General features: G+C 44.5%; 1 protein-coding gene across 1 annotated transcript; it reads left to right on the top strand.

Moving 5' to 3' along the window:
• The first annotated feature begins 19,989 nt into the window (after positions 1 to 19,989).
• LOC309543280 (potassium channel, subfamily K, member 16-like) lies at positions 19,990 to 61,911 on the top strand. The gene is made up of 5 exons (XM_082242738.1): positions 19,990 to 20,442; positions 42,914 to 43,043; positions 47,467 to 47,633; positions 49,844 to 50,018; positions 61,391 to 61,911. Exons 1-5 carry the CDS (start codon positions 20,203 to 20,205, stop codon positions 61,627 to 61,629), a joined length of 951 nt encoding a protein of 316 aa, XP_082098864.1. The 5' UTR covers positions 19,990 to 20,202; the 3' UTR covers positions 61,630 to 61,911.
• Positions 61,912 to 72,089: the final 10,178 nt, after the last annotated feature.

The raw sequence follows: 72,089 nt of genomic DNA, 5'->3' as shown, positions 1-72,089 counted from the left end.
CCTGTCAATCTGTGTGAAAGAGCCCTTTTTGTTGCAAATTGGATTATTGCATGTTTTGGTAATACAGTAAACCCCCCTCCATTGCGGGGGTTACGTTGCGGACCCAGCCGCGAAAAGTGAAAATCCGCGAAATAGAAAAACCCTATTAAAATGCATTGTAGACATGTTTTTTTTTACTGTCACTGTACGTGTAAAAGCATTTTAAGGTCTTTAAACACACTTTTAAAACAATAGAAACTCATTTAAAAACATAAAAGATACTGAGAGACATAGCAAGAGCTATGGAAAACACAAAAATATTTCATTTTTAATGATTTATATAGTAAAATAACATTACAAAAAAAAACGCAATATACCGGGACTGCAAAAACTGAACCGCGATGGAGCGGGGGTTTACTGTACATCTATATAAGGTTGTATGATTGTATTACCTAAGACCACTATTTAAGGTTAACATTATAGTTTGCCATCTGTATGATATCCACTGTCATGCTTGACTGCCTGCAAAAATGGAATTTTAATGGTTTTTGCCAAACTCATTGAAACTAAACCCTCTGATTTATTGGTTTCCCAAAACATTTACATTTAAGGCATTCCATGAATGAGAACGGTCACAGCAGTTTCTGCTCTCAACTGAACTTTCATGCCATCAAATGGCTGGTGTCATAACTGATCACATGTGCAGAACCAAACAGAGACTAAGATGGCAGCTTCCTTTGCAGTAAAGGATAGGAGGGTTAGTTCTGCTTTAAGAAAAATTATGTAATCTTATATTTTGCTCATATCGAGAGGCATTGTTGGTATTTGTTGCCTGTTACTTTCTTGCTTTTTTTTCACGCTATACATGGGAATTTGACTCAGACAGTGGCAATTAACACATAATTAGTAAACAATGTGTCCCTGCTATATTAGGGATCTTGAACTAAAATACTTTGCCAAAAAAGTTAAGCGAAAACAGATTTTTTTTTTTTTTTTCATAAAACTATAGTCTAATTATTAGTGGCTTAGCCCTGGTGTTTGCCTATTTTATCGCAGACATTCTCAAACAGGGTTATATGGAACCTTAGGGTTTTTCCCAGCAGTTGCCTAGTGTTCCTTGAGCAGTGATAGATTAATATCTTGCTTGATGGTGCTCACTTAGTTCTGCCACTCAGTCCAAGCAGCAGCCAGGGACCAATGGAGCTTCTCCTCTCCTAACCCCAAATGCAGGTGGTTAGACACTATAGCTGGCTACTGTGTTCTTCCCCTATAGCAGCCCCCTTTCCCATAAGGCAAGCAGACCTTCCGCTACTCGGTTGCCCCCAGGTCTTATACACAACGCTATAGTGCCTGGCCACCACGCCAGGTCAGGAGCATCCTGGACAAAATAAACAGATACTTTAGGTTGGCAGACAGGCAGAGTGGTTCAATGACAGTCCAGGTAAAAGGCAGGCAGAGTCCATGATCACCAATATTATACCGTTCTTAAATGATCACCAATATTATCCTGATTTTAAATTGGCTTATTAAAAGTATTGTTTTTAATATGGTATAAGTATGATGTAGCCTATCGAAAATGATGATGTGTATAACAACATGCCGCTGAGTATATATCCCGAAATCAGCCAGAGAGCGTTGGGTGGATCAATATGGCCCCCATCCGCTGCGCTGGAGCACCAAGATGGAGGCGAATGCATCATTGGTTGCTCGGATACGCTCGGCTACAAATAGACTGGTAATTTGATTGACGGGCACCGCTCCAGTAGACGTCCAATGACGAAACGCGTAGGGTGGAACTGTGCGTCAACGTCATTTCCGGTCTGCAGTCGTCCGTAGGTGGAACGCGGAAGGTCCCCGGCGCTGCTTACTACACGCTGAATCGATCGGCTACTTTCCATACTGTGAGTTGCTACTACTTTCCTTGTGATTTACTTAGTATATACTGCACCATGGGGCCCCTATGTTTTTATACACAGATGGGACCCGCATGTTTGTGAAGATCTACAGGAGATACATCTGGGAGTCTATTCAAAGACCCCCCTGGCTGTTAGCATATTGCTGGTATTTCCTTGAAGGGTGAGTGCGACCCCTAGCGGAATAATTGGAACGCAGGCACTCGATTCCTCATCACAAGCACTTTGCTCACTTGTAATTTGCACACGTTTGTACTTTTTTACTCATCATTTATTGATTTTAAATCACTCTATTTATCACCTTGTAATAAAATATCCTTCACCAGCACTTTGTGGTTTTTAAACCTACCCGGCCATAATTTGTCCGCACGGCCTTTTTATTGACAATACACTTTGCACTGGCACTTATTCTTTGCACTTATTTATAGTGTGGACACATCACAGTCCCATTTTATAAGGTAGCGCCGATTCCAACCACCTCCCCCATTTCCTCTAGAGTCCAGAGAATAGTCATTATCCAGTCCAAAGTCATACACAGGGAAATCCAATCTTGCAGGCAGACAGGGGCTTGTTCAGATATAACAGATGTTATCACTCTCTATCACAAGCTTGAGACTGAATGTTTGGCTGGCTTAAATCAGGCCTGGTTTCCACCCAGAGACTGGCCATATTAATCACCTTGCAGGTGGAAAGAAAATGAGCAGTGGCGGCCGGTGTATTGAGGGCGCAGGGGCGCCGCCCCCCATCCATGCGTCCGGCCCCCTAATCTGCATGCAGGGCGCCGGACGCATGGAGCTTAATGTTGTTTTTTTTTTTAAATCACCTGATTAGAGCCAGAGGCTCTAATAGGGTGATGCAAAGGGTGGAGCCGGGGCGCAGAGCAGTGCGCCCCATGCCCACCCATTGTGTGACAATAGCGAATGGAAATTCGCTATTGTCACACCGATCCTCCTCCTGGCCAATCAGGAAGCGTGTCCAATACGTACTTCCTGATTGGCCGCAAGGCAAACCCCATGCCATTGGCCGAGGTGGAGGCGGGAGCGGGAGGACTGGAGGAGACGCGCCGCCGGGGGACACAGTGAGGAGAAGCCGTCGCCGGGACTGAAGAGAAGCCGCCACTGGGACTGAAGAGAAGCCCCCCCCCCCTAAAATTTTGAGCACCAGCCGCCACTGAAAATGAGAATGCCATAGCCAAAACCAGGATGCTGGAATGAGGAGCAGGAGCGCTAGATGCTCCTGGCAGAGGTACATTCCTTCTACTGACCACAAATGTAAGGAGCATTCTTCCCTCAATCCCTTATTTATAGGAGCCCTACACTGAGCACTACAGTAATGGACATTTTCACACTGACCGTCAGTGTAACAGGGTATTTTTTTCTACACATGCAAGGTAGCTCTTCAGCAATATGGTGTGGCAAATATACAATGAGCTATAGATATGTTTAGCAGAGGTTCCCCCGAAACCTAAACATTATTTAAAGTGTTCCTCCATTGAAAAACAGTTGAGAGAAGGTGCTCTAGATGTTCTAAATTGCTAGATGGTAACTTCATATGCCTCCAGGTACCCTTTATACTTCCACAAATGTTTTAGGAACTCTGAAACTTAAGTGCACACTAATATGCAAATATTAGGTTTTGCCAAAGTAGTCAAAGACAGAGTAACCAAGTGCACAGGTAATATACGAAGATGTTATGTAATTCCTGACATGGGTTCTAAACAGCCTCCCAGCAGCCAGCATCAGGTGGTGACTAGTCTTTTGGACCTCTGAAGGACTGCGATGGAACGTTGAACTACTCCATTCAAGTACGAAGACTAGAGTGCCACAAGTAGGTGTTCTAGTTCCTGACATCTGGGCTCCCCTTTTCCACCACCTGCAATGGCCTTTTGGAAATTGAGACTGCCCGTCACTTTAAAGAACTTATAGGAAGGGTTGGACTAGCATTCAGCTTTCTCAGCAAAAGTCAGAGGGCCTATAAGATTAGGTTTGTGTAGGAACCTAAGGGTTCCGGCAATGGGTTATGGCTATCTTAGATGCTTTATAGGGTGAAATGTAGATTTTAGAGACAGGGAAGAGTTACTGGTCTGTCTTTCAACAGCTTGCCCGTGAGAAAGCTAGTTCTTCCAGGATCTGCCCTTCCTGTATTTGTATCGTTGCTACTTTAAACATGTTTCAACTTTGAGATAGCCTGTTCAAAAGCTGGTGAGTCAGAAAGAGTTTGGTCTGACCTAGATTTTCTCCAGTTTTCCCAAGCTGACCATATAAGACTAAGTCGGATATCAAGCCAACGAGACCTCACTATTTATTAGAAAGGCTCAATACCATTTATCTACCAAACCGGCAGATATTTCCTTGATGATCAACCCGTTCTAATACTGAAGCTCAGACAGTAGAATGAGGAAGATATATAGATATATATAAATATTTTTTTAAGTCTGGGGGCAGCACCAAAGCACATTGTTTAAATCTATGTTTCTTTCTTTTTAACAGGGGGGACAGAGGATTGAGTTTGGGTTTGGGTGAGAGGAGTGGGTTTGATGCTCCTTTGTAATTATGTTCACTAGAAGAGGAAATATGAAAAAGGGTTTTCTACCAAGGATTGTTTTTACATGATACAGATTTTATTTGATTTTCTGAAAAATGATACAATTGCCATATATTGTGACATGTCAAGAATAATTTGATGCAGACTTGTAAAGTCCACTTTAATTTCTTAGCATAGGCGTGTGCACAGGTTTTGCAAGGTGTGCCTCCTGTACGGTGCCAATTCCCCCTGCTTCCTGATGCCTCCTGTCTCCCCCCTGCAGTGCTGCCCGCTTCCCTCTTCTCCTCTCCCGCCTGCTGCTGCAGGGAATAATTCAGGATAAATGAATGAATGAACATAGTGAGTAATCTGTACCAATCGCTCCGGTGTTTTTTCTTAACTGAAGCATAGTAAACTGTTTACTATGTTTCTGTTTGTAAATGGAAAGGAAGCCGCTCAGCACAGAGAACTTTCATTCACATTCATTCCCTGTCCAGTGCAGCTGAGGCTGCAGAAAAAGGGACTGGGGAAGCTCTGTCCTCACTCCCTTTTTCTCTGTTTAGACACTTTATATTTTATCGAAGCTGTCCAACAGGGCTCCTAAAAAGTTTTTTCTAAAATAATATTGTAAAAAAGAAATTAAAAAATGTAAATCGTTAAAAATAATTAAAAAAAAATAATAAAAGTGTAGCACCCTCCTAGGTAGGTGCTAGTAAAAGCATATGGGTAGCCCTCTCTGCTTATCAGGGGGGCCTTAATTGTTCAGCAGGCTGTCATGTGTTCTCAGGTGTGTCTGTTGAGCTTTGGGAGTCTCCCCACTGTATCCAATGAGGGCTCTCTTTGGACAGTGGAGGAAACCTGACCAATAGCACACCAGGGCTTGAATCCATCCCAGAGGGCAGATTCTGCCACAATGCATCCTGGGAGGGGATATAAGTCTGTGGGGAGCACATGAGAGGATGTCTTTTGCAGGAAGCAAAGTCCCGGGAGGAGGGTGACGGCTGTCTCTCCTGTTGGTGTGAGGAAAGGTGTCCTTGGCAGTCGGCCTAGAGGACAGAAGGTTGAGCTGAGCTGCAGAGAGGGATCCAGTGTGCTGAGGACCGTGCGGAGCTGTTGGGACTGGAGTTTCCAGGAAAGCAGTGTCGTGAGTACTGTAAACTGCCCCGGGGTCTGCCTAGGATAGGAGACCACTCCAGGAGGTCAGAGGGATACAGGAGCCAGCTAGCCTGTGCAGAAGTTATAGAAAAGGGGTGCCAGTGTTTAGACCCTGAAGAGAAAAAGGGTGCCAGTGTTCAGGCTCCGAAGAGTTAAGAATTGCAGCAGTGCTTACAGATAGCTACCTCAGGTACCCAGGTAGGCTAAAGGTAGCAGTACAAAGGACTTTTGAGCCACAAGGAAGTGTCAGAAGTCAGTTCAAGTTCACAGACAGCAAGTCAGTGTTAACAAGCGCCAACGGGTGTTTACCGGCATTCAACGTCAAGGGGCATTTTTCTCTGAGTCCCAATCCATCGTGTATAGTCGAGCCAGAGGAGTATCCCACTCATTTCCTTCTCCCATCCAAGTTCCAAAAATAAATACAAAAACCAAAGATGCCGGACTGTTTCTTGTCTCGGTGCTCACACTTGGAGAACATGCTTAAATTTGCTGTTGTTACTAGCGCTAACCCTGGCAGACCCACATCCAGCACAATGGCTGGGAATTCTGCTTCAAAAGTAAAAACTACCGACACCAATTTCTGCTCTACTGATACCGTCTGCTGCTCTGCTGATATACACGCATGTGTATTTGTGCTCTGCGGTGCACACCCTAATGCAAATATACTGTGTTCACCAGTGTTTCTCAACACAACATATGGCTGAAGTCCAGGGAATTACATCTCTTAAAGCTTCCAAATATTTATAAAAAAGCAAACTTATTATACTTTAAAATGCAACTATTGTACCTGAATGTGTTCTTAAACTAGATAGTATTTTTGAATAGGAGATGGAGAATCAGTACTATGTGCTAAAGGATAAGTCCACCCTAACACTAAAATCCCTGCATCTAGAGACATCCACGATCTAACACTAACCTATCTAACCCAGTAAGGAAGAAATCGGTATACCAGCTGATCCCACGTTGAGCTGTCAGCCACAGCTTCGCTGTGGAGGGGGTTGTAGAGGACACAGTCGACAACGGAAGTCCCATAGTAAGTCTATGAGTGACGTCACTTCCCATTCATTTCACAGCCGGTGTCGGCTGTGTCCTCTGCAGAGCTTCCGCCGCTGGAGGCAGGATTGGTTCAGTTTCAAAAAAGGTATGTATACTGATTTCTTCTTTATAAGGCTAGATAGGTTAGTGTTAGATGGTGGATGTCTGCGAATGTAGAGATTTTAGTGTTAGGGTCGACTTATCCATAAGCAGCCTGTGATGGGCAGTACTATCTGTATAAAACTGGAAACTTGCTTGAGCAGAGTGATGTATCAATAGTGGGCACTTGCTCCCTCACTGTTTAATTAGCTGGTTGGGGTTGTCACTTGGGCTAAGCAGTACTTCCTAAAATGTGCCTCTAGTCTTTTGATTTTCAATAGAATAGTGTAACAACCTCCTCTAGTTAGGTTGTTAGGCAAAATTTAGTTTTTGGCTTCTTTTTTTTTATAATCAAATGTTTTTTGGAAAATAATTTTCATGACAGATTTAAAAAAATAAATAAATAAATAAAAAAAACACCTAAAGAAAATCAGTTAAATAGAAACAGCATAATCAACAGAAAGGTTTTGTTCATTTATCGTCCAGCCCTTCAACAGTATTCAAAAAAGAAGGGGGAAAGGAGAGTTAGGTAGGTGCTAGGTAAAAGCATCTGTTGCTCCTGTTGCTTATTAGGGGAGCCTGATCTGTTAGGTTGCCTGTCACATGTTTCCAGGTGTGATTCACTGGATCTGAGGGAGTGTCCCCACTGTATCCAATGAGGGAGCTTGTTGGACAGTGGAGGAAACCCAGCTAGTGACATATAATGTTTTATGGCATTCCCAGTGGGAGGGCATTCCTGCAATGCATCCTGGGATTGACCATAAATACGGAGGGGACATGTAGCAGGGCGTCTTTGGCGGGAAGCAGAGTCCCAGGAGGAGGCAGACGGCTGGTCTCTCCTCCTGTAGCGTGAGAGGAAAGTGGTTCAGGCAGTCAGCCTAGTGAACGGGGTGTGGAGCTGAGCTGCAGATGATCCAGAGTGCTGACAGTGGAGTTGGTGGCAGAGTCTCTCAGGAAAAACAGTGTCGTGAGTACTCAGGGATTTGCCACAGGGTCTGCCTAGGAAAGTGGACCACTCCAGAGAAGCCAGGGGATCAAGGAGATAGCTCACACAGAAAGTTTAACAGTAAAGGACGTGCCGTGTAGTTGACCCTGAAGAATAGGAACCAAGGGGGTGCCAGGAAGGGCCCTGAAGTTTGTTCTGCATTACAGTACAGTTTACCTCAGAAAGTTTACTCAATTCTACTTCACTGCTTATGACAAGGTGAAGCAGTGACCTAGCCCTGACTAGCGTTATACAGTGCTACTCAGCGGTACTTAGCATTAATTAATTAATCAGCATTAATCAGTCATCCCAGCTAATTGTGCATAGTTATACAAGTTGGAGTATCCCACTCATTCCCTTCTCCCATCCAAGTTCTCAATAAAAACACAAAATCCAAAGATCCTAGACATAGGTGTGCACACAGGTTGTGCCAGGTGTGCCTAGGCACACCCTAATCACCCTGTGCTGCTGAGATTTCCCCTGCTGCTTGGTTGCAGAGAAAGGGACTGGGAAATCTCTGTCCTCAGTCCCTTTCTCTGTCCCAAATGTGAGACATCAGGGGTCTGTGGGGCTCCTAAAAAATAGTAAAAAATAATCATAATGCATAAAAAAATTGTAAAAATTTAAAAAAATAAACTACTAACACCAATCTCTGCCCCACTGACACCATCCACTGCTCTACTGACACCAATCTCTGCCCTGCTGGCATTTTCCATTGCTCTAATGACACTGTCCATTGCCCTACTGATATATATATATATATATATATATATATATATATATGGTGCACACCCTAATGCAATAGGCTGCGCACACCTATGCTCCTAGGCTGTTTCCTGACTGAGTCAAAATCACTTGGGGAATGTTGAACTGCCGTGTTGTTGCTAATGGTAACCAGCAGCTCCCAAGGAAGTAGTGCTATATAAGTACAGTATATTGCGCTTTCCCAGGATATAATTCGCGCCAGACCAAACTGCCCGCATAGCTGGCCCAATGGGGTTAAACATTCTGGATTAGCATTCCTTGGGCAGGGAAACCTGTCCTGTTTAATATTAAAAACATTATTGTAATCAGTAAAACTGAAAGAGGGAGTATATCAGCCAAAAACTTTGTAAGCAACTGAATTATCTCACATGATTATGGAGGTGGAATATATACATTAGCAATCAAAAATGTCTATCAAAAAGTCTACCGCGTAAAAATCTTCCTCCACCCGTTCACAGGAGAAGCCGATGCTACCATACACCAGAATAGATGCATCCCTGGCATAAGAAGCATATGTAGAATGGTAAGCCATATTTTTACCACAGCGTGGAGTGACGTTCGTCTCCTGCAAACAGACAAAGTTTGGTTTTAGATCTGCAAGAGTATCAAAGATTGCCTTACAGTTCAAAGAACTATTGGCTCCTCTCACATTACACGAAACAACCTTCATCATCTGACAAAACCCAAATACATATGGGGAAACACTGGGATATCTGAACCCACATACCATTTAGGAGGACTAGAACTCGAGATTCGGTTTTTAACTGTTGAACACCAAAAATACTGACAAAACTTAGGAAAAATTCTGCAAAAAAGAGAAAAGTTTTAAAGCAAAAAAAAAAAAGAAAAAAAGACAGACAAAAAAAACACATCTGATACTGGCCAGATCAGATACCAAAAGAAAAATGTAAAAAATTATAATAACATTTACATTGGGGAACTGGTATGCAGCAGTGGGCAGGCTGATCAACACAGACATGCCCAGGCTGCATGGTGGTTAGTATCTCCAGAAATGAGAAAGAAAAAGAAAAAAAAGAAAGAAAACCTAAGAACAAAACACCAAAAAAACAGCACACAGGTTCCTAATGGGGACAAGGTGGAGCGAGCCCATTCTTTAACCAGCTTGACTTGCTCCAAATGCTCTGTATAAAAAAAAAAGGAGAAAATCCATCTGTACTGTATATACTAGAACGTAAAGGGAGATAAGACAAAAGGGAAAGGAGCTAAAAAAAGATCCCCCCTCCCCTTACCCCCCCCCCCCCTCCCTGATTCTTACAGAATAACTATCAGTAATCAGTGCCATAGGCGTTTTCATATATACCTCAACTCCGGTAACCTATTAAAGTGAAAAAAAAAACTCTATGGCAGCTTGAGGAATTTTTGTAGTCTCTTCTTGAGGTCTTGAAATCTGCTTCGCTGCTTTTGTACTTCCAAAGAAAAATCAGAACTTAACTTTTACTCTATTAAAGAATACATTTTTCAGAGTTCTAACTCTAAGGATAAGGTCTCTGTCCCGATTATTGAGGAGTCGTATTATGAACATGGAGGGCTCCCAGAAGGCAGGGGTCTAGTAGGTACACAATGAGCTCTTTCCACAGAAAAAGTAATGGAAAGATGATCTTTCCCTATAATTTCCCATAGCCATGTTTTAGCAAATTCTGTGGGACTAGAGCCCTCAGCATGTTCCGGAAGGCCCACCAGCCTGATATTGTTATTTCATAACCGGTTCTCTAGATCTTCCAATCTATGAGTGTTAATGTCAATTTCTTTCCCTGCATTTTTCACATCCATAGATACTGGCTGAAGGGTATCTTCTAGATCACTTACACGGCCCTCCAACGCAGTTGTACGCTCTCGCAATTTCTGTACATCTTGATGGAGAAGAATAAAAAATTTCTCTTCACTGATGACACCTGACTACCCTACACATGGGGTGGTGCCCCTCAGGTCAGGCCCCTTGACACGAGTCCCTGTGCTCATGATACTGTGGTCCCAGGGTCTCCAGTATCTCCCCCTCAGTCAGCTCTCCTGGACCTCCAGGTTCAGCACCTCTCATCTGTTCCTCTGGCCCTTAGGACGAACTCCTGTGACCGCATGCTACTGCTACAGAGGAGGAGGCAGCCACCCCCTCCCTCCGAGACTCTGCTTTCCAGCCAAAGACCTTGCAGCACATGTGCTCCTGGCTTTTATACAGTATCCCATAATTCACCAAGGCGACCTGCCCCCTGCCAATCACCTGGACTGTATCAAAGCCTATGCATCCATTCATCAGGGTTCCTCCCACTGTCCAACATGCCTCCCTATTGGACCAGTGTGAAACTATACTTAATGAAATGCACACTGAGCACATTGAGCAGACCCTGCTAACCAATCATGCTCTCTGGTAGGCAGAGAACAATATAGATTTGCCTGCAGCCCCTCTGGTAAGCAGACAAGGCTCAAAACAATACTTTCTCACTAGCACCTACCTAGGAGGGTGCTACACATATCTATAACACTCCGATGGACAGTAGACAGTGACAACATAACATATAACCACCAATCAATACAGTTCAATTAAGGGGAGTAAAATAGGTACCCTTTGTCCCAAAAATGCCTTACCGATCAAGGAAGTCTGATAACCCAAATGTAAGAAAAAAGGCTTACCTCAGCCGGCTGATTATCAGAAATTCCCAGATCGTCTCAAACTCCTCGATTCAGATTCTCAGGGTCACATGTAAATTCCCTCCTAGGCAAGGCTCACCATCCGTTCTGGACATTTTATAGATAGGCAACTCCTATCCTCATATTGATTAGTGGTTCCAAAATAATAACTTCTGCAGGAGGAAACAGATACAAAAAGATACACTCTGCATCTTTCAAAATAAGGCCCCGTTCACACTGGGGCGAAGCTACTTGCCGGGGCGACCTCATAGGTCGCGGCGCGCTGCTCGCACCGTGACCTCGGAGCGGCCGGCACGGACTTCATAACATTGAAGTCAATGCAGGTCGCTCCGGGTCGCCCCAAAGAAGCTCCGGACCCTTTTTCTAAGTCGGAGCGACTTGTGTCGCTCCTATTAGAACGGGTCCGCAGCTTCTCTATGGAAGGCGACCTACGGCGACCTGTCAGGCGACCAGGTCGCCTGACAGGTCACCCCAGTGTGAACGGGGGCTAACTGTTCTGTTTTATTTGACGCAGTTGAAGGCTTTAATACACATGCTTACGTAGGTATCACATTAATATTACAAATGTACTTTTATTGTAACAAGGGGCGTAACATAGGCAGGCTATATCTAATCAGGACTCGAAGAAATGCAAACATGTAATAACGACATTATTAGTGCCGTGTGCACAATGAGTAATATGCAGTGTGCAATACATACAAAATAGAATACAATAATATACAGGATGTAAAAATTTCCTTTACAGATAGGTAGTGGGACAAGAAATTGCAGTTGGGACATCCGCTGGAGCTGGGCCTGGAGAAGATTGCTAAAGGATTGTTTGCTGGAGGGCATTATCCTGGTGGCTAGAGAAGGATTATTTGTCTCCCTCACTGAGGAACTACTTCTGGATGCTGGGTGGCAGTCAGCTCCTGGGATATTGTGAGTAAAGACTTTGCTGTGGACTCTTGGAAGTGTTAGAAGGCAGTTAAGTGCCAGATTAGGCTATATGGGGTGGGACTGCTCATATGGAGTCCTTGATATACTGGTCATCCCCTTTTACCTGCAGGAAAGGCTGTTTAGAAAAGATGAATAAGCTCTCCTGTTATTGCCATGAATGGTTTGAAGTATCCTGTGATCCTAAACCCCTCTCCCCTGTTCAAGATATTCAGCAATAAAAAAAAGACATCCCCTAGATTAAGCCTAATTTGTCAGTGTGCATAGAACTTTGCTTGTGTCTGGCAGCGGCCCCTCCAGGGGTAAACGCTACAGTAAGATATGGTTTTGTTTTGTTGTGGTCTGTGTCCCACTTGGGACTTTACTGCATCATCCGTTGCAATGGCAGTTCTAAGATTTTGGATTTTCCATCACTTTTTCGTTCCATTGACAATGGTCACCAAGAAATCTTAAAAAAAAAAAAAAAGAAGAAACCATACACTAGGTCCCTTAAGATCTAGACTTTACAGATACCTAATGAGACAACTATTCCAAAATATACTGTTAAAAACTTTTTTTTTTTTGCATAAGCATTACAAATATTCCAATAAAATACAAACCCAAATCCAAAAAAGTTGGGACACTGTACAAATTGTGAGTAAAAAAAGGAATGGACTAATTTACAAATCTCATAAACGTATATTTTATTCACAATATAATATAGATAACATATCAAATGTTGAAAGTGAGACATTTTGAAATGTCATGCCAAATATTGGCTCATTTTGGATTTCATGAGAGCTACACATTCCAAAAAAGTTGGGACAGGTAGCAATAAGAGGCCGGAAAAGTTAAATGTACATATAAGGAACAGCTGGAGGACCAATTTGCAACTTATTAGGTCAATTGGCAACTAGATTGGGGAAAAAAAAGAGCCTCTGAGAGTGGCAGTGTCTATCAGAAGTCAAGATGGGAAGAGGATCACCAATTCCCCCAATGCTGCGGCGAAAAATAGTGGAGCAATTTCAGAAAGGAGTTTCTCAGAGAAAATTTTGAAAGAGTTTGGAGTTATCATCATCTACAGTACATAATATCATTCAAAGATTCAGAGAATCTGGAACAAAATCTGTGCGTAAGGGTCAAGGTCGGAAAACCATACTGGATGCCGCGATCTTAGGGCCCTTAGACGGCACTGCATAACATACAGGAATGCTACTGTAATGGAAATCACAACATGGGCTCAGGAATACTTCCAGAAAACATTGTCGGTGAACACAATCCACCGTGCTATTCGCTGTTGCCATCTAAAACTTGATAGGCCGAAAAGGAAGCCATATCTAAACATGATCCAGAAGCGCAGGCGTTTTCTCTGGGCCAAGGCTCATGTAAAATGGTCTGTGGCAAAGTGGAAAACTGTTCTGTGGTCAGACGAATCAAAATTTGAAGTTCTTTTTGGAAAACTGGGACGCGATGTCATCTGGACTAAAGAGGACAAGGACAACCCAAGTTGTTATCAGCGCTCAGTTCAGAAGCCTGCACCTCTGATGGTATGGGGTTACATGAGTGCTTGTGGCATGGGCAGCTTACACATCTGGAAAGGCACCATCAATGCTGAAAGGTATATCCAAGTTCTAGAACAACATATGCTCCCATCCAGACGTCGTCTCTTTCAGGGAAGACCTTGCGTTTTCCAACATGACAATGCCAGACCACATACTGCATCAATTACAACATCATGGCTGTGTAGAAGAAGGATCCGGGTACTGAAATGGCCAGCCTGCATTCCAGATCTTTCACCCATAGAAAACACATTTGGCACATCATAAAGAGGAAGATATAGAAGAGCTGGAGCTGTCCATAAGATAAGAGAATGCTTAAACTTGGCATCAATCAAACCAGATTGGTTTTCTTAACATTTCAGCTCCTCTACAGTAGTATGCAGTAAAACATTCCTTCTTTGTCAACGCGATTTGCGGCTAAGCCGCTTATTCAGGAAAGGATGGTACAGTATTGTGATATAATGGAGAGAACAATGTGTAGGCATTGTATACAATGCATTGTCACCAAACAAATTATTTATATTATCATTTCATCATAATTATATGCTCTCCCATTGCATGAGATTGTGGTCAGAGCCTAGGCGTCTCCCAGGCGGACACAGGGGCTAAAGGATGCACTGCGCAGACCAGCAGCATTGGAAAACAGGGGTCACCTGTACACACAATCCAAATATTTAGTGTGTACAGCTGCCTGTCAGACAGAAACTGGTCTAGTGCACAGATCAGTGTATATTACAGAGGACAGGCAGAAGGAAATATTTATAGCAGAAGAGACTGATCGGTCTCTTCTGTCGTAGAAACCCTACCTGTCAGCATTTTTTTTTAAATGAGAGTTTAATACCACTTTAGTTTTTCCCCTGTTTTTAGCATTTAATCATGCATGTTAATTATGTCTGCATAGTGTATGTTGTGTATGTAAAAGCAAAAAGGAAGGATTACCCAATATAGGTATGTTTTAATGTACAGTTGCAGAGATTATACTGTATATGCCCTGGGTATGATGTTATTTCTAATATTTGTGAATTTTGCAGCAAAATGTGACCTAAATTAAATGTGCACAAAATATAACCATATCACTTAAATCAAGGGTCTCCAAATTGTGGCCCTCCCATTGACACCAGTGATGGGGCAGAACTCCTCCCATTGACACCAATGATGGGGCAGAATTCCTCCCATTGATACCAATGATGGGACAGAATTCCTCCCATTGAAACCAATGATGGGGCAGAATTCCTCCCATTGACACCAATGATGGGGCAGAATTCCTCCCATTGACACCAATGATGGGGCAGAATTCCCCCCATTGACACCAATGATCTGGCACTATTTCACCTACTAACACCAATAGTGTAGCACTATTCCTCCCAATGACACCAATAGTGTAGCACTATTCCTCCCAATGACACCAATAATGTACATTTTTTACTTCCGCTGACCAACAACTAATGCTGGGGCATTTACTACTCCCACTGGCCACATTCCTACCCCCTTAAAGTTTGAAGGGCATTAAACGTTCTCCATACAACTGTAGCACCCTCCTAGGTAGGTGCTAGAGAGAGAGAGAGAGAGAGAGAGAGAGAGATCTTTTCTGCTTACCAGAAGGATTGCCAGGTAAATCTAAATTGTTCTCTGCCTAAAAGAGAACAGGATCTGCTAGTGAGGTCTGCTCATTGTGCTCAGGTGCAGCTCCATTTGTCTGAAGTGTTTCACACTGGTCCAATAGGGAGGTATATTGGACAGTGGAAGGAAACCTGACAAATGAGTGCACAGGCATTTAGAACAGCCATGGTGATTGGCAGAGGAAAGTGCCTCGGTGCATTCTGGGATAATGTATAAATGCCCAGAGCACATGTGCTCGGGGTCTTTCAGGTGGAGAGCAAGATCCCAGAGAGACGGGGTGCTGCCTCCTCCTCTGTAGAAGTTGCCATGCGGCCTCAGGTGGTGTTCTTGAGGGCCTAAAGAGTTAGAGAGGAACTGAACCCAGAGGTTCTGTAGAGCTGATTGGAAGGGAGACACTGGAAGGATCTGATTTTGCATACAGTGAGTACAGATTTGTGTCAAGGGGCCTGACCTGAGGGGGCCATCCCTGCAGCTAGAAGAGTCAGTGAACGTGTGTCAGTAAAGTGGATGCTAGAGAGTATCCTGAAGATAAAGTAGTTCATCAAGTCTGTTGCTGGAGAAAGTGCAAGGAGACTTAACCCTTTCCATACATGTGGCAGTATGGTCAAAGCAGTGTGACTGCTTCCACAAGTAACCTGGTGAGACCAAGTGAGAGTTGTTCTTACCAACTGTAAATAGTTCCATTTGGAGTATCCCACTATTCCCTTCTCCCATTCAAGTTCCACAAGAAATACAAAATACCAACACCCCTGGACTGTTTATTGAGTAATGAGCCATTAGGAGTAAAGATGAATGTGTGAACTATCTGCAGGTAATCAGAGGAGGCCCAACAAGTCATCACACAGCAAGCCCTATGGGGACAGTGCTGCACAACCAATTTATTTGCCTTAAGACTTTTAAATGAGGCATAGCACATATGACAAATGAATAACTAGTTTCCAACATTTTTGTTTAATAAATTAATAAATATTGCATACAAAAAGGATAAAATGGTAACATTAAACATAAAATGGTAAAGGATAAAATGGTGCATTTATAGTATCTGGAAGATAAAACATCAAGTACCGTATGTAACATACCTAATGGTATCTCGTAATATATATAGAGTAATTCCAAAATCAAAAGCTGCCAAAGGGGCTCTGATACTTACAAATCAGCTAAGAATAAATATGACAACATTTCCGAATGGTGGTTGCCAGGGGGTCTCACCCAGGAGCTGTGAAAGGGTGACTCAGTGAGAACTCAAGGGGACAAACAGGAAGCAGATTCAACGTGGGTGGGCAAACCATGATGGCACCCAAAATAGTTGCTATAAAGAGACGATTGAATATGCATTATAGTGATAAATGATTAATAAAATCAAAATGGGTAATAGGCAACAATATGCTGACTGCAATATAACAGTGAATAGGGTGCAGAAAGCTGCCCCTGGTGGTATAAGGAAGGGAAAGACACCTAGGTCTCAAAGTTCAGTCCACAGAAGGAGTTTGGCAGTAAATAGAAAAAAGACCACCAGGTGCCAGGAGCCAAATATAAAGACAAAATATAGGCAGCAAAAGCATAAATCACCAAGAACTTTCATTTTACTAATAACTACTTAAAACCGGACCCTTTCACCTCCTTCCTGCCCAGGCCATTTTTCAGCTTTCAGTTCTGTCAGAGAGGTTGTGTAAAGAATAAAGAAAGCTTTACACTTTTAAGATTTTACCAACTTCATTACTGGACACTTTTACCCCCTTCTTGCCCAGGCCAATTTTCAGTTTATAGCGCCATCGCAATTCGAATGACAATTGCACGGTCATGCAACACTGTACCCAAATTAAATTTGTATAATTTTTCACACAAATAGAGCTTTGGTTTGTTTTTGTTTTTTATTCACTGCTGGGTTTTTTATTTTTTTGATAAAAAAAAAAAAAATGGGAACAAAAAAACAAAATTCAAAAAAAAGAAAAAAAAAGTTTCTTCGTTTCTGTTAATTTTTCTCCTTCACTGGTGTGTGCTGATGAGGCGGCACTGATGGGCACTGATAGGCTGCACTGCTGGGCACTAATGAGGCTGCACTGATGAGAAGGCACTAATAGGCCGCACTGATGGGCACTGATAGGTAGCACTGATATTTGGCTCTGATGAGCACTGATAGGCGGCACTGATGGGCACTAAAAGGCACGACTGACTGACATCACTAATGGGCACTGATTGGTGTCACTGATGGGCATTGATTGGTGACACTGATGTGCAGGCACTGCTGGGGCTCTACTGTAATCAGGGCACTAATGATAAGTGCCCTAAATACCTGTACAGATCTCCCCTGTGAGGGGATGCCACTGATCAGCTTTCCTCGCTTCACATTGACAGTTTACATACTACTGATGTTGCGCTGACAGGTCTGTAGTTACCAGGAATATACCTCTGCCCTTTTTTGAATATTGGAACCACATGGGCTTTTTGCCAGTCAGCTGGTACCATTCCTGTCAGTATGCTGTCCATAAAGATTAGGAATAGCGGTCTGGCTATAGCCTGACTGAGTTCCTTAAGGGATTCTCGGGTGCAAGCCGTCAGGTCCTGGTGATTTTTTTTGTGTTAAGTTTTTCTAGTCTTTTCTGGACACGACTTCTGTAAGCCACAAGGTTACATCCTGTGACGTGTTACTAACAGTACAGTTTGGTTGTTATACCCCTTCTTTTCCTGTGTAAAAACTGAGGAGATGAAAGCATTATTACAGTTGCCTGGAGAAACCCTTGTTGGCAAGCACAGAGGTAAGATGTTTCATGTAGTTGGTGACCAAGTTTGCACACATCTCAGGATGGATTTTGACCCACTCTTCTCTAAATCCTTAAAATGTTTTGGCTGTTGCTTGGCAATTCAAAGTTTCAGCTACCGCCAGACATTTTCTATAGGATTAAGGTCTGTAGACTGACTAGGCCACTCCATGACCTTAATGAGCTTCTTCCTAAACCACTCCTTTGTTGCCTTGGTGGCATGTTTTGGGTCATTGTCATGCTGGAAGACCCATCCACGACCCATCTTCAGTGTTCTGGCTGAGGGGGGAAGGTTCTCATTCAAGATTTTACAATACATGGCCCCATTCATTTGCCACTCAATGTGGCAAAGTCGGTTTGAACCTTTAGCAGAGAAACAGCCCCCATGCATTATGTTTTCCACCTCTGTGCTTGACTGTAGGGATGGTGTTCTTAGGGTCATAGTCAGCATTTTTCTTCCTCCAAACACAGCGAGTCCAGTTAATGCCAAAGAACTCAATTTTGGCCTCATCTGACCACAGAACTTACTCCAAATCCTTTGCTGAATCATTTAGATGTTCATTGGCATTACTGTACATGTGCCTTCTTGAGGAGGGGGACTCGTCGTGTTTGGAGGAAGGAAAATGCTGACTGTGACCTTTAGAACACCATCCCTACAGTCATGCACAGATGTGAAAACATTATGCTTTGGGACTGTTTCTCTGCTAAAGGTAAAGACCAACTTTGCCGCACTGAAGTACCAATAGAAGGAGCCATGTATTGTAAAATCTTGTATGGTAACCATCTTCCCTCAGCCAGAACGCTGAAGTTGGGTCATGGATGGGTCTTCCAGCATGACAATGGGCCAAAACATACCACTAAGGCAACAAAGGAGTGGCTCAAGAAGAAGCACATTAAGGTCATGGATTGGCTTAGCCAGTCTCCAGACCTTAAAATCCTATAGAAAATGTATGGAGGGAGCTGAAACTTTGAGTTGCCAAGAGACGGCAAAAAAACCTTAAGGATTTAGAGAAGATCTGTAAAGAAGAGTGGGCCAAAATGCCTCCTGAGATTTGTGAAAACCTGGTTACCAACTGCAAGAAACGTCTTACCTCTATGCTTGCTAACAAGGGCTTCTCCACTAAGTACTAAGTCATGTTTTGCTTGGGGATCAAATATTTATTATACTCACTGAACTGCAACATAAAGTGATTGTAAAGTCTTATTTTTTTTTGTTTTGTTTTGTTTTTTTTAAAATAACAAACATGTTTCACTTACCTGCTCTGTGCAGTTGGTTTTGCACAGAATGGCGCAGATCCTCGTCTTCTCGGGTCTCTTGTCTGTGCTCCTGGCCTCTCCCTTCTGTTGAGTGCTAACTAGTTAATTGAAGAATCTCCTCACTCACTCCCCTTATTATTTGCATGTGACTTATATAGTGCTGGCCATCATTTAGTCTGTAAGACAAGCAGCACCGAATGTCTGGAGTGGTCCGCAGGGGACAGTGCAAGAGGGGAGGTAGGTATGGCAGTAAGAGTATTTTTTATTTTTGGAAATGCTGGACAATAGATATTTTTACTTTTATTTAGGAGATGGATTTGAACTTTAAAACACATTATGTTCCTGCAGTATTATAGCCAGGTATCCTTTCATAAGCCATAGTCATTAAATAATCTCTTGATGCTATTGTGTGTGTGTCTGTGCTACTGTGGAAGTAATGCAATACTGAAAGCTTTTTCTGCCATTGCTATATGAATACATAAAATAAATAATCATTGCTGCCAAAAATGCCATATTATTGTCCTGTGCACCTTTCATTTGAAGTTCTGAAATAAGTGACGGGGCTGTTCAGCTCATTTTCTTTTGTCCTTTATATATATCCACAGATAATATGGGTCTTCTCTAGCAGATGGCATCTATTCTATTGCCAGACACAATAAAAGGCAGATACACCCTGTAAACTATGGTAAGAATTTCTTTAATTAGTGCATGTCACTTCAAGTTATTGCGTAATAATTGCTCTGTCCTGCTTATATTTGCAGGAAATGTAAACTGTGTCAGAATTCAAAGTACAAAAGAGTTTACAGCGAGAGCTCATCGCTCCTCCCTAACTCTCCTCGTGAAGTCTTTCGCTTCCATAAACGGACTCCCATTGGGAAAGCCAGGTCCTTGAACCCTCCAAACAAACGCTCAGGTATATTGTATTTAGGGCACTGAGTTTCTTGATTCTCACAGTCCGCTTAAGTGCTGTGGCAATGGAAACAGTTGAAAAAAGAAGCACTGGGAAAAAGCGAGGAAAATTTTTTTCTGGGCTTTTAAAAAGCGCCCTGCTGGCTGCTGGATTTTTCATGTACCTGCTGGCTGGGGCAATGGTTTTTCAGATGTTGGAACAAGAGTCAGAGTCAAATGTAAAGGTGGAAACGGAACGCCATCGATTGGACTTCCTTCAGAACTATACATGTCTCACTCACGATGCTGTGGAACGTCTGATTAAGGTAAGGAAACCAGTTATAAAGTATCAATGGCTCAAAAATAATGAGATAGAGAGACTATCTCCCATTAGTTCCTAATTTGTCATCTTGGTTACATAGTTACATAGTTACATAGTAGGTGAGGTTGAATAAAGACAATAGTCCATCCAGTTCAACCTGTGTAGGTGTGTGTGGCTGTAATCATCTCACATAGCCCTGAATGTTCTGATCCTTGAGATGTACGTCTAAGAGTCTTTTGAAAGCCACCATACTTCCCGCAGAAACCACCTCTTGTGGTAGGGTATTCCACAATCTTGAAGCCCTAACAGTAAAGAACCCCCCCACGTTGCCTGAGGTTAAAATGCTACTCCTCTAATCGCATTGTATGCCCTCAAGTTCTCATGCAATCCCTTCGACTGAATAGCTGTTTTTCTATGCCGAGATCCCCATTGAGATATTTATATCATGTCCCCCCTCAGGCGTCTCTTCTCCAGGGAGAATAAATCAAGCGATTGCAGAGGCTCTTCATAATTAAGGTCCTCCAATCCCCTAATCAGTTTAGTTGCCCTTCTCTGGACTCTCTCCAGCTCCAACACATCCCTCCTGAGGACTGGCGACCAGAACTGGACAGAATACTCCAGATGTGGTCGGACCAGAGTTTTATAAAGTGGCAGGATTATAGTCTTATCTCTGGAATACATCCCTTTCTTTATGCATGCTAATAGTTACAATTCCACACAGATGGGTTAGATGGGCTGTTGATAGAATGGGATATAAAGAGCAACTCCAGGCAAGTAAATTCAATAGGATCACTTGATTCAACCTAAAGTATATCTAAAACCAAAACTTTATTCTCCCTTTGTTTTTTGTTTTTTTTATTGAAACATAAAACAAGCATTGGTTACATAGATTAGGTGTATATTAAAATGCAATATATGTAAATTATGTAATCATACGGATAAGTTGAAAGGCAATATTTAGTACATGTTATCGTGCAGTTCTGTTTAATTTGTAGAGGTAGGGCAGTGCTGGATTTATAAGGGTGCAAAAAGGACAATTGCCCTGGGCTCCCCTGTCAGAGGGGGTCCCAGACAAAAAATTACGTTTATTTTCCCTCAGGCTTTCATTAGTATGTTCGTTGAGGAAAGCTTGCAGTTTGCAGCCTTTGCCATGCTCCAGTCATGTCTCACTCCATCTCAGTAGGCAGTTTTTTTACATGATGAAGCCTTGCTGATACCTTTCCAAGTGTTAATGTAGCTCATAGAATATATTTTGAGCATGATGCTCACTAGTTGTTCGGGATAAAGCCCATCCAGCAAATTGGCACTGATAAAGAATTATCTGAGAACCTTGATGATTCATGAAAGACATAGGGGTCAATTAATTAGGAGTCAAATAACAGGTAATAAAATGAGATAAAATAATGCTTGAGGTAAATCAGTTGTGAAAGTACGATTCATTAAGAATTTTGCATTAAATAACGAATGCAGTATTTGTTTTATTGGTCGGTAATTACCACAGTTTTTTATGCGATAATTTACTGCTAGCTGGTTGCTAAAGAGAGCCACAGAGTCCTCAACAATGGATGACTTATCAGCTGTCAGCGGGACAGATGGACATTAATGCCGACAATTAATGCGGACAATAAAAAGTATGAAAAAAAAAAATATAGGAGTTTTATTTTTTGCTAAACAAACAAAAAAAGACCGAAAATTAAAAAAAAAAGTTCATAGTTTTGTTATAAAATTTTGCAAACACATACATATTCTCCTTCATTGATGTGTGCTGATGAGGCAGCACTGATGGGCAGTGATAGGTGGCACTGATGGGTGCTGATAGGCAGCACTGATGGGCAGTGATAGTTGGCACTGATGGGCACTGAGGCTGCACTGATAGTTGGCACTGAGGGGCAGTGATAGGTGGCACTGATGGGCTCTGGTGACACTGATCGGTGGCACTGGAAAGTGGCACTGGTGGGCACTGCTTTGCAGCAGTGGGTCTGGAGTATGTGGAACCGATGTCCCGTTTACTTCATGCGGTATTCCTTTTTTTTCCCTCCTCACAGAGTGAGCTGCACGCGCCCCGCAGGGGACACACAGGCATCACATGCATGGCAGGAAATACATGGACGCCCTCCCGGCAATTTAGGACCGCACTGTAGCCATCTTTTTGCTATAGCTCCAGCGGCAAGAAGTTAGGAGGGACAGCCCCATCTTATAAACAAACCCCTCTGTCATTTTATTGTCTTCTATCCCTCTACTAAGTGTATATATCATAGCTTTAATCCCTGTTTGGTAAGGATAGTCTGTAGAGACAGTCCTTGTTATATAGAGACGGTCTCTACTATATTGAGATGGTCCAGGTTATGTAGAGAAAGTCCCAGTTATATAGAGATGGTCCCTGCTATATAAAGACGGTCCTTGTTATATAGAAACGGTCCCTGCTATATAGAGATGGTCCATTTTATATAGCGACAGTTGAGGCTATATAGAGACTGTCCAGGATTTATAGAGATAATCCCAGTTATGTAGAGACGGTCCCAGTTATAAAAGAGACAGTCCTTGTTATGTAGATAGGGTCTCTACTATATTGAGATGGTCCAGGTTTTGTAGAGATGGTCGCTGCTATATAGAGACGGTCCTTGTTATTTAGAGACGGTCCTTGTTATTTAGAGATGGTCTCCTATTTCCTGGGGGCCCCATGAGTTGTCAGTCTGCCCCTGCTGAGGTACAATACACACATACTGTAAATTAGTGATCGGCAAAGCCGATATATAGAGGGCCGATATGCACCTTCCCCGATATTTTGGAAAGTGCTTGTACCAGAGTAATGCCTGCAGCTAGAGGCATCACATCCGGTACCGGCGCAAATAGCCGACGCTTGGCTGTCTTGTAATGACAACCGATGTGGCTGAGAAGCCGCTCGGCTGTCATTACAAGGGGCAGGAGGGACGCCCCCCCCTCCCACCGCCTTCCGCGGCTCGCTCGGGTCTCCACCGGGAGACCTGGGCAACCAGCCTGTCCGGCTGCCGAAGACCCGATCAAAGCCGCATTCGGCTCTGGTTGGATCTCCATGTAAAAACCCGGAAGTGATGTCATGACTCGGGGCCAGATTAAAAAAAAGTGACAGCATTCAAAACAGCCAAACTTGGCATTTTGAATGCTTTTAAGTGCAGAGGAAGGGTTTGGGGTCTTTTAGACTCCCAGATCCCTCCACAAGAGTACCTGTCAAGTGATAAAAAAAAAAAAAATTAATGTACGAAAATATCGGCCAATACCGATATGCAATGGCCAAAATATCGGTATCGGCAACGAAAAACCGATATCGGTCATTCACTACTGTAAATATAGCAGAAGGGATATGGGAAGGGGACTGAAGATGAGTTGAGATAGGAGGATCAGAAAGCAGATAAGGAACTGGTAGGAAGATGGAGAAAAAAAGAGGAGGTGGGGGGGGGGGGGGGGGGATAGGGGGGAATTTTGGAGTTTGCACTAACCACGCAAACAAGCAAAAACTTGGCAGAAAGAAGGGTTGTTCTTAGAGGAAAGCTCACAATTAGCATTAGTATGTTTTGGGGAAACTGTATGTAAAAATTCTAGCAAAAGGATGATGGAGGTAAATTGAATATGAAAAACACAATAAAAATTGATTTTGGCTCAACCTTCTCCACGATGGGGGCATTTAATATTCAAAACTCTTTTTCTTATTAAATAGAACAAGAAATTGATAAAAAAATGTGTTATAATTTTTTTTTTTCCATCTGTGTCCCAGTGTGGATATTTCCCATTACTTTCTGTCCTGTAGACACAACAGGCAGTAAAAGGGAATTTGTCCAAAGTAAGGAAAATGCCCCTTTAGTTGTCACCAGAACAAATGTCCCCCATTACTAGATTTCCACACCTATCCATGTGAAAAATGAAAAGTTTGCATTTTCTTTCATATATAGTTCTGACGACAATGATCCACTGGACAAATAAAGAGGGTAAATCTCCCTAACAGAAACAGACAGTAATAAAAGCCTAATAGGGGCTAATTTTAACTCTTAACCACCACACGCTTCTTTAAAAAAAAAAAAAAAGTTTTGGCTTTGAATTCACTTTGTGTTATATACTTTCTCATGATCCTTGAAAGTCCTATTTGGCAGGGCTTCCAGATTGTCTCTAGGGCAGGTCTGTACTTTCTACTTGTCATTCTGCATTGTAAAATATTCCTCCACAATGGAAGACCTTTACAGCATGCCATCCCAAGTTAGTTGCCTAGAGTAGAACAACAATGTAACAGGCATCCTGGCTTTCCCACGTAATTATAAATAGAGAGAAATCCTTCAAATGGGTTTTAATGTGTTTTCTTGGCTGAATATTATGGAACTTCTGTAGTGTGACATAGTTATTGGCCCATTCCATTATGAATTTCCTGGTATGTTGTACATTTTTATTGCACTTTTTCCATTTAATCTTTTTCCTCTGTTTGAACCATACAGTACAGTTGTAAGATCTGACCCTTATTTATTTGTAGCACCCTACAGGTAGGTGCTAGGTAAAGTATAATGGGCCTTGGGTGCTTAACAGCAGGGCCATGATTTTAGCTGGACTGTCATGTCTCCCAGGTGAGGTTACGGAGAGGGGAGTCTCCCCACTGGCTCTGTGAGAGGATTCTCATAGGGCAGTGGAGGAAACCCAATCAGTGGCTCAGTCAGGCATGTATCTACCCCAGAAGGCAGATTCTGCCTCAGAGGATTCTGGGAGTCTGTATAAGTTTGAAGGGAACGCATGACGCAGCGTCTTTAGCGGGAAGCAGAGTCCCAGGAGGGAGAGTACGACTGTCTCTCCTCCTGTCAGAGGAAACGGGTGTCCTGGGTGTCCCGGCCTGGGAATCCAAAGAGTGCAAAGCTGAGCTGCAGAGGGGATCCGGTGTGCCGAGAACCAGTGGAGAGAGAGAGGGGTCCAGTTTCAGGAAAGCCTACAAAGGCCGTGAGTACTGTGGACTGGCCCTGGGGGTCTGCCTAGAGTAAGAGGGGACCACTCTGGAGAAGGTTCTAGGGATCCAGGAGTCAGCTAACTGTTAAAGGGGTGCCTGGTCAGAGGACCCTGAAGTATTAGAGAGGGTACCTAGGTAGAGGACCCTGAAGTGTGAAAGGGGGTGCCTGTAACTTGGCGATTTGAATGCTTTTAAGTGCAGAGAAGGGGTTTAGGGTATTTTAGACCCCCAGATCCCTCCACAACAGTACCTGTCAAGTGTAAAAATAAAAAAAATGTACAAAAATATTGGCCAATATCGGTCGATACCTATATTCAATGGCCAAAATATCCATATCGGTATCGACAACGAAAATCCGATATCGGTCGATCACTAGTTTGTGATCACTAAAAGTTAAGATGTGTTGCATTCACTTATGTGAGCACTTGTGTGATGAATGCAAATGTCATCCAGATCATCCCACATCATTGTTGTGACTTGGAGTTTATTCTGGGAGGGAAATTTTTCTTTTTATATATGGAAAGGGTTGTTTTTCCCCCAATTTTTTTTTCTTTTTTTTTTTTTTTGCACAATTAGAGCCTTAATGCTAAACCATTAGTAGAAAAGGGATTACAATTCTTAAAAAGCAAAAGAGCTTTAAACAAGCTATCCTTGATCTCCCTAGATGCACTAGCAAGAAATTCATCCTCAAAATCACAACAAAGACTGAAGTATGGGTTTTATCAAGTTTATATAAGCTTACAATGAGGGTTGAAGGTGCCTGGGTTCTGTTTGCTGAGCATATAAAAAGTTTGGAAATATTGATTATTACAGCCACATGGCCTCATTTGGTCAATGACATCAGTTATCATCGCTGGCCCCGTTGTTTACATGTATCTGCCAAGGGCCATGGACGCGTCCTTGATTGCTAGGACTCCAGTGGATGCCACCATTCTTGAAACTACAGCCCTGAATTGGAAGCTGAAATTTTTTTAGAGGCGGTAGGAATACCACCACTAACAAATAAATTAATGCACAGCTGGAGGTCCACTGCAGCCAGCAGGTGAACAGGCAATTACCCTAAACCTCATTCCACTTACAAGCACCTGTTGTGTGTTTATATTACAAATCTGGTAGGCTGTCAAGATTTTGCAGCAGTAGAAAATAATAGAAGAGCTATGATTTCAGTGCCTCTGTTGTGATCGTTGAAGATGAGTTTATCCACAATGACTACTGTATAGCTAAAGAGGTGAATGAGTGCTTGTTTCAAAGTGCTTTTACTGCATGTTGGGGATATGTACTGTAAATACTTTAGTGTGCACAGCTGAGCTCGGGTACATATGCACTTGAAGATTGTGTTGACTTGATGAGATACAGTCTCCATGGCTGGGCTGGAGCCACCAGAGAATGCTGCACAATGTAAATATTGCTGTTCTCTGGTCATATCATAGCTCTGCATCTACACCGGTGATCTCTCTCATCCTGTGCCTGGACAGTAAAAGAAGACAGTATTAGACTGATGAACTCATTTCTCTGTCACTATACTCACTCAGCTTATTAGCATGTTCCTTGTAAACTCTTTTTTCTTCTCCCTTCCTGTGACAGCAATTCCAAAAGGTTGAAACAAGGAATAAGAGTGTTTTTTTTTGTTTTATTATACACCAGTTACCCTTTAAGGCACAGGTGTCAAACACAAGGCCTGTGGGCTGAATACAGCCCCCCACCCCAGGCCATTTCATGTGGCCCTCGCACCTCTCCTGCAGCTGCAGCACCCCTCTTATCTCTGCTCCCACATTGTCTCAGTAGTCGGCAGCAGAGGGGACAAAACTCTTTTGCCAGATCCAGCGCTTCTCTGTGCAGCAGCAGAAAGGCTAGTCTTTGCCCCTCCCCTCCCCTTCACAGCAGTTTGCAGCAGAGAGGAGAGCAGAACTCCTCCTACAGATCCTGCACCTCCCTGTGCAGCCGCAACACCACCTTTTCTCTGCCTCCCCTGGTCTCAGCCTTCAGCAGACTCTGGAAGCTGACTCCAGCCCTCCTCTGGTCCTTCTCCAAACCCTCTACTTTCTTCCTCCCAGATCCACCTGCATCTTCTTCCTGGCAGCAGCACAAGGTAAGGGGGTGCATTGTGATGTAAGGAAGGGTGGGTGACTCTTGACTTTTGTTGGTGGGGGGGGAGCTCGTGACATCTCATGTAAGGGAGCGTGGGGTGCTCTGGACATCTAATCTTACAGATATAACTGGCCCTTTGAGGGCAACCATAATGCTGATGTGGCCCGAGATGAAGTTTAGTTTGACACCCCTGCTTTAAGGCATTAGCAGTTCAATGATTTTGCTTGTGACCAGAAAACACAATCTGAAGGGTAAAAGTGATCCAATACTTCATAACAACCGATGAGACTTCAGATTTCAGCACCTGAAAAAAGAGAAAACTCATAGAATTTGTTTTGGGAATAACTAACATGTCTTGCAGGACTCCGGTGCCATTTACGCTCAGTATAGAGGCGTAGCTGAGATGAAGCAAGGTTTTAACAACTTTGTATGCAAATATTCATTGGTACATATATGGGTATAAACAAAACATTTTCTTGGCTACACGTTGCATTAAAATTATTTTCAGCTCAAATGTTTAGATGCAAATGAGTCAAGCACAGAATATTTGAAACATCCCTTAGTTTTAATTTGTTATTTATAGAGTCCTTTTCTTTATTTATAGCATGTGCAGTGGGAATGTAAATGATGAGATGAAAAGATAACCACTAGATGTTGTTCTTGCTAGATAAAAGCCTAATTAACTTTTAGTTTAAAATTAGTTAAACACATTCCAAGTGCATCAAAACAAAATCTTACAGCTTGTTTCCATTAAAAAGCAGCCACAGCCTGAGTAGAAAAGCCCGTCCCCTTCTAGATTGCTGCATAGGAGGACCCTTGGTCTCTGTGTGCAGGCAGTGGTCTCTCTTTGACAAGCCCCCTGTTAGTAAGATATTAAAGTATTTGTTACCTTAAAAAAAAAAAGCCTGTTACTTTAAAGCATGTTACACAGCACAGTGTTTGTACTGTGTAATTTGGCCCCCCGTATCCCCTAAAAAACCTGGCTGATCCTTCCTGGTTCTGCCCTCCTCCTGTAAACTGACCACAGTTTCCCATGGTCTGATACCGTGGTCAGTTTACGCGCCTCCATCATCCGTAGCTCTCCTGTCCTCCTCTGTCTCCCCCCCCCCCCCCCCCTGTCTCCCTGCCTGCCTGCCTGTCTGTCTGTCCGCTCCTGTGTCAGTGCCCCCTCCCCTCCTGCTGCTGAAATTACTTTTACACAATTCTGGACCGGAAGATTTTCCTGCTTAACCACCTCAATACTGGGCACTTAAACCCCCTTCCTTCCCAGACCAATTTTCATCTTTTAGCGCTGTTGCATTTTGAATGACAATTGCGCAGTCATGCAACATTGTACCTAAACCAAATTTGTGTCATTTTTTCCCCACAAATAGAGCTTTCTTTTGGTGGTATTTGATCACTGTCAGGTTTTTTCTTTTTTGGTGCACAAATAAAAAAAGACAGAAAAGTTTGAAAAAAAAAAAGTTTTTTTGTTTAGGTTATAAAATTTTGTGAATAGATACGTTTTTTCCTGCACTGATGATGCCGCACTGACAGGCACTGATGAGGAGACACTGATTGGGTGGCACTGATGGGGTGGCACTGATATGCAGCACTGATGGGCACTGATAGGTAGCAATGATATGCAGCACTGATGGACACTGATATGTGGCACTGATAGATAGCACTGATATGTAGCATTGGTGGGCACTGATAGGCAGCGCTGATGGGCACTGATAGGCAGCACTGATGGGCACTGATCGGCGGCACTGATAGGCACTGGTGGGCACTGATGGGCGGCACTGATTGGCACTGATGGGCGGCACTGATTGGCACTGATGGGGGGCACTGATGGGGGGCACTGATAGGCAGCACTGGTGGGCAATAATGGGCACTGGTGGGCAGCACTGGTGGATGGCAATAACGGGCACTGGTGGGCAGCACTGATATATTGCATTGGTGGGCAGCACTGATAGGAGGGCACTACTGGCAGGCTGTTTGCCATCCCTGGTGGCCATGGTGGGCATCCCTGGTGGTCATGGGTGGGCATCCCTGGTGGCTCTAGTGGCATCCCCTCCCCCCAGGGCTGCACTGGTAATCAATCATCTGATTACCAGCACAGACCCCCCCTGTGATCAGTGAGTACTTAGAAATACTCACTGATCACCCCCAGCTCCAGTATCGATCCTCTTCTTCTCCTCCCTGACAGGATCTGTCAGGGAGGAGAAGAGATCGAAGCCGTTACAACGGCTATTTACATTGCATGACGGCTGTGATTGGACACAGCCGTCATGTGATCAGGAGGGCCAATCACAGGGCCCTCCTGACGCATCTTGTTGCGCTGTGTCCGAGGGACACAGGCACATCGGGATCGCGCCGCTGCGCGTGCCCGCGGCGGCGCGATCTCGCTCCTTCTGAAGGACGTTCCGGAACGTCCATTCAGAAGGACGAGACTCCCACCCGGCCGTATATGTACAATGACCCGGGTGGGAGGTGGTTAATGACCAGATTTTGCGATTCGACACTGCGATATTTTAACGGACAATTGCACGCTTGTACGACACTGTACCCAAACAAAATTGACGTCCTTATTTTCCCACAAATAGAGCTTTCTTTTGGTGGTATTTGATCACTTGTGTGATTTTTATTTTTTGCGCTATAAACAAAAAAAAGGGACAATTTTGAAAATAAAAAAACTATTTGTTTTCACATTCTGCTATATAACATTCCCCAAAAAAATTAAAAAAAATCTATTTTTTTTTTTAACATTTTAGGCCAATTTGTTTTCTGCTATATATTTTTGGTAAAAAAAAAATCGCAATAAGCGTATTTTGATTGGATTGCGCAAAAGTTATTGCATTTACTAATAGTGGGAAAGATTTATGTCATTTTTATTGTTTTTTTTTTGTTTGTTTTTTTACTAGTAATGGCAGCGGGGAAAGATAACCACTGTCAGTCGGTAATCGGAGCCGCCTGACACCCACACTGGCTTCCCCGCTGACGATCAGGGGCGGGAGCGCGCCTCCAGCGGCGCGCCCCCGCCCCCTAGTGGCCTCTCAGGCAGATGGCGTTAATTAACGTGATTTTGCCTGGGAGAGCCACACTGCCGACGTAAATATGCAGTGCGCCAATGGGAAGTGGTTAATGTCCTATAAAAACGTTGTGTTTCCTAATGACAGGTGCTCCTGTCCCTGTGTTTTATTTTAAAAATTGGATTTTTGACTTACCGTAAAATCCTTTTCTCTTAAGCTCATTGACGGACGCAGTCCTCTTTGATTAATATCAGTAGGGTTATACTGCCCCCTACAGGAGTAGGACACTAGGCAGGAAAAACGTTCTGGCCACACCTTAGGGGCAGTCCCAGAGGGTATATCCTCTCTCTCCCTGCTACAGGATGTCAGTTATGTCACAAAGCAGTGTCAGAGAATTTAACCCAACCCAACTCAAAATAGAGGGGCGGGTACTGCGTCTGTCAATGAGCTTAAGAGAAAAGGATTTTACGGTAAGTCAAAAATCCAATTTTCTCTGTCGCTCATTGACAGACGCAGTCCTCTTTGATTAATATCAGTAGGGACGTCCCAAAGCAGTGCCACAAATGAGGGGTGGGGTAACGGAAATCAAAATCCAATCCAGAAGGCCCAACCGGTGCCAACCAGAAGTCTTAAAGGCTCATCAGACAAAAGGATGAGACTCAACTGAAAACCCAACAGAAAAAAACCCTCGAGGTAGACCACCGGTCTCCTCAAACAGCGGCCTGCAGAACCTTGCGGCCAAAAGAGGCATCCGCCAATGCCAGCACATCAACTTTGTAAAATTTTGTAAAGGTATGAACCGACGACCAGGTAGCCGCCTTGCAAACCTGAACCACTGACGCCTGATGGCGGAAGGCCCAGGAAGCACTAAGTGCCCGAGTGGAGTGCGCCTTAACAGGGAACGGAGGAACCCGACCCTTAATAGAATAAGCCTGTACCACCGTCTGTCTGATCCATCTGGAGATAGTCGCGGCAGACGCAGGCAACCCCTTTCTAGGGCCATCCGTGATCACAAACAGTGAATCCGTCTTACGGAAAGATTCCGTAGTAGTCAAGTACACCCTAATCGCCCGAACCACATCCAAGGAGTGTAACGCAAACTCCCGAGGATGACTGGGCTTAGGACACAGGGAAGATAGCACAATATCCTCATTTAGATGAAAATCTGAAACCACCTTAGGGAGGAAGGATGGATTCGGACAAAGAACCACCTTATCCCTATGAACCACCAGATATGGGGAACGACAGGACAATGCGGCCAGTTCTGACACCCTGCGTGCAGAAGTGATAGCCACCAGAAAGGCCACCTTCTGGGATAGAGTAAGCAAGGGAATCTCCCTAATATTTTCAAAGGGAGGTTTCTGAAGAACCCGACAACACCAAATTAAGATCCCAGGGCGGCAAGGGCGCGCGGCACCGGCGGAGCCAGGTGTCGCACCCCCTGGATGAAATTCCGCACCAAGGAATGAGTAGCCAGAGGCTTCTGAAAGAAGATTGCTAATGCTGAAACCTGACCCTTGATAGTGCTCAAGGCCAGTTTCTGCTCAACCCCCTGTTGCAGAAAAGCCAATATTCGGGTCACCGAGTAAGAACGTGGAGGAAACCCAAGGGATTCACACCACGCGATATAAGACTTCCATGTGCGATGATAGACTTTTCTGGAAGTCGCTTTCCTCGCTTTAATTAGAGTAGGAATAACTGAAGCTGACAACCCCTTGTCCTTCAGCACCTGGGTCTCAACAGCCAGGCCATTAAAGCCAGCGATCGTAAAGCAGGATGGAAGATCGGTCCCTGAGACAGCAGATCCTCCCTGAGGGGAAGTCGCCAAGGAGCATCTGCGACAAGCCTGACCAGGTCGGCGTACCAAGCCCGACGAGGCCAGTCCGGAGCCACCAGGATCACTGGAATTCCCTCCACCTCTATCCTGCGAAGAAGTTTCGGCAGCAATTTGAGAGGAGGAAAAGCATACAGTAGCTGATACTGCCCCCACGGGGCGACCAGCGCGTCTGCGGCATCCGCTAGAGGATTGCGGGAGCGGGCTACAAACCTCCGCACCTTCCTGTTGAGTCGAGATGCCAACAGATCCACATCTGGGGTGCCCCAACGAAGGCACAGTTGGTGAAATACCTCTGGATGAAGAGACCATTCCCCTTGATCCAGAATCTGACGGCTGAGAAAATCTGCCTGCCAATTCTCCACCCCCGGAATGAATACCGCGGAGAGGGCTGGAACAAATCGTTCCGCCCAACGAAGGATGCTGGCCACTTCCATGGCCGCCAGGACACTCTTGGTGCCCCCCTGGTGATTGACGTAAGTCACGGCCGTGGCATTGTCCGACTGGATCCGCACCGGGCTGCCCCGGAGCTGCTCGGTCCAGTGAATCAGACAAAGTCTGATCGCTCTCAGTTCCAATACATTTATTGGTAACCTGGATTCTTCCAGGGACCAGAGCCCCTGAGCAGATCGTCTGCCGAGAACCCCACCCCACCCGGATAGACTGGCATCCGTGGTGACAATCGTCCAATAGATTGGAAGAAATGACTTCCCTTGACTGAGCATTGGTGACCGAAGCCACCAAACCAGAGATTCCCTGGTCCGTTCGCTCAGCCGGATCCGATTGTCCAGGGAATCGGGATTCCGGTTCCATTTGAGAAGAATCTCTTTTTGAAGAATCCGGGTATGAGACTGGGCAAACGGTACTGCCTCGAAGGAGGCCACCATCAGTCCCAGAACCCTCATGCAAGTTCGCAGGGAAGGCCAGTTGACGGTCAATAATAACTTCACGTCGACTGAATCTTCCGGAGTTTCTCCGGCGGGAGAAACACTTTTGCCAAGGATGTATCCAGAGTTAGGCCCAGATAGTTCAGTCTCCTGGTGGGGACCAGGGATGATTTCTGCCGGTTCACCAGCCACCCAAACTCTTCCAAAGAGATCATAGTGATTTCCAAGTTTAGCAACAGAGCCTGTGGAGACTCCGCACGGAGTAGAAGGTCGTCTAGGTAGCCTAGAACCGAAATGCCCCGCTGTCGCAACAGTGCCAAAACTGGGGCCAAGACCTTTGTGAAGACCCGGGGAGCAGAGGCGAGACCAAAGGGTAACGCCGCAAACTGATAATGGTTCTCTCCCGCGGAAAAGCGAAGAAAACGCTGATGTCCTGCGTAAATGGGAATGTGAAGATAGGCATCCTTGATGTCTATGGACGCCAGAAAATCCCCCTGATGCAGGGAGGCCATTTCTGTGCGAATGGACTCCATCTTGAATTTTTGCACCTGGACAAAATGATTGAGTGCTCTCAAGTCCAGAATTGGACGCACCTTGCCCTCTTTTCTGGGTATTGTGAATAGGTTCGAATAGAACCCCTGAAAACGTTCTGTCCAAGGAACGTGGACCACCACTCCTTGTTGCATTAAATCCATCACTGCCCCCCGAAAAGCTTCTAAGCGGTCCGGGGATAGTCGGATATTGGAAGGGAAGAACCGCACCGGTGGAAGTGATCGAAATTCGATCTTGTATCCCGACCGTATGACCTCTTGAACCCATTTGTCTGGAATCCTGGAGAGCCATGGGTCCGGAAACCGGTGAAGACGTCCCCCCACCCCAGATCTGGGTGGGGGCGCACCTTCAGGCTGTATTGGTCTTATCTTCAGGTCTGGCAGGGCCAGACCTTTGTTTACTCGACCAGCGCCCTTTGAAACCCCCTGGGGGGGCTTTTGAGGACTTCGCCTTATCGCCCGCCCCAGAGGAGCGAAAAAACTTCTTATGAGCGGAAAAGGAAGGTCCCCGTCTGTGACGAGGTCCTTTCCCCTTAGTAGTCTGTGGTAAAAAGGTGTTCTTGCCACCAGTGATACCCTTGATGATCTCATCCAAGGTGGCACCAAACAGGCGATCCCCTTGAAAGGGGAGATTAGTCAAAGCTTTTTTGGAAGCTTGATCCGCCGACCAGCATTTTAACCACAGCATGCGCCGAAGGACCACCGCCGAGATTGATACGCGCCCCATTAATGGAGCTGCGTCCAGGGCGGCGTCACAGACAAACTGTAGCGCTTGTACCATCTGCTCCAGCAAGTTCGATACTGCCGGGGGGAGACTTCTCCCCTCCAGATCTCGGCGTAACAACTTGGTCCACTCTGTCGATGTTTGTGCAACCAGAGCAATGGTGAACACTGGCCTTAAGGCTGATCCTATCAGGGAAAATATAGAACGGGATATAGATTCCGCTTTACGGTCCACTGGATCCCAAAAAGACGGAGCGTCCTCCACCGGGATAACAGTAGCTTTATTTAATCTGGAAATCGGTGAATCCACCGACGGTGGTACCGTCCATTTATTAAGGAGGGATTCTTCAAACGGATAGCGTCTAGCAATCCATTTGGAAATACCAGGGGTTCGTTTTGGACGGACCCATTCTTCCTTAATTATATCTTGAAAACATTTGGGCAAAGGAAACACCTTTGCCATCTTGGTAGGCTTGCGAGTACCAAAAGCAATTTCAGTATCAACTGCTTCCGTAGGTATAAGCTTGAGTCTTAAAGTTTCCCGCACAGACACAATCAGTGCATCTACCAGCGCTTCATCTTGCGCTATAGCGGAGGGAGAAATGTCTTCCTCGCTATCCGAGTATATGGGATACGAGGCACTAGCCCCAGAAGAGGGACCTGCAGCCGCCGCGACAGGCTCAGAATCTGTATCTGAAGTGTCAGACGAAATAGGGGTAGGCGGGGGTCGCTTTTTAGCCCCCCGTCGCTGACAGGCCACCTCCTCCCGGGATACAAAAGACTCCAAAACCGCTGACAATGCATCAATAGTAAGTGGAGAACTGGAGGGTCCTGCGGCCACCTCGAGGGGATCAGGTGGGGATACATGTGTAGCAGGGTCCATGACAAATCCAGGAACACTTGCCAGCAAACAAGGATTGCAAAAAGATAAAACTTTTTTTTTTTTTTTGTATGTAATCCCCCAGCGCAACAGCGCCCCTCAGTGCCACCTGCTTCGGACCCCCACAGAGAGAGAGAGACCCCAAGGGCTCACCACCTGATGCACAGAAGCTTCTACCGAACTGCTCTCAGCGCTGTCCTTACAGAACAGGAAGTCTTGTGGATCGATTTACCCGGGTAAAGGAGGCGGCTCCGCCCCTTTACACGCCTTCCAGCACTCCCACCGCTACTCCTCGAGGTAGCTGGGTGTCCAAGATGGCCGCCGCCATGCAGGAGACATTAGGCTACGCCAAAATGGCGGCCCCGCGCGGTCCGCGGAAGTATGGTGGCCTGCGGCAGTATGGTGGCTCCGTGATACAGCTACATCGCTATTAGAGGACTCCCGTGCAATAGGTAGGTGCCTGATAGTATCACCCCTCTGCACGACTGTTTTAACAGTAACGCCAGCGGCGCCCTGTCTCCATCCCTGACCGCATCAGTCATGGATCCTTAGTCCCCTGGGAGCTCCAGTTTGTCTGCCAATGACTCTACTTGCTGAGCCACCTGGAATGCTGTTTTTACAATGCAGACTTTCCTTGCAGTGACAGACTCATATAGATTGTCAGCTCCCAAACAAAGCCTCCTGGAATGGTATACCTTACTCGCCACTCACGCTAGCAAGGGGGAGATCTGTGAAGTATGTCACTGGATGGAGGGGAACCCCGGATCATGAGGGTCCGGACATCCACAGAGGGGCCCGTATCTATTCCCAAAACCGACAGGGGGAGAGGGGGAACATTCTACTCACCATACCGGAACAGGCAGGCACCCACTCCTAACAGAACCCCTCTCCACCGAGGTGGGGGGGCTGTCGACCAATACGGACGCCGCGACTCAGTTTCCTGACTGGTCGTAGGCGACCTGGCGAGACGTTTAACTTGCGGGGCCAGTTCCCGTCCAGTGGGACTATGTCGCAGCCGACCCAGCGCGGAGCTAGGGCCTGCACACGCTCGTAGGCTGGCTGGGGTGACCACTGGATCTCAACATCCAGTCCGTCGCCCAGCTCCAGCATAATTGCTTGAAGATCTCACAGGAACAAAAACTGGGGAGAAAAAGCTACCTAAAAAAGATTTATCTAAAAAAGCTTGCCAGGACCAGAGATCCCAGCAAGGAACTTAGGTCCTTACTCCTGACTAGGCAGAAAAAAACTGACATCCTGTAGCAGGGAGAGAGAGGATATACCCTCTGGGACGGCCCCTAAGGTGTGACCAGAACGTTTTTCCTGCCTAGTGTCCTACTCCTGTAGGGGGCAGTATAACCCTACTGATATTAATCAAAGAGGACTGCGTCTGTCAATGAGCGACAGAGAAAATGCCATCTATACCTGATTTCAGAGCGCAGCTTGATGCTCACATGACCAGCCGGTTCTCTCCTCTCCTCCTCTCGTCCCGACTGATGTCAGCGGGGGGGAATCTCGGCCCCACCCGCTGCAGCTGTCAGACGAGGAGAGGAGAGAGTCGGCCGGTCACGTGAGCAAACGGACTTGTGTCTATTTAGAGTCGGTTCACACTAAGGCAACACGACTCCTTACTACTTCGGGGGCGACTTGTGCATTACCATGCACCACGACTTTGGAGCGACTTGCAGGGACTTCACATAAAGGAAGGCTATGCAAGTCGCTCCGAGGTCACCCCGAAGTAGTACAGGACCCTTTTTCTAAGTCGGAGCGACTTGTGTCGCTCTTATTAGAATGGGTCCTGTAGTGGTCAATGGACCGCGAGGGAGCGCGACTTGTCAGGCTGACAAGTCGTCTGACAAGTTGCGCTACTGTGGACTGGCTCTTACACTCACCTACATCGATCCAGCAAAAACAAAAGGAAGGGAATCCGTTTCCTTGATCAGAGGCCAGTTGGGTGTAAAGGCCCGTACACACGTGCAGATTGTCGGCCGAATCGACCGATCGGCCGATTTTCGGCCTGTTAGTATGATGCTTCCGACAGCGCACTTTCGGCCGAACAGAATCTGTCGTGCAAGCATTAAAATTTTTGTATGCCGACACCAGAACGGCCGATTGTTCGCCAGTCAGTACAGATTTCGGCCGACAGACAGCAGATTTGCTAGACTGGGCATGCTCAGAAAAGAAAAAACACAGGGAAAGTTAACCATCACATGACATCACTTCTGCAGTCGGCTGTTGTTGGCGGACAAAATTCGTGTGCAGTCTTTTGCACTTTTCAGCGGACACAACAGCCCGGGGACAAAAGACGGCCGATCGTTCGGCCGACGATCGGTACGTGTGTACGGGGCTTAACCACTTAAGCCCCGGAAGATTTTACCCCCTTCCTGACCAGGGGGTATTTTGCGATTCGGCACTGCGTGACTTTAACAGACAATTGCGCGGTCGTGCGACGCTGTATCTAAATGAATTTGGCGTCCTTTTTTTCCCACAAACAGAGCTTTCTTTTGGTGGTATTTGATCACCTGTGCGATTTTTTGATCACGCGCTATAAACAAAAAAAGAGCGCAAATTTTGCAAAAATAGCAATATTTTTCACATTTTTTTATATGAAATTCCCCCCCAAAAAAATGTAAAAATCAAAATTTTTTAACATTTTCAGCCAATTTGTTTTATGCTACATATGTTTGGTAAAAAAAAAAAAAATCGCAAAAAGCGTATTTTGATTGGTTTGCGCAAAAGTTATTGCGTTTACTAACAAAGGGAAAGATTTTTGTCATTTTTGTTGTTTTTTTTTTAACGAGTAATGGCGGCGATCTGCGATTTTTTTTGCGGTACTCCGACATTGCGGCGGACAGATTGGACCCTTGACTGACATTTTTGCCACTTTTGGGGTTACCAGTGACATTTCTACAGTAATCAGTGCTATACATATGCACTGTTACTGTAAAAATACACTGGCAGTGAAGGGGTTAACTTTTTTTTGAAAGGGAGGGGCTATGTGTGTCCCTAGGGGGCGTGCTTTCTACTGTGATTGGCTGTGGCTTCAGATGTATGAAGAGTGATCAACGGTTCTAAGTAGTAGAACCGTATGATCATCCTTCATACCCAGGGGAGAATGACAGGCAGCTTGTTTACACAAGCCGCCTGACTTTCTCCCTCTCCCCCGCCGATCGCAGAGTGACCGGCGGACATCGGGTCCGCCGGTCACACACGCGGGGGGGGTCCGTGACCACGCGGGAGCGCGCCTCCGGCGGCGCGCGCTCGCTCCCTAGACCCTCACAAGCTAGTGACGTAGCCCTACGTCACTTTGCCTGTGAGGGGCTGACCGCCGACGTAGATAGTCGTGCGGCGGTCGGCAAGTGGTTAAATGGACAGCCAGTCAATTTACATCTGACTGCCCATAGAGCAGAATGGGCTGTGTCCACTCGCATAGGCGGATAGCAGATAGATCCCCTGCTGAGAAAAATGGGCCCTATACAATTTGAATCTTGTGTGAAACAGGCCTTAACCCTTTCGCTGCCAGGTCTGTATGTCATACGGTCCTGACAGCAGGGGGATTTCACACACAATCCAGTGCCTGCAGCCACCGGGATGGTGTGTAAAACGGACAGGCAGACTCCTGCCTGTCAGGTGAAAGCATTCGGGCGGCTGCGCAAATATTAACACATGCTTCGGGGCACTACGCATGAAAAATGCCGTGCATGCCGGAGTGAGAGCAATAATTCTAGCACCAGACCTCCTCTGTAGCATTAAGCTGATAACCTATAGGGAGCTTTTGAAGCATCGCCTAAAGAAAATATAGGTTACTGAGGTTTGTTGCCATTTCACAGGTGCACACAAATTTAAGATTTGACATCTATTTATTTGGTAACCTTGTCTTTTATATTTTCCAAAAATGTAGATAGTTTATCATTATTTAATGGCCTCTCAAATGTGCATTCTGTCATTCACACCGGGGCATTTTGAAATCGTGGGCAGAATCGCAGCAAATCTGCCCGCGATTCAAAACGCAGAGTTGTGAATGCAGTGTATTAGGGCACAATTGACATACTGCAGTGACCTCTGTTGTCACTGCATTGGAAGTATGCAGGTCACCACAAGGACACAAAGAAAACAATTGATTAATATATCCTGTTCACATTACAATAACAGTGTTGTGTGCAGTGCATTAAAATTCTACATGTATGCATTTCAATGTGTAGCATCCTCCCAGATAGATGCTAGTGTAGGTGTACAGTCAGGTCCATAAATATTGGGACATTGACACAATTTTAATCTTTTTGGCTCTATACACCGCTATAATGGATTTGAAATGAAACAAACAAGATGTGCTTTAACTGCAGAGTTTCAGCTTTAATGTGAGGGTATTTACATCCAAATCAGGTGAAAGGTGTAGGAATTACAACAGTTTGTATATGTGCCTCCCACTTTTTAAGGGACCAAAAGTAATGGGACAATTGGCTGCTCAGCTGTTCCATGGCCAGGTGTGTGTTATTCCCTCATTATCCCATTTACAGGGTACAGATAAAAGGTCCAGAGTTCATTTCAAGTGTGCTATTTGGATTTGGAATCTGTTGCTGTCAACTCTCAATATGAGATCCAAAGAGCTGTCACTATCGGTGAAGCAAGCCATCATTAGGCTGAAAAAACAAAACAAACCCATCAGAGAGATAGCAAAAACATTAGGTGTGGCCAAATCAACTGTTTGGAACATCCTTAAAAAGAAAGAATGCACCGGTGAGCTCAGCAACACCAAAAGACCCGGAAGACCGCGGAAAACAACTGTGGTGGATGACCGAAGAATTATTTCCCTGGTGAAGAAAACACCCTTCACAACAGTTGGCCAGATCAAGAACACTCTCCAGGAGGTAGGTGTATGTGTGTCAAAGTCAACAATCAAGAGAAGACTTCACCAGAGTGAATACAGAGGGTTCACCACAAGATGTAAACCATTGGTAAGCCTCAAAAACAGGAAGGCCAGATTAGAGTTTACCAAACAACATCTAAAAAAGCCTTCACAGTTCTGGAACAACATCCTATGGACAGAAGAAACCAAGATCAACTTGTACCAGAATGATGGGAAGAGAAGAGTATGGAGAAGGAAAGGAACTGCTCATGATCAAAAGCATACCACCTCATCAGTAAAGCATGGTGGTGGTAGTGTCATGGCGTGGGCATGTATGGCTGCCTATGGAACTGGTTCTCTTGTATTTATTGATGATGTGACTGCTGACAAAAGCAGCAGGATGAATTCTGAAGTGTTTCGGGCTCATATTCAGCCAAATGCTTCAGAACTCATTGGACAGCGCTTCACAGTGCATACTGCGAAAGCAACCAAAGAGCTTTTTAAGGGAAAGAAGTGGAATGTTATGCAATGGCCAAGTCAATCACCTGACCTGAATCCGATTGAGCATGCATTTCACTTGCTGAAGACAAAACTGAAGGGAAAATGCCCCAAGAACAAGCAGGAACTGAAGACCGTTGCAGTAGAGGCCTGGCAGAGCATCGCCAGGGATGAAACCCAGCGTCTGGTGATGTCTATGCGTTCAAGACTTCAGGCTGTAATTGACTGCAAAGGATTTGCAGCCAAGTATTAAAAAGTGAAAGTTTGATTTATGATTGTTAATCTGTCCCATTAATTTGGGTCCCTTAAAAAGTGGGAGGCACATATACAAACTGTTGTAATTCCTACACCGTTCACCTGATTTGGATGTAAATACCCTCAAATTAAAGCTGGAAGTCTGCAGTTAAATCACATCTTGCTTGTTTCATTTCATGTCCATTGTGGTGGTGCATAGAGCCAAAAAGATTAGAATTGTGTTGATGTTCCAATATTTATGGACCTGACTGTATGTAGTTTTTGGTTTTTCTGCTTAACCAGGAGACAGCCAGGTAAATCTAGGAGCTGTCTGCTTAACAGGTGGCTGTGATTGGTAGATAGAACCTGCCCAGTGTGCTCTAAAGCTGCTCAACCTGGCTTGATGTTTAACACTAATCCAATAGTGTTACAGTGTATCGGAAAATGGGAGGAAACCATGCAGATGAGAGCAGGGGATATCTGTATAACCCTGGCCAATAGGTATTTGAGGTGCCCCGATGCATGTTTGGGGACTGTACTTAAATCTGGGCTGCACATATGGCTCCTGGTCTTCGGCTGCAGAGCGGAGTCCAGGTGGGGAGGGGGCTGTTGCCTCTTCCCAGCATAGGCTGCAATGTGGCCTCAGGTGGTCGACCTAGAGACCAGAAACAGAGATGCTGAAACCCAGGGACTCTTTTGAGGGCTGACTGAGGGAGTATGTCTATGGATCTCATCTGGTATCATGGAGGAAGGTGACCTGCAGCCAGGGTCTTGTGAGTACAGACTTCCCATGGGGATCCTAGAGACTGTTGATGTTAAAAACTCCCTCTTGGTTGCTAGAAAGTCAGTGGACTATGTGTAAGCTACTAGAGGATACTGGCTAATGTCCTGAAGATACAGAGTTCACAGAGTTTGCTGCTAACACAAGCAAAGGACTTATTCTTCCCATGCAAGTGCTGTATGCTTTAGTAGAAGATCTGCTATTCGCTTCCACTAAGTGAGGCCAAGTGAGAGTTGTCCTCACCTGTACATAGTTGAATTTGGAGTATCCCACTAATCCCTTCTCCTATCCAAGTTCTCCAAATAAAACACAAAAAAAAAAAACCCTAGACTGGACATTGAAGACAATGAGCGAAAGAGTGTGTGTGCACCTGGCAGTGTGTGAAAATACCGGTATCTGGCAACAGGATAATCTGAGGGAGACCCAAGATAGTTCTATACTCAGCAGCTCCTACCAGGGTATGCTACAAATGCAACACACATTAATGCATGTAAATGCACATCAATGCAAGTGTATTTTGCCCCTTACAAGGACCCATACGGCAGTCATGTTAGAGAGGAAGTAGAACATGTGCAGTGGAAAGCTAACTAGTGAGGTGTCTCAATGGTAGTGTTTAAAGAAATAGACGAGTGACATCGTAAATCCTGGTATATGGTACAAAACTGCCTTTTAGCCCTTTACTTTCACTTTGTGTTAGCAGTGGATGCACTCTATGATGCTTTTTGGCTTCCCTCAATATCCGCATCCACATCCGCCTCCTCCTACTCAATGTAGCTATTGCAATAGAAATAATTAGGGCTGTTACTCGAGACATTTCCAAAACAAAAACCTGTTAGTCTACGTCTCTGTTTTCTCCCTCACTCCTTTTTTTAAAAAAGTGTGTCAATGCGCATCAATGGAAGGCAACGCACATTCATTTTTTTTTTATTTTATTTTTTTTAGCATATTTGTGTGAACAGGCCCTTAACACAAGGATAAAGTACTTCTAGTCTAACTGGAAGCAGACTTTTTATTTTAGCTGAGTGACTGTAATTTTCAAATTTCATTACATTCAACTAAAAATAACTCACTTTTTTGAACAAAAAAGTATCCTTATGCTGTTGTAGTAGCTTTGCAAATTGAGCCTATAGTATATTATTATAACAATTAATTTGCAGCGAATGCCACTAAAATGTGTTTTTAAATCAGGTTGTTACAGAAGCAGTCAAACAGGGGTTAAACCCCCTAGAGCCTCTAGAGAACAGAACATCAAGTCCTCACACTAACTGGGATTTTAGCAGCGCCTTCTTTTTTGCTGGAACAGTGGTTACCACCATAGGTAAGATCTACAATTTTTTCAGTGATACTGTCGGTAATTGTTATTTTTCAGCTAATTTAGCCAGTTAATAAATGGACCATTTAACCACTTAAGCCCCGAAAGATTTTACCCCCTTCCTGACCAGGGGGTTTTTTGCGATTTTTTTACTGCGTGATTTTAACGGACAATTGCGCGGTCGTGCGACGCTGTACCTAAACAAATTTCACTTCCTTTTTTCCCCACAAATAGAGCTTTCTTTTGGTGGTATTTGATCACCTGTGCGATTTTTTGATCATGCGCTATAAACAAAAAAATAGCATAAATTTTGCAAAAATAACAATATTTTTCACTTTTTTTTATATGAAATTCCCCCCCAAAAAAATGTAAAAATCAAAATTTTTTAACAATTTCGGCCAATTTGTTTTATGCTACATATGTTTGGTAAAAAAAATCGCAAAAAGCGTATTTTGATTGGTTTGCGCAAAAGTTATCGCGTTTACTAACAAAGGGAAAGATTTTTGTCATTTTTGGTGTTTTTTTTTTTTTAACGAGTAATGGTGGCGATCTGCGATTTTTTTTTTTGCGGTACTGCGACATTGCGGCGGACAGATCGGACCCTTGACTGACATTTTTGACACTTTTGGGGGTACCAGTGACATTACTGCAGTAATCAGTGCTATACATATGCACTGTTACTGTAAAAATGACACTGGCAGGGAAGGGGTTAACTGTATTGGACAGGGAGGGGTTAAGTGTGTCCTAGGGGCGTGATTCTAACTGTAGTGGGACAGGTCTCCTATTGTAAAAACAGAGATCAACGGTTCTACATAGTAGAACCGTCTGATCTCCATTTTTACACAGGGGAGAATGACAGGCGGCTTGTTTACATAAGCCGTCCGCCTTTCTCCCGCTCTACCGACGATCGTAGTGTGACCGGCGGACATCGGGTCCGCCGGTCACACGCCCGCACTCCTCTGTGAACGAGCCGAGGCGGGCGCGCGCCTCAGCGGACGCGCGCTCTCCGGCTATTGGCTCAAAACCCGGTGACAGGCTAGTGACGTAGATCTACGTCACTCTGCCTGGCCGGGGCTGACTGCCGCAGTAAATATACTGTGTGCAGTCGGCAACCGGTTAGGTGATAATTTGTGCAGATTTAGTTTGGGTCACATTTTGCGCAGCTAAGCGTGCATTTATGGCACCGCTCTGTGCCAAGATGAAGTGACTCCCATGAGGATACAAGGGAGTGATGTCATCACAGCCAAGAAATCAAACCTGGAACGTAGACCGGGCGAAGATGAACGCGCCTCGGATCAGCAAGAACGGTGACAGCTCAACGCTGGATGGCTTAATTTGACAGGAAATCTGTCAGAGTATGCTAATATCCAGTGCAAACTAACATATTAAGGTATAAACCAACAAGAGGGCCTGCTTTTATTTAAAAAAATAATAAATTGAAGCTGCTGGGTTGCTTATTTGAGAATTCTCTGCTGTAGTTCCTACCCACCTGTTAGTTTTAGGAATTTCTGACGATATTTGTTTTCCTGTAACTTTGGTTGCATTCTTCATAAGTGTAGCTAAGTTTTAGGCTGCAAAGGCTAAGCCATGACATTATCAGTAGTTACCTTTGCACTGGGAGCAAACAGACAAGCTGGACTTCAATGTGCTACTGATTCCCATCCGCAGGGGGAGCGGGAGTGCTGACAGTCTGTGCTGACAGTCAATGGACTGTGAAGCTGGCCACAGTGGATGATGGGAGTTAAAATCCGGACAGGGAGAATTATTTGGGCCTTCATTCCCCAATGGACTACATCTCCCACAAGAGGTTGAGACCGAGGAGGAGAGGAACACAGTATCTTCCTGGGCTGTTCCTTGAAACACACAGTCTGTTGCTGTGGGAAGTGGAAGTGAACACATCCCCAGACCTGCTTGCAGCTAGAGCGGAGGCCTCAGGCATACCACTGTGAGACCAGAGAGAGAGCATTGGAGAATTGGAGACTGGGACTGTTACTGCCCCTTAGAGCTTAGCGCTGCACTTACACTAAAGCATAAGGGCGCGTCTCAATATACTCACCTCTATAAGTAAGCCTTAATGGGCGGGACGAAAACATGTCAGGGGTCATGGCCCGAGGAGTGGCATTGACTGAGGCTTTCACATGTATACATCCATACCAGGATCAACTATGGTGAGCGGTGGTCTTATGCTTAAATGTTCATCTCTCACTGGATGACTTCCTCTTACCCTGACATCCCTACTATCCTGAGTGCAAATTGGACCCTACACCTTAGCCTGGAGCAGCACCACCAAGCACTCATGACCTACACTAAAGCTGTACCGCCAGGTGAGACAAGGTCCAGAGCCATGCTGAACTGGGGCAGAGAATTCCTTTCAACACAGTGGGATTTTCATACTGGGTTGCTAAATCTGTTGAGAGGGCCATAACGTATAGTCACTAGAGGGCTGAGCCCTTAGGAATTGACCACACAGCTGTCATATAGTCCCTTACTGCTTGCAGGCCTTACTGTGACTGTTTTCACCAGCACCAGCAGTATGTTAGGGCACCAAGGCTAGCTGACTGAAGATCAAGGACTAAAGAAGGTCCATTTAAAGTTGCTACATAGAGACCTTTTGCAAGTTGCTTAGTGCAGAGATACTCCCCAAGGGTATCACACAGGGCTTAGTAATTTTCTTTGGGTGCACCCTAAGTAGTTGCAATATCCCTATTCCCAAAACAGTCAATATTTATAATCTCTGTCTACTACTGATCTTGCTGGTTTGTGTGTTAATTCCAGGTAAGTATAAAACTCTAATTTAAGTTGCTTTGGCATAGTGAATACACTGTCTAGCAGGTTGTGTCTAAGCCTATTATTTATTATTTATTTGTGCTCAAACCAGTGGCTGAACTACCAGGGTCAAGAAGGTCACAATTGTGACCGGCCCTGGTGTCCTACCACTGTGGGGGGGGGGGGCTCCAGGCAGTATTTGAAACCGCTATTACTGTAGGGACAGTTTGAAAAAACAGTCTGCTTTCTCCAGTCCGCAGGACAGGAGAAGCAGTCTATAAATGTAGGGACCAGTGGCTGCAGCCGAGCCGAGTGTCTATGACACTCTAGCACAGCACTCTGTTGACATGGCGATCAGGATGAGATCCGGGTCATGCTCCTGATCAGATCGAATCTTAAATATGATAGTGGTTTTGTTCATCAAAGCCACCTTACACATGGCTGCTGAACATATTGTTGATTTATATGTGATTTTACTTTTGATTCTAATAAATACTGTGTTTATGTCCACATATTAGATCCAATTGGGAGCATTGCCCAGATCGCATCCAGATCGGCATGTCAACAGAGAAGGCTATGCAGCGTCACTCGAGAGCTCACGTGTCTACAACCAATAGTGCCGGCCTTCCGCACATGCACCCATCAGCCCCATAATGTAACCGGCACTGGATCCTAATGCACTGTCCCTGCTATGGAGACAGAGATGCTGGACCTGCACTGTCAATAGCAGGAGAGGACAGCAAGAGGGAGGGAGGATTAGTTTTACTGTTAATGCTGGTTAGTGTTAGAATTACAGCAAGGGTAAAGCCCCGTACACACGTACCGATCGTCGGCCGAACGATCGGCCGTCTTTTGTCCAGGGCTGTTCTGTCCGCTGAACAGTGCAAAAGACTGCACACGAATTTTGTCGGCCAACAACAGCCGACTGCAGAAGTGATGTCATGTGATGATTAACTTTCCGTGTCTTTTTTCTTCTCTGAGCATGCCCAGTCTTGCAAATCTGCTGATTGTCGGCCGAAATCTGTACTGACTGACGCACAATCGGCCGTTCTGTTGTCGGCGTACAAAAATTTTAATGCCTGCAGGACAGATTCTGTTCAGCCGAAAATGCGCTGTCGGAAGCATCATACTAACAAGCCGACAATCGGCCGATCGTTCGACGGCCGAATATTTGCGGCCGACAATCGGTACGTGTGTACGGGGCTTTAGTGTTAGAATTACAATTGCAGAAAGGTTTAGTTCTGGGGTTATAAAGAGAATAAAGCCTCGTACACACAATCAGATTATCAGATCAGATTATCAGACAAATTTCGCCCGTTTTTTGTTGCATGCTAGTCTCATATTGAAAGTGAAGAGATTACTTTCATACAAAAATTCTTGTATTTTTTGCACATTCACCTTTTGTCATATGAAAATTCGTAATCGGTTGTCGAACGCACTATAGTAACGATCTGAAAGTCGGATGAAATTTTACTTCCAATTTTCTTATCGTGTGTATGGGCCTTTAGTGCTAGGATTACAGGAAGAACAGCATAAGGAACATTTAAGGATAAATTATCAGTTTTAGCAAATAAAAGAATCCTATATAGTTGCTATGGGCCACAAGCTCAAAATTTTAAGATTTATTTTGAAATACCTTTTTATTTTTCTTATTTCCTTTCAGGCTATGGTACAATTGCCCCCAGAACACAAGGTGGACAGATGTTCTGTGTAGCCTATGCACTTTTTGGAATCCCCTTCAATGTCATTGTTCTCAGTCAAGTTGGTAAAAGTCTCTCCCATTGGTGTAAACAATTTGGAAAATGTTTGGTGAAAAAAGGAATGAAAAAGGTGGGTTATCTTTTCTACCTGTATTTCATTTTCCAGTGCTCTTACAATTAAAAAAACAACAACACTTTCCAAGGGATTTAGTAATTTTTTTTTTTGTCACAGGATTTTCAGGCCAAGATCAATTTTTACATTTCAGCTATTGACCTGTTTTTTCCGCAATAACATGTCATTATTTAGGTTAAAAAAGTGATACGTTTATTTTTGGGGACAAATGGGACTTTCTTTGGCAATCGTGTCTTTCAAATATTTTAATTTTTAAGCAACCCTTAACAAAACAAAAAACATTTAATCATTGTTAAGTAAAAAAGGTTGCACTTTTTTAACGCGAGACAAAAAAAAAAAAAAAAAGAATGAACAAAATAAAAAAAGTTTAAATATTAGTGGTTAGAAAAATAAAAATAAACAAAAAATCCAGAAAACAATAGTTAAAGACAAGGTAATAGTTAGGGTTGGCTAGCGTAAACTATAAGGCCCCTTTCACACTTGCTGCTCCACCGGCGGACTCCATTTTTCTCAGCGGGGGATCGATCGGCCATTCCCCCGCTGAGCAGGCGGATGGCAGCTCTGTCTCCACACTGTGTGCGGAGAGAGAGCTGTCAGGTCCCCTCTCTTCTCTATGGGGGAATCCCATCCACCAGACGGATGGAAAATAGGGTTTCCATCCGTCCAGATTTGACGGACAGGATCTGATCGGATGTCAGCGGACATGTCTCCGCTGACATCCGCTGCCCCATAGAGATGCATGGGGCATCCGTTTAGATCGGCCTGAAAAACTGACAGGCGGATCTGAACGGTCCGCAAGTGTGAAGGGGGCCCTAGGGGTTGAATAGGAACAAATGTTATTTAAACTACCTAATTGCTCCATTCACTCAAGAGCAGAAGTGCTGCTAGGGTTCTTAAACACACAGGACATCCTAAAGGCCCGTACACACGTACCGATCGTCAGCGAACGATCGGCCGTCTTTTGTCCCTGGGCTGTCGGTGTCTGTTGAAAAGTGCAAAGACAGCACAAGAATTTTGTCTGCCGACTACAGCCGACTGCAGAAGTGATGTCATGTAATGGTTAACTTTCCCTGTGTTTTTCCTTTTCTGAGCATGCCCAGTCTTGCAAATCTGCGGTCTGTCGTCCGAATTCTGTACTGACTGGCGAACAATCGGCCGCTCTGGTGTCGGCATACAAAAATTTTAATGCTTGCAAGACATACTCTTGTCGGCAGAATGTGCGCTGACGGCTGTCGGAGGCACCATACTAACAAGCGTACAATCGCCAGATCTTTCGTCCGCCGACGTTTGTATGCCGACGATCGGTACGTGTGTACGGGCCTTTAGGCATCTAGGTTGAAATTTTGGGTGTTAAACACAGAAAAAAGCAATCTGGTAAAAATCCAACTAAAAACACACATTATGAAGCAACTACAAATCTAAAGAAATGTGTGGGAAATTAGTGCTACTGCTGGAGATAAGATTGGATGTGCAAAATAACAAAAATACAACCAAAGTTAAGTAGCAATCAAAGTATATTGGTCTACAGGATTCTTCTTAGGATGATGGTAAAAGTTACTGCACAGGAGATCTAGGGCACAGTTTGGAAGACCTGGGGCACTTGCCCTGGGTGCCAGGTGTCTAGTAATGACCCTGCTGAAGAAGGAAGTGAACAAGCCTTGTGTAAGTGTTGGGCTGTTATGACTGGATGAAATAACTCTCTCTCGGTCGCCTACATGACAGCGGTGGCCCTTGGCTATTGGCTGCTCAAGCACCTATTGCTGCATTATGGCAGGAAAGAGTAACATTTTCTTTCATACCCAGATGTACTGGGCATTTCACAAATTTCTGTTGGGCAAATAGAGCATTGAAGTGAAGGGAAATGAGTATAAGCAGTTTGTATTACTATTGAGTTAACGTGTTTGTGTTTTTTTTTGTGCTGTATGTTTTCATTTTAGATTGTGAATTTCTTTTTAAATTATCATTTATGTGTATAGGCATTTAAATAAATATCCATACACATCCTTGACAATTATAAAATATAAGATTTCCTGCATAATCTTGGGCCATTGTTTTGGCAGAACAATTACAGGCAGGCCAATGCAGAATATCAGTGCATCTAAAGTAAACCTGAAGCATGAAAATAAAGATGCTATTGCTGGCCTCCTGATTTTCTGTAATAAAAGCTCTTTTACAGTAATGATTAACAGCACTTTTTTTCCTCTTAGAAAACAGCAAAAGTCCTGACAATCATATTTTTCCTTGTGATGGGAATTATTGTATTTCTTGGAATCCCACCCCTAGTATTTGTAACCACTGAGAGTTGGACATATGAGGAAGGATTATATTATGCCTTTATTACAATAAGCACCATCGGCTTTGGGGATTTCGTAGTAGGATCTGGTATGTAACCTTTTCACAACCAATCAGTGACACTGTCACCTTGAGCATTTAGCACTAAGTAACAAGGTCTTTAGAGGACATTCCCATACACTTCATACTCACATGTGCTCCCTCGCAGCTCCTTGGTCTTATGAAGCCAGTACTGTAATGAAATTGGCTATTTCTCTAGACAGAGACACTGTCATAGGAGAGCAGGTCACATGCCCCCCCCCCCACCCCCCATTTCTGCATGTGGTGTGTATTTTTGCCCCAGTGCAGCATAGCAAGGTGCTTAGAGGGAGAACTGGTAAGATGAATAGAAGAGGGTTGTGGAATGGCTTTTGCAGAGTTATGTCTTCAACTGCATGGTCAAGGTGAGATGGTCTCCCTAAGGTTTAATAAGGAGGAAGACAGAAGAGCGCCTCTAAGTGTAATCTTTTAATGTACATAAATGGAGCAATCAGCCAAACAAAAACTCACATGGGGTACAGACAATTCAGCAGCGGGGAGATCCATGCGTCCACTCCAGAAGGTTTAAAGCCGCGGTGTAGCGTGTACTCGCCAGCGAGGATGGAATAATTCCTGGTGAGTGCTGAGTGGACAGCAGAATGGAATGCAGCACCAGAGAAAGGAGTTTTGGGGAAAGTAGAGATATCTATAATTATAACAGATTATGTATATACTTCTGACTGGTACCCTGATCTTTTATGAAGCTGCTGCTTTTTTTTATCTCTTTTCCACTCTCATTGGGAGGTTTAATGAACAAAATTGTGAAAAAATCAAAGACATGCAAAGTAGAGAAACTAAAATCACTTTCTCAGCCCATGGGCCGCCCTCAGCTGGTATATAACCTCCCTCTCTGCTCTACGTAATCAATTTTAATCTGTCTAGTCAGGAGTAAGGACCTAGGCTCCCAGCTGGAATCTCTGGTTCTAGCAATTTTCTCCTTCCCTACATATTTTTTGTTTTCTCTCGGGAGATCTACAAACAACTGCAGGGCTGGGCGACGGGCTGGAAAATCTAGATCCAGTGGTCCCCCCAGCCCAGCCAGCGAGCGCGTGCAGATAACCAGCTACGCGCTAGGTCAGCCGCGACATAGCCTCATGGACAGAGGCTGGCCCACGAGTTAAACATCTCACAGGGTCGCATACAACCAGGCTTTGGTCTGAGTCGCAGCGGTCCCTTGGTCGACAGCTCCTCTACTTTGGTGGCGAGGAGTTCTGTCTGGAGGGTTACCCGAACCATGGAAAGGTAAGTACAGTCTTTCCTCTCCCCTTTTGGTGGCTTTCTTTGGGGTGGATGCGGGTAACCTCCAGGGATGGTCGGACCTGCCTGCAGGTGTCCTCCTCCCATCCTTAAATCCCTCACTAAGCTGGGCTTCCCCCACTCCCATTCCCCCCAGTCTGGACCTAGAGTCTGATGGGGGTCCCAGGGCAGAGAAGGCAGCAAAGACTCCTAGGGTCTCCCCCGCTATCCCCACTCTGAAGGGGTCCTGGGATAGTGTGTGTCCCGCCCTGGTAGTCTGGAGTGTAGGAGACCCCTAGGTGCATGCCCTGCTGTTTGCAGTGTGGTTATAGTGCTGGGGGGGGGGGGGGTCCCGGTGCTGAGTGCACAGCAGAGACTTCCCTAAATGTGTGTCCTACCTTTAGGGGGGGTCCCCTTGCAGAGGGTGCAGGAAAGATCCTGGCAGCATGCTTTCAGTGTTTTTTTTTTTTTTTAATAACCCTTTATTTGCAAATCAAGTGTACAATACACAACACAAAAACAAACAGAAGTCTCAGCAAGACACCGTTGCCCACGGGGTCCAAATACATCATGATACATTTCAGCATTTCTGCGACCATGTTGAGACTAGACATGGCCCGTGTCCTAGATGCCACCCCCAGTATGACAGTGATACTACTTAAAGGAGAGTGTCCCCGGCGTCACTGCACATCCTCATTGGACACAACAGGGTTTAAACAATTGTAAGACAATTTTAAGATCATTATTAGATGAGCAATGGTGAGAGCATTATTTGTCTTGCATAACAGCAGTAGATGGATCATCTAACCATTTAGACCACACTTTATCATATTTCCTTAGACAGCCTTTATTAACCACTTGCCGACCATCCCACGCAGATTTACTGTGGCAGGGCGGCTCAGCTGCGCATAATCACATAGATCTACGTGTTTATGTGCACACGGTCTTATCGGCGCATGCTAAGCTGAAACACTGATCTCTCTGTGCCTGTCACAGAGCCCCCCAGTCACTAAGCACAAATAGGCATACATTTAACCCTTTGATCACCCCAAGTAATTAACCCCTTCCCTGCCAGTGTCATTTATACAGTAACAGTGCATATTTTTAGCACTGATTACTGTATTAATGTCACTGGTCCCCAAAAAGTGTCAAAAATGTCAGGTAGGGGTTCGATCTGTTTGCCGCAATGTCGCAGTACCGCTAAAAACTGCTGCTCGAAATGTTAGCAATAGAGTTGATAACCACAACCACCTCCTCCCAATAAGTGACTAAGGCCAGACAGCCCCAGCAGACATGAGAGAAATCTGCTGGAGAGTAGTCACATCTCCAGCACTCCTGAGAAATCGAGAGGTTAATAATATGTAGCCTATGCGGAGTGAAATAAGCCCTATGCATAATTTCAAATTGGATGAGCCTATCTCTTTGGGAAACCAGATGGCGAAATGGAAGATCCCAAACATCCACCCAGTCCTCATCATCAAGCTCGGGTATATCCCTCAGCCACCTCTATCAAAGATTGGAAAGGTCCAGAAGAGGGGTCAACAATAGGTTCAGTCTTAGGTTCAGACTCAGTCCTAATGACATACTCTAACTCTGATTGTTTCAACTGAAGGGAGTCACTGGGGAATTGGCCTCTAAAAGCATGGGACAACTGGAGGTATCTAAACAAATGGGAGGCTGGGACATTATAATCAGCAGAAAGTGATGTGAGGGATCGCAGGGAACCATTAGTTACAAAGTGGGATATGGTTTTAGTTTTGTACTTAGCCCACGCCTGAGGATCCGGAAGATTATAGAAGTGTGTTAACGTTGGATTACGACACAGGGGGGTATTTGGGGAGATGATTTCCTGTGAGTTTTTTTCAAAAGAAAACCCCGCTTTCCAAGCTTTAATGGTGGTGACCATGGAAGGAGTCAAGGGGTAAGGGGCCTTAAGACCTCTAAAGAAAAGTTTTTGTAGGACTTCCAGAGAGTTCAGCACTGCTGCTTCTAGAAACGTAGAGGTATTAATTCTTTTGGGACATAGCCACCATCTAGCAGTGACCAGCTGGGATGCTAGAAAATATTTGTAGCAATCCAGTAAAGATAGACCTCCCCCGGAGGCGGGTCTCATCAGAGTTGTCATTTTGTATCTAGGTGGTCGGGAACCCCATATGAAGGAAAAAAAGAGTTGGTTTAACTGGGTAAAAAAGAATCTAGGGATCCAATGGGGCGAGTGCCTAAAAAGATATGTAAATTTCGGTAGTAATTTCATTTTGATTAGGTTTATACGCCCTAAAATGGACAAGGGTAAGTTCTCCCATGCCCTCAGCTGAGCTTTTGTAGTCTGATACACTGGGAGGAGATAAGGCCTAAGGTAATCTTCAGCCTCTCAGGACACTATTACTCCCAGATATTTAAATTGCTGTACCCATTGCAATTTCAACGCTTTTGATGCAGACTGTTGGGCATCTGGGTCGATCAGGAACAGCAGAGACTTGGACCAATTGACCCTTAGACACGTAATGGCAGAGAACGCCTCCAATGTCTGAAGGGCTCCTTCCAGGGAAGGACCAGCATCATTTAGGAATAACAGCAGTTCCGCATATAGGGCTACCCTCTCCTCCAGCCAGGCAACCTTCAACCCACGTATAAGTGGGGAGACCCATAGGGCCTTGACCACCGCCTCCATCACGATTGCAAAAAGAGCTGGGGAGAGAGGAAAGCCCTGCCTCGTGCCCCCTTGTGTAAAGCAAATTTTTCTGACAGGTCTCCGCCCAATCTAATCACTGCTGTAGGGTGTTGATATATCGTATTTAACCACCGTATGAAAAGAAGGGGAAATCCGATTCTCCTCAACACCACCCATAAATAGGACCACTTAACAGGATCAAAAGCAACCACCCTGGAGCCTATGTTATTAAGTGGAGCAGGGATATTTGTGAATAATCTCCGCAAATAACGTCTGTGGCTCTATGGGCCATGAACCCGGTTTGATCAGCGTCAATTACCAAGTGTAGAAGATAGTTCAATCGGCCAGTAAGGAGTTTGGTGAGTATTTTAAGATCATTGATCAACAGAGCAATGGGCCTGTAGAAGGCACATGCTGTAGGGTTTTTGGGGGGTTTATATATGAGAATTACATGAGCCTCGCTCATGAAAGAAGGAAGCGTGTCTTTCTACAAACAGTTTGTGAAAAGAGATGCCAGGAGTGGGGCCAGAAGGTCACCATTGGTTTTGTAAAATCTCCCATTATCAATAATTTGGCTGGGCAATGAGGGACAATCTTCTCCAGAACAGAGTACAGGACAACCGACAAAAAAGGAGGAGGAATAGACAAACCAACTATCACATATTTTTGTTGCCACAACGTCATCACCACAACCACATACCTCCCGTGGGGGCCTGTGTGAGCCTGGTCAATGACACATGGCAATTTTTTGCTGACAAGTAAAGATACTCCTCTCGCATAATTCGAGAACATGGCATGAAAGGCCTTTTGAATCCAGGGTTATTTCAGTTTCATTATCTTGCTGCCTGTAAGATTTGTTTCCTCCACTAGGACCAGGTGAGGGGCCTGATGCTTGAGGTATTGAAACATCAGAGCCCTCCTAAATTTACAGTTTAGACCTCTGACATTCCATGATATGACTTTCAGTTCTTCAAAAGCGTGTGGAGCCATATTGGAGTGAAGAAAGAGAGAATGTGAGGCGTGAGCGAGACGGGGACAAAAGCATCTGAGCGGCAGCAAAACAGTCACGAGCCATTGCCATGCCAGCACTTAGAGCTGTACCAAAATAACCAAAAATAAATAAATAAAACATCAACAACAGGTAACCCAACCATTTGGCATCTAATGTCAGCTCTATTCATACCCGAGCCTCCAAAAATGAGGAGCAGGTAGGGATTTAATCCCCCCAAAAAAACTTAAAATTTGTAACTGGTCATATCCTATGCACCATGTCCAATATAAGTGGGAGAGGAGGATTAACGCCCAAGTGGGCAATTCTGTCAGTCTAGAGGACAAGGGAGACATCTGTAACGTCCTAGACATTCAACTTGTAGTAGCCAACAGAAAATAATAAGGAAAAATTGAGAGAAGTATTAACGATCAATAAAGGGAGGCATAGTACAAGCTCCTGTATTGTGGGCTCCCCCATATCCAGATATCAAGAAGGATGAAAGATGAGCCCCTATGCGTGAGCACAGGCAGAAAATGATAAGAGTCATGGGCTCAGAACTCAGATCCTTCCACAGATCAAAACGTAACAGCATACCTCAGTTAAAACATATAGGCACCAGTATCTTACATATGAAATTGAAGGCAGTAGAAAATGACAACCGGTCATCTCCAAAGATATAAGCAGGAAAAGGCTCAGAGGCTATTCAGCCAGGTGGAAGCATCCTCTGGGATTTCAAAGAATCGGGTACAATCTCCATCCATGACTCTAAGTCTGCTAGGATATAGCAGGCTGAACTTAATACCTTTTTCCCGGGGACGCCTGTGGACTTCGTTAAACGATCTGCTGCGTTGCTGGATCTTCGGGGAATAATCCGGCAAAAAGGAGAATTTTCATATTGAAGATCCTGTTTATTGCTGGTAGCTGCCAGGAACCAGTCTCGATCTCTGTAATTTACCAGGCGGAGCAGGAAGGGTCTCGCTGAAGCCCCGGGGATCAGTGGAGTGGGGGGGACCCTGTGGGCCCTCTCCACCGCAAATTGCAGGCCTAACAGTGATGTCAGAAAAGTTTCAGCAAACTCTGCTGGCCTGGGGCCCTCTGCACATTCTTGGAGACCCAGAATCCGCACATTATTGCTGCACAGGTGGTTTTCAGTATCCACTGCTTTTTCTTGGAGCACCTTTGCCTGCAATTGTAGAGCATGAAGTTCAGTAGAGTCAGATCTGACCACATCTTCTACCTGTGAGATACGGTCCTCTGCTTCTGACATTCTGGAGCGGAATTTGTCAAGGTCATGCCTGATCAAGTTGACATCTGTGGTCAGCACATCAATTTTTGCTGTGAGAACCTCTTTGGAGGCATTTATAGTGGCCAGTATCTCTGCCCCAGTAGGATTAGCAGGTGCCAAATCTTTGGAGGATGTCTGACTGGCTGCTGACATGGTCTGGAGCCATGTGTTCAAGATGGCAATGGTAGAAGAGGGGCGGGAGGTACCGACCTGCGAGCGTGTGGCGAGCGGCTTGTCTTGAGGCATCCGAGCCACCGGAGTTGAAGCAGCATGTCGTGGAGGACCCAGTGTGGAGGTGGAAGCGGCCAGCAAGGGAGAGAAGAGCCCAAAAGGTGATACAGAATGCCGGCAGGATCGGAGATGAAGCACCACACGGCTGCCCTAGTTCACATCCCGGCCACGCTCCTTCAGTGTTTGTAGCTGATGGTGGTCATTCTCCCTTAGTCTGGCTGGTCTCCGGTTGGCGGCCATGTTTGTGTAGTCAGATGATGCTACGGGGCCATTCTCCCTTAGTCTGGCTGATCTCTGGTTGGCGGCCATGTTTGTATATCATACAAAAATGTGATGCGCCAGAAATATAAAATCAAAAAGTGATGACAATAAATCATATCCAGTTCATAAGGCACATAGCAATGTGTGTGCTTCCAATAAAATGATGTAAAGAGTGTCCCGTGTTCAGATGAAGAAAATCCAGTGATGAAAACAACTTGTAATCACCAATATAGTGAATCCCTCCACCAGGTGAATCAGCCTCTCACCTTTCTGAAGGACCCAAACGGGCCAGCAATCACATGTATCATGGATCAGACTTCCAGGAAAGAGCCACACTATATTGCACCTCGAGGGATCCCGGGACATATAGAAAACAGATGAAGAAATCTAGTGCTCTCCGCTTACTAATGAGGGTATGCTTTATTAGAGAAAGGCAGATCAACTCACATTTGTCGGGCACTCAGCTGTGCCTGCTGTATAATCGATGTCAGCGATCTGTTACCAGAGAGAGACTCTGCGTCGGCCACGCACGCTCCGCCCCCCTATACGCGTTACGTCGAGCGTAATGCTCCTTTGACTTCCTCGGTAGGGGTGCCGAGGAACCCGAGGAAGTCAAAGGAGCATTACGCTCGACGTAACGCGTATAGGGGGGCGGAGCGTGCGTGGCCGACGCAGAGTCTCTCTCTGGTAACAGATCGCTGACATCGATTATACAGCAGGCACAGCTGAGTGCCCGACAAATGTGAGTTGATCTGCCTTTCTCTAATAAAGCATACCCTCATTAGTAAGCGGAGAGCACTAGATTTCTTCATCTGTTTTCTATATGTCCCGGGATCCCTCGAGGTGCAATATAGTGTGGCTCTTTCCTGGAAGTCTGATCCATGATACATGTGATTGCTGGCCCGTTTGGGTCCTTCAGAAAGGTGAGAGGCTGATTCACCTGGTGGAGGGATTCACTATATTGGTGATTACAAGTTGTTTTCATCACTGGATTTTCTTCATCTGAACACGGGACACTCTTTATATCATTTTATTGGAAGCACACACATTGCTATGTGCCTTATGAACTGGATATGATTTATTGTCATCACTTTTTGATTTTATATTTCTGGCGCATCACATTTTTGTATGATTTATAGTTTATTGTGATTTGTGAAACACGATTGGTGCATGCTGCCGGACACCACTATTGATTTATAAGTTCACACACCTGATTTATGCACAGTGAATTGGTGTTGAGTTATTTTATCACATATAATAGGTTTGCGCTGATAGTTTTTTTGTATTTCATTTGATTGTAGGCCATGTTTGTATAGCCGGATAATGTCACAGGGGCCATTTTCCCTTAGTCTGGGAGATGCTGGAGACAACTGAAGCCTCATGGGGATGCTGAAGCTCCTCCTCTTCCTCCTTAGTTTCCCCTTCCTGTGCCCGGGACATATTAACAGGGATAGCGTCCATGATGATGCTGGGTTCGAATTTTCGGCGCTCCTCCGGTCGGTAAGGTGAGTCTTTGGGGGTCCCTGTTATCTCTTTCTCTCTGCTGATTGGTACCCTGAGCCTTGAAGTGATCCTTTAGTGGTGCCAAAAGATCGCTTTTGTACTTCAAGTCACATCTCCCCCACTGACCCCCTTATGGAGGTGGCAGGTCTCTCAGAACTCCAGCTTCCCATGGTTGCACTGACGGCGGTCCTGAAGTCCTTAGTGTCCCGGTTGGAAAAAGGCCCAGGAGGAAGCACCCCCTGCATTCCCCTGCTCAGGCTGTCTCATCTGATTCTGAGCCTGATGCTACCGTGGATGCGGCCCGTCCAGGGGGATTTAATATCACACTCCCTGATCCATCTGATAGTGAGGATGATTCCTCCATGATCGCAGCAGCAAATGAAAAAGCGCTGGTAGATGCACATATCACAGCAGTGCATAAGACTTTAAAAATGGAGGATGCGGCTGATGTAGCCACCGATGTTGCTGTGTTGTTTGGTACACACAAGTTGCATCGTATTCCAAGGTGTTTCCTTATGTGCCTTATTTTGACAGATTTTCCTGCTGCATTTGATGGGAACTGATAAGGCTGCATATGATAAGTTACATTTGATGGGCACAGTGAGGCTGCATTTGATGGGCACTGATAAGGCTGCATTTGATGGGCACTGATAAGCTGCGTTTGATGGCCACTAATAAGCTGCATTTGAAGGGGGCACTGGTTTGGCTACATTGATGGGCATTGATAAGCTGCATGCGATGGACACTTATAAGGCTGCATTTTATGGACACTTATAAGGCTGCATTTAATAGGCACAGTGAGGCTGCATTTGATGGTCACTGATAGGCTGAATTTGATGGTCACTGATAAACTGCATTTGATGGGCACTAATAAGCTGCATTTGATGGGCACTAGTAAGGCTGCATTTTATGGGCACTGATAAGCTGCATTTGATGGGTACTGATAAGGCTGTATTTGATGGGCATTGATAAGCTGCATTTGATGGAAAAAACCGCATGTCCATCGATGAACAAAAGAGAAAATGGGATTTTTGTACTTACCGTAAAATCAATTTCTCTGAGTTCATCCACGGACACAGCACCTACCCCTCTATGGAGTTCTGATACTTCTAATACTGCTTGCTACTAAACTGATTACCTAGAGCAGAGAGGGGGGTTATATACAAGCTGAGGACAGTCCATGGGCGTAGCCAGGTGTTTTTTGTTCAGTCTAGTCCTACTCCTGGAGGAGGCATTACAACCCACTAGCTATGATTTATGGAGCGCTGTGTCCGTGGATGCACACAGAGAAATAGATTTTAACGGTAAGTACAAAAATCCCATTTTTTTTACTTGTTTAGTAAGACCATGTGGGTTATTTATATTGGAGAGCAAATACCACGTTCTGAACTCCACTATACACCAGGAAAAAATTACTCCACATCATGGCCTGCATTTACAGCTCCTTCATAAAATGCAGGCCAAGGTGTGGCACCTGTGGTGTGTTACAAAGTTCTCTCTGCCTAACATTGCCGAGAGAACCCCTGTGATTGCAAGAAAGGCAGGTCACATGTGACCAAGCTCTCTTGTTAGCCTTTTTTTTCTTTTTTTTTTTGTTCTTATCTTGTTAAAATAACAAAAAGAAGATGGCAAGCACAAAGATTTTAACAAAGGATGTAAACATTGCAGTGGCCTTTTTCTTCGGGATACAGGTAAGTATACATCTGGGTAAAGTAAAGAAAGTGCGCTGATTTTAAGTGGATAAGCTGCTACCTTAGAGTGATAAATGTGAGATGAGTGAATAAAAATCAGGTGCGCTAACCAAATGTACATCCAATCATATGCATCTAAACATGAATGGGTGCTAAAACAATATTATGGGTGCTGGTGCTACAGAATAAAAACTGTTAAAAAGGGAGAGGTGCAAATCAATACACCCGAGTCAAAAACACCCTTGTGTAACAAACAAAAGTGTCCATCCAAATAAATGTCCAAAAACAATCCAGATGTGATGTGAACAGGTGAATAACAGGTCACTATCCAAAATTTTCCAGTGAAGAAACAATGAAACTGAAGAGTTTAGACCACGTGAAGGAGAGTTCAGTGTCCCACCACCAGCTTAACTGCTTACCAGAAGATGGAATTAATAAGGGCATATAGAAATAGCTCTGCTCCAAAACCATGCAGCGGAGGAAAGAGTTCCAGATAGCTAAGGCCAACACCAATCCCCAAGGGAGAGAGTGGACTCTTACCAGAAGGGATGTAAAATCAAGCCAGCCTGGAACAATACAGTACTCCTGTCCTGCACGGGAATCTGAGGTGGTCCTCTGGTGCAATCTCATAAATCTTGTCCTCTCACTCTCTTCATAGCTGGTACAGCTATGAAGAGAGTGAGAGGACAAGATTTATGAGATTGCACCAGAGGACCACCTCAGATTCCCGTGCAGGACAGGAGTACTGTATTGTTCCAGGCTTGATTTTACATCCCTTCTGGTAAGAGTTTTTTTTACGGTTTTTATACATGTGGGGCATGGAGGGGTGGATTACTTTAGGTTGGGAGAAGAAGGGAGAAGAAAAGATAAGTACATTTCCTGTAAAAATTTCCCTTCTCAAAATTGCCCTTATCATTTAAGACTTAACTAGTCAATGTAGGGTTGCCACCCTGTAGCCTGGAGGGTGAAGTTTCACTAGTTCAAAAAATTTGCAAGCAGTTGTCAGTTAATAAAATGTAATTATTGTATTCAGCTTATGAATCTTTTTTTATTTATTTCCTAGGCCTTTATATGTTTCTCCACACTGCCTTACATCCGAAGCTCCAGCAGAAGCGATAATGACTAGGGTTTGGACATATTTGTAATACTGACAGGAATACATAGTAATCTTATACTCACGAGGCTCAAAAGAACCTTCTAGCTAGTGTCTTGATGGTTACTGACAGTTATTGTGCCAAAGAAAAGTTGGCCCTCTCACCCCTACATGCTGGTAACCATTTGTAATCTCAAGTGGTTGGCTTCAAATTCCCTTTACACAGTCTTCCTTACTAACTACTGACATTCCAATTTTAATTTATGGGAAGGCTTAGTCCTTAATGCCCACCTCTGGCGAATTTTGCTTTTTTTTAAAAAAAAAAAAAGGAGGGGAGGGGATAGCACTTAAAGGACTGGCCTGGGCTGAGCCTGGAATTGGGCTTTAATTCTCCAACTAAGATAATTTTTTCTCATTTGTAGGACAGCGGTGCAAAAAGCCATTTGAAGGGTTCCGCGCCTTGGTGTTTATCTGGATCATATTTGGTCTTGCGTGGCTTTCTCTTCTGATTAATCTGCAGATTTCACTTCTAGAGGATACCGAAAAGAAAATAGCTAAAGATCTACGCAAGAAAGTACAACACCGGAAAGAAAGAAGCCAGGAGAGTGCTTTACAGTTGGTCCAAAAGCCTGTACCCGAACATAAAACCAGTGTGATTTGATTAGGGTGATTTTAGTATGTTCTGTAATGTGTCCAACAAATTTCAAGAGTATAACCTTTTGATGTTTCCCTCTGAACTACAATGAAGGAGAAGAGTCAAGAAAAGTTGCTTCTTCCATCAGGACAATGCTTCAGCATACAGGACTTTTGTTTCTTTGGCTGTCATCATTGAAAATGGGTTGGAACTAGTGAAATCTGTCCCCTACTCACCAGAACTTGCCCTCAGATACTTTTAACTTTTCCCAAGACTGAAAGATCACTTGTGAGAATGGAGTTTTGGAAGTAATGATGAAGTCATGAATACTATTAAGGAGTGATTTGAGGAGAGTTAGGTTAAAATGTATCTAAACCCAAGAGCACAAATTAAATTTTTTGAAGCTTCCCAGTCCTCAAATATGGAGACTGCCATGAGCGTCCGCAGAACTTTCTTCAGGGGTGGGCATCATTTTAAGGACACCCATGCTACGCCCCTTTTCAACAATTTCATGAAGGGGTGGGGCTTAGTAATTATACTTATTTTGAGTATTTATTTTTAAAGAGCAAACAGCAGCATTTATTTTTAAAGCATTTGTTAACCTAAAAAAAAAAATTGATCCTGTTCCCTTAAAGCATGTTATACAGCACAGTGCTTTGCTGTGTAATTTGGCCCCTTCTTTCACCTAAAATACCTGCCTGATCCTGCCTGGCTATGTCCTCCCCTCTGTAAAATGACCACGGTATACCATGGCTGCTGAGTCCTGACTCTGTGGTCAGTTTACGTGTCTCTGTCATCTGCAGCCCTCCTGTCCTCCTCTCTCCTCATCTCTCCCTGCCTGTCTGCTCCTGTGTCAGAGCCTGCCCCCCCCCTCCCCTACTGCTGCTGTGGTTTTATTTAAAGTTTCATATCTGTCTACAGTCTGCTTAATAATCCTGTGTTCCCCTGTGTCTGTATTATATAAAAATAAGCCATTCTTTACAAGTTTTCAGAGTGCCACTCGCCACTCACGTGATCCACCGCCTCTCTCCTTCTCTCCCCCTTCCCTCCTCCTACCCTCCCGACTGATGTCATTGAGGAATCCTCTGCCCCACCCGCTGCAGGCAGCTGTCAGACGGGGAGAGGAGAGAGTCGACAGGTCACGTGAGCGGAGCTCGGCCCTCTGAAAACTATTAAAGAACAGCTTATTTTTTTAAAACGCATACACAGGCACACAGGATTATTAAATAGATCAGACAGAATGGTATGAAGTGGCCTAACAACCACTTGAAAGGGGAAGTTGCCCCCCCTTGCCCCTACCTGCGGTTGCCCATGGTGACTGCATTACTTTTTATTATTTTCCTCCTAAGGCCCCTTTCACACGGAACTGACTCCGTCCAGTGGAACCGCCTCCCCAGCAGGGGGATCTACTGCTGAGCAGGTGGATGAGGTTCGTGTCTGCTCCACTATGCAATAGACCACCTGTCCGTTTCCATCTGACTGTCATCTGGTCCGATCTTCCGGAAGAATGGGGTTTGGATCTCTATCTGTTTTTGGTGCCCCAGATCAGGTGGGATGCTAGCGGGTGTTAGGAGCTATGGATGGTCCAATCGGGTCCACCTGAAAAACGGACAGGCGGACCTGATCGAAACGGTCGTATGAAAAGGGCCTACATTTTAACTTGTTGATACTGTTGAATTCACAGTTCCAGTCCTAGTCCCCATCTCCATAACATAGGAGGAGGTATTCTGTAGTCCACAGAGATAGCAATGCAACTGATAAAGAACGCAGCACAGACAAAAACGCACAGCACGTTACCAGCTCACCAGATTTCTGGTGAGAAGTATTTTTTACATGTATCAAACAGTTCTAACAAAACACTTTTTTAATGGCATATTTTGAAAAAAAAGTTATTTGTTAGGCCCGGAATGCAGAAGAACTGCATTCCAGACATTGGACTCTGAACGCCTAGTGCCCTAAACACGAGTACCACCCCTGTCCAGCTGCAGCCTGCCATAGACTTTGACAAGCTGCAGGGTTCGTTGCACCTGTCGCTCCTGGGTGCAATAAAAGGCAGCAAGGGTTGCACAGCAGACAAACATGGTCCTTTGTGCAAGAATTCTTCGTGTTTACACAAACCTTTAAAGGAGATGTGTTGAAAAATAAAATGTGTGAGGCTATAGATTTTTGGATCACCCCTCATATTATCTTTAAACCCTTTGAATTAAAAAAAAAAAAACACAATGAAAATGAACCCAAAGAATATGACTCTATTACACTCCATACTGAACTGAAAAAGGACCTGGAAAATAATTGAAGAAAACATGATCTCAACGTCCTACCAACAAAGGAAGAAAAAAAAAAGACTATTATTACTCTTGCAGGCAACTTCTACCAAACAACAGTATTAGGTTGGAAATGTATTACATTCTGACTGTACAACCTGTGTACTGTATATTTTATTCTTGAATTACCATTGCTACGTAATAACAAGGTAGTACCTAAAGAACGCATTGGCAGGTTAAAGGAGGTTTACGTTCACATTGTAACATGTGTGGCTAGATTTATGGTGCTTCAACTATTGCAGCAGTCAGGGATTCAGGTGTTGAGGGTTTTAGAAAGAACTCCAACCAAAAACAATGTATTTCTTTGTTTTAGTTTTGGACAGTATAGATTAGGGGTCGGAAACCTTTTTGGCTGAGAGAGCCATGAACACCACATATTTTCAAATGTAATTCCGTGAGAGCCATACACTATATTTCAGGGGTCGGGAACCTTTATTTAATATTCATATTCATGGGCCGCAGCAATACAGTGAGTAGATGGAGCCATGTGAAAGTGCCTGGAGTCCGGTCGGGAAGAGAGCAGAGCAGGTAGGTATGCAATGAGGCCAGAGTGGTGAAGCGCCTCCAGGCCTTCGAGTGATGGAGGTGAGTATAGGCCCTGAGAAAATGGCGGCCGGCCGCTGAAGGCCTCAGAAGTGGATGTGAGAGGCAGCTCCCATGGGTCCCCGGGTGTCAGAGGGGAAGGAGATCGTGTCTGTCGGGGCACAGGGAGCGGATGGCAGGTCTCCTTACCGGGCGGTGATTGCCAAGGCCCTCAGATGCAAAGCACACGAGCCGGAGGCGGTACCGCGAGTAGGCAACGGGTCCGTAGCGCGGCACTAAAGTCACCCAGAGACGAACTGAGGGTAGCGGTGGGTAGCCCACAAAGTGTACCGTCGATGGGTGCAGAAATCTCCTTGGCATCAGGCATAGCTACGCGGATGGCACTGGATTGCGTGGTAGACGCGGCGGAGCTCTGGGACTACATGTCCAGCGCGGCTCACGTCTGGACACGCCCCCCTTATTTAAAGATTTTTCTGTGAGCCAGATGTGCACCATCTAAAGAGTCACGTCTGGCTCGCGTGCCATAGGTTCCCTACCCCTGGTATAGATAGTAGTGATCAACCGATATTGTTTTTTCGTTGCCGATACCGATATTTTGGCCAATGCATTTTGGTATCGGCCGATATTGGCCGATATTTTCGTATTTTTTTTTTATGTGACAGGTGTTCTTGTGGAGGGATCTGGGGGTCTGAAAGACCCCAAACCCCTCCTCTGCATTTAAAAGCATTCAAAACGCTAAGTTTCGCTGTTTTGAATGCTGTCATTTTTTTAAATCTGGCACCAAACAGTACCCAGAAGTGATGTCACTCATGACATCACTTCTGCGTTTTTACATGGAGACCCGATCAGAGCAGAATGCGGCTTTGCCCAGGTCTTCAGCGGCCGTGCAGGCTGGTTGCCCGGGTCTCCCGGTGGGCGAGCCGCAGAAGGCGGCGGGAGGGGGGGGAACGTCCCCTCCAATTCCTTGTAATGACAGCCGAGCGGCTTCTCAGCCGCATCGGTTGTCATTACAAGACAGCCGACCGTAGGCTAAGGAAGCCAGTACCTGGGTGATGCCGCTAGCTGCAGGCATCACTCCGGTACACTTTCCCGAAATATCGGCAATATCGGTCACCTTGGTGGCAGATTCTGATATATCGGGGAAAGTGCATATCAGCCCTCGATATATTGGCTTTGCCGATAATCGGTCGATCTCTAATAGATAGGGATTGGAACCACTATTCAGTTTTATTGTTGTCTATAGCTTTGTTGCCAGACTCTCACTTTCTATCTGGCGTGCACAGCATACTTGTATATTTTGGCATACTTACATACTAAAGTACCTCTCCCCTAGCAACATTGGTAAGTTCAAGCTTACAGTTGCTGCTCCATCATCCACTACAACCATTTCCACCGATGCTTCCTCAGGTTCCCGGTTCATTGGGCAACCACTGATCAAGTATCTCCTGCTCATGTGGATTAGCATTACATTGTCCCTAACACCTGACTCCATTCTTGGTATTTTAGAAATGGCAGGAATGTACAAAGCACAAAATAAAAAAAGTTGCTAGAAGAAAGAATTTTTTTTTGACAGAAATGACGACCAAAAAATGTACCGGTTAGCAATTTTCTATTTCATGAGGTTAGTTTTACATTAAGACCACACCACCTCTAATGAGTTTTAAGAATTTATCTTGATTATAAAACTAGATAAAAGCTGCAAATTGAATTAATGGAGGGATACATTGAAATATATCTCTTCATTAAGAGAAGGCAACCACTTTTTTTAAATGGGCCAGTGTAACTTTATACATTTGAATTCTTATGTGTGTACCTGTTATTTCACTTTGTTGAGTATTTTTATACATCATTAAAAATATTTTTTGGAACTGTGAGGTGTCTTTGCTTATAGCAGAATTCTGGCCAGAAATAACATGATAAAAATGATAGCCTATTAGATGTCCTCAGTCCGATGGCCAGCATCATTCAGCTCGCTTCCTCTGAAGCCCTGGTTGTCTTGGACTTGCCTCAGACGTGAGTGGACAGTGAAAGGAGAAGCAGCTCAGTGATTGGCTCATATTTTTGTGACTCGGGTTGAACATGAACTGATTGGCTTCTTGTGCAGTTTGTTCCTCCAACACTTTAGCCATGCTGTACAGAGACTGCAAAAGAATGATACCAGATCAAATTCAGGACATTTTAATGTATTATGAATAATGTATTGTTACATCTTAGAATCACAGAGAAATACTTTCGGAAATGTATTTTTCCTTTTAAACACTAAATACAGAAGTTGTTTCAAAAAAGCATGCCATTCTATTGTTGAGGAAGGCTAACAAGGAGACAGCTCAGAGTATTTCTAAAAATATCAGAGACTACGTAAACCAGCAGCTCTATCTAGTTTAGAATGATACTCTGCTGCATTCCAGGTGCAATGAATCATAGGTCTTTCAGGTGTTGTTGATTAACCTGGGTCTCCTGCTTGGCGTCCTGGGTCAGTGATGCCCAGGTAAAGTTCATTCTTCTACCAGATGCTTGCACAGTTGCAGTACCTACATTACACACCTCTTGCACTTTTATAAACTTGAAAAAAGTAGAGGGTCAAATTCTTTAAAATAAAAGTTTGGATTATATATATATAAAAAAAAAAAATACAAACATACATACTCCCCTCTATGCTCTAGCATTAGTCTAACGCCAACTCTAAGTTAGAAAACTGAGTGATCACATGACCACTGATCGATTAGTTCTCAGTCCGTTCTATGCAGAAAGTGGTGACTGTCAGTCACCGCTCTTCACTCTGCCCCTTAAGCGCTCAGTGGAGCGCCAGGCAGGAGAGGGGGTGAGAGTCGCTGGCTCAGGCTCTCAGAAGTGTGCTGAGAGGCTGAGCCAGCTGCCAATCAGGCATCTGGGTAGGTCCTAACAATATGATCAAGATCATTCCAGAGCCTGAAGCAACTGTGTGACATCAGCTGGAATCAGACTTTAGCCCGAGGTAGCCTGATTCTGCACCTCCATTTAAATGTTGCAGGGGTCCCTCAGGATGAATCATTGTTGTTGTCTTGGTGTCAGAGACCTGAAGACAAGCTTACGGAGATGGGGAGACCTTTCAGCAGTTGTCTAACCACCCTGGAACATAGCTTCTCACATTCAAAAACCATGCTGTGGCACTGGAACTCAAAGTCAGCCTATCTACTCTGCGCTTTAGTCTTTAGTAGATTCTAATCTGACATGCAACCAAACCTCTAACTACCAGAAGTGGACATCTGATGCCTAACCTAGCTGTAGCCTATGCTGGTTATTGAGACCTAAACTAAAACTAGCTATGGAATCCCAGACCAGAAAGGGACAGGATTAATTATATAATAAACAGGTTCACCTACTAATATACAGCAAGGTGACCACTATATACTGTACATACAGTATCAGAGACCTAGCTATCTGGCATTGTGCACGTGAGATCATTTCAATAGGACAGAGACACTCTTGTCTGTCCAAAATATTCAGATACACATCATGAAGCCTTGGGCAGTTAAACAATTAGAACATAGGAATACTTGCATAATAGTCCCTTCTGGCCTTGAGTTAAGACCATGGTCAAACACATTTTTGGATAAATCCTGTTAAATAACACTCCAGCAGAGATCTCAGAAGAGGCATTGATGTCCCCTCATTGTGAATTCCAACAGTGATAGCAGAAGTGGCGGTGGTAATCTTCAACACCATCCACAGCCATTGCATGAAAAAATAATTACGCTCACATGGATCTGGCATGTATTGAACATAAAAAACAATATCCCCGGCTAGATAAAATGGCGTCTGCCTCCTCTTCCGGCTAACGCAATGACGTGAACATGTAACTCTGCCCTACGTGTTTAATCACTAAAGGACTTCTTTCGGGGCACAGGCATCAGGAACCGAAAGGCTTCAGCTCGTGGGGTCCCGGTTTGTCACTTCCTATATTACAGTGGGTGGAGGCCGATCATTTCTTCAACTACGTTTGTTTCTGTGCTGGAAATGAGGCGTGATTATTCATTTAACTTGGGGAATGAGAAGGAGGCTTGGTTATTGATTGTGAATGGCTTGGTTGCTTCTAAGGAATATAAATAGCGATGACTGGACATGGTACCTGTGCCCCAGAAGAAGTCCTTTAGTGATGAAATGTGTAGGACCGAGTTACATGTTCACGTCATTGCATTACCCAGAAGTGGAGATGGATGCCATTTTCCCTACCTGGAGATATTGTTTTTATGCGCAATACATGCCAGTTCCATGTAAGTGTCATTTCTTTTTCAATGAACATAGTTTTTAAGGTTTTACACCATCAGCGTTCATGTTGTTTATGAAATATCCGTGCTTTTGCTGTGGATGCTATTGAATATTGTTACTCCCGCCTCTTCCGTGATTCCTGCTGGAATTTACAATGAGGTGATGTCACTGCCTCTTCTGAGATCTCTGCTGGAGTGATATTTAACAGGATTTCTCCCAAAATGTGTTTGACCCTAACAGGAGGTCCTGGATTTCTTGTAAGAATACATTTTATCCTTGGTGGTGGTGGACCTGTATGGTGAAGGGAGTTTGATTCGCCTCATCTCTGATTCCTGGATACAAGATAGTTCCTTTCCTTTTACCACTCCTATGGGACTTTTCATGTTTTGTTACAGTTTGGTATTTGGACTTAATATAGTTTGAACACTTTCATCATTTTTTTATATTTAGCGCAACCCAGTTATTTTTTTTTTCTTTTAATACACTTTAAAGTGCATGTCAAGTCAAATTCCCCATGATCTATGACCCCTATGATCTAGTGGCCATAATGTGAAATTTGCCAGATTGAGGATTTTTAAGAAAATAAGCACATAATTGCCACTGGTTGGAGCTGCCGATCAAAGGAAATAAATATATTAGACACAATACAGGGATTATTCGCAATGGTTGTGTGAAAGCTGTGACAATCATACAGAAAATGAACATTTTACCTTAAAAGAAATAAAAAAAAAAATAAAAAAATCACAAAATAACATGGTCAGGTGGTTCAAAATACACTGCTCAAAAAAATTAAAGGAACACTTTGAACACATCAGAACTCAATGGGGAAAAATATCACGCTGGATATCTACAGTGAGGGAAAAAAGCATTTGATCCCCTTCTGATTTTGTACATTTGCCCACTGACAAAGAAATGATCAGTCTATAATTTTAATGGCAGGTATATTTTGACAGTGAGAGACAGAATAACAACAAAGAAATCCAAAAAAACACATTTCAAAAAAGTTAAAAAACGTATTTGCATTTTAATGAGTGAAATAAGTATTTGATCACCTATCAATCAGCAAGATGTCTGGCTCCCGGGTGTCTTCTATACAGGAAACAAGCTGAGATTAGGAGCACTCTCTTAAAGGGAGTGCTCCTAATCTCAACTTGTTACCTGTATTAAAGACACCTGTCCACAGAATCAATCTGATTCCAGGGCATCACTAAGCTCCTGTATAGGCTGAGGTGCAACCTGGCGGCGTCGGATGGACTGAAAAATAATGTCCCAGAGGTGTTCTATTGGATTTAGGTCAGGCGAGCATGGAGGCCATTCAATGGTTTCAATTCTTTCATCCTCCAGGAACCGGCTGCATACTCTTGCCACATGAGGCCAGGCATCGTTGTGCACCAGGAGGAACCCAGGTCCCACTGCACCAGTGTAGGGTCTGACAATGGGTGCAAGGATTTCATCCCGATACCTAATGGCAGTCAGGGTGCCGTTGTCTAGCCTGTAGAGGTCTGTGTGTCCCTCCATGGACATGCCTCCCCAGACCATCACTGACCCACCACCAAACTGGTCATGCTAACCGATGTTACAAGCAACAAAATGTTCTCCATGGCTTCTCCAGACCCTTTCACATCTGTCACATGTGCTTAGGATGAACTTGCTCTCATCTGTGAAAAGCCCAGGGTGCCAGTGGCACCCTGGCCAACTGAGCTCCATGGTGCCGGGCAGTGAGCACAGGGCCCACTAGAGGATGTCGAGCCCTCAGGCCACCCTCATGAAGTCTGTTTCTCATTGTTTGGTCAGAGACATTCACACCAATGGCCTGCTGGAAGTCATTTTGTGGGGCTCTGGCAGTGCTCATCCTGTTCCTCTTTGCACAAAGGAGCAGATACCGGTCCTGCTGATGGTTTAAGGCAGTGGTCCTCAACTCCGGTCCTCAAGGCCCACTAACAGGCCAGATTTTAAGTATTACCTTGCAGACTAGAACTGCAATCACTGAGCAGCATATGAGATCACATGTGATGTAATTTAGTTATCTTGCAAACCTGGCCTATTAGTGCACCCCGAGGACAGGAGTTGAGGACCACTGGTTTAAGGAACTTCTACGGCCCTGTCCAGCTCTCCTAGAGTAACTGCCTGTCTCCTGGAATCTCCTCCATGCTCCTGAGACTGTGCTGGGAGACGCAGCAAACCTTCTGGCAATGGCACATATTGATGTGCCATTCTGGAGGAGTTGGACTGCCTGTGCAATCTTTATAGGGTCCAGGTATTGCCTCATGCTACCAGTATTGACACTGACCCTAGCCAAATGCAAAACTAGTGAAAAAAAGTCAGAAAAGGTGAGAAGGGAAGAAAATGTCAGTGGAGGTTGTCGCATTGTTGCCCATCTATTGCAGCTGTTGTTAATTTAATTAACACCAAAGCAGCTGAAATTGATTAACAACCCCCTCTGCTACTTAAATAACCAGGTCAATATCCCAAGAGTTTAATTGACTTGATGCTATACTCTGATTAAGTTTTTTTGAGTAGTGTATGTAAATATGGCAAAGTTTTTATAATGTTGCACAACTGGTTACTCTTCATTTTTGTCAAAATATCATTTTCCAGTTAAAAAATCCCAGTATGCCAAGGCTGTAAAAAAAAAAAAAGCTGGACTTTTAGTTCAGGATAATGTCTATTTTCACTGCGTACAGCCAATTAAAGCCTTTGAATCATTCAGTCTACGGCTTTTTTTGATAAACATAATAAATCCACCAAGCAAATAATGAGGACGGCATCGGTTGAATGAAATAGCAGAGCTGTTACCAGCAGTAGAGGGCAGTCTACAATCAGAGATTAAGCATGGCATCCTATACTATGAGTTCATTTTTTCCATTCTATTACAGACATGTAAGTATCGCCCTCGATTCATGCAGTATTTTACATAGAGGAATGTAAACAGCTTGACTTATAAAAATGAATATATGTTACGTTGTATTTTCACTGCAGTGACCCCACACTACTGTCTCAAATTTTAAGTTTTATGGTGTTTATTCTTTTCCTATAGCAGTTAAATGAATACTACTGTCTCAAATTTAGTGTTAAATTTAGTGTACCCAAAATGCTAGCTGAAGCCATCATGGCTCAGAATTGTCACTCAAATGACACTCTATAGTAGGCATTCTTAAACTGTGGCCCGCAACCTCAAACCTATGGTAACCCGCACAGTCCCATTCGGATGCACGCCGCTCTACTGAATGATTGCTGTCCCGCTCTTCTCCTTCTTTCCTAACACACAGACACATAGAGAGGAGCCTTTAGCCGAGTGGAATACAGCTAGTGGCATCTGTACAAGGGTTCTAAAGGTGGATTCTCACAGCTGTGTGATGATTTTGGCGTCAC

This window comes from Pelophylax lessonae, assembly GCF_965119305.1.
Source record: "Pelophylax lessonae genome assembly, chromosome: 13".
Classification (NCBI taxonomy): domain Eukaryota; kingdom Metazoa; phylum Chordata; class Amphibia; order Anura; family Ranidae; genus Pelophylax; species Pelophylax lessonae.
Note: the sequence above shows the minus strand (reverse complement) of the source record. Positions and strands in the feature narration are given on the sequence as shown.

Coding starts and splice junctions, on each gene's coding strand:
- LOC309543280 (XM_082242738.1), top strand. CDS start 20,203: ATGGAAACAGTTGAAAAAAGAAGCACTGGGAAAAAGCGAGGAAAATTT. Junction 43,044..47,466: donor AACAGTGGTTACCACCATAG/GTAAGATCTACA, acceptor ATTTCCTTTCAG/GCTATGGTACAATTGCCCCC. Junction 47,634..49,843: donor TGAAAAAAGGAATGAAAAAG/GTGGGTTATCTT, acceptor TTTTCCTCTTAG/AAAACAGCAAAAGTCCTGAC.